Raw genomic sequence first — 60,948 nt, 5'->3', positions numbered from 1 at the left:
TCAGACACTCCGTAATGGGACGAGTTGCTGCGAATTTGAACTCAAGCCCCCCTGTGAATGGGGTGTCGGATCTGGGCTCGCCCACACGCGCTGCAAGGTCGTTCTTTCCCCCACTCCATGCAGGCAAATTGCTGACAGTGGCAAAGCCACGTTGCCATGCTTGGTGGGGGGGGGGGGACTGCTTTGGTTTCGGATTTAATAAAATTTTTTGAAAAGGGGATATTTGGGTTTGGTTTCATCTAGGGTTTGGCAAATGTGTGTGATTTGCTTCTCCTTGTGGCTGGGCGGCGTCTCCGGTTCAGGTCCTGGGGGGAAAGAGCAACTAGGGGGCTTTAGGACCCGGCTGCCCGTCGGCTGGACCCCGAGGTCCCGGGTCCCAGGTCCCTGGAGCGGCGGGTAGACAGGCTTGAATGAGAGGCTGGCGGAGACCGGACTGAAACCGCTCAGGGTGGAATAGCTCCGCCGTCGCCAGGCAACCGCCCTGACGCAACGCAAAAAAAAAAAAAAAAAAAAAAAAAAAGTCCCTTAAAAAAAAGAATAGTGCTGAGAATTCACGGGAGCAGAGAGAAAGGGAGGCAGAAGCCAGCTCAGCCCCGAGGCCGGAGCCAGAGGTTGCGGCGCCAGAAGCCCACGTCCCGAGAAGAAGGCTGGGAGCTAGGGACTCCCTTGGAAAGGGCCTTGGAGCGCCTCGGAAGGTGGGTTCGCGACCCGGGAGAGACGTTCCCAGGACTGGGGTTGGAGCTGGGTGCCCCGCTGAGGGTGGTGCGGCTGTGGCCCAAAGGCGGCTGCAGGGGAGGGGGCTTGAGATCGCAGGTCCCTAGAGCAGGCACAGGCAGAGAGCAGTCTGGCGGTGGGGGGTGGGGTGTAGGGGGGAGTGGCTGGCGAGCACTGATCCCAAAGCACCCTGGAGTGGACACCCCGCAACCCTCCCGCAGGAGAGCGGGATCCTGCCTCACCGTCCCTGGAGGCTCACTTGTCTCATGGGGAATGGGACAGCCTGCTGGACTCTCTCTCCCACATCCTTGCTGTTCCCTTCCATGGCTAAGATCTTGATGGAGATTTGGGGTACACTGAGAGGGAGGAGCCCCACTCAGTCCCTCCAGGTCTATTCCCAGAATGTTTGTCGTCTCTAAGGTCACCTTATCCCCTCCAACCTACTTCAGGCATAGTGACATCAAGGTCCTGCCCCAAGGAAGCAGTCCCTAACTCAGGAGAAGTGACCCAGGGCACTTGGGCCCTGGGTGTTCTGAAGGGCTGAGGCCAGTGTGATCAGAGGGAACTGCACTGCCCAAAGGGCCCCAGGGGAAGGAGCAGGTCAGCCTTGAGACTGCCCCCCCACCTCCACCCCAGGGTTCACTAAGAGAAGGCAGGAAGGTCTGTGGTCCTTGGCTTGGGCACAGGTGTCTCCCTCTACCAAGTCAGGTTGATGTTCTGCTTTTAAAATAATCCCTTATTGTCTTTGTCTAGTTTTCATTCTCTGTGGCATGTGGTTCCTCCTGAGAAGGTCCAGAAGGTAGGCTGATTCTAGGTTGGTGGGTCATGACCTCCTCTTAAACTCACAGGCACGTTTGCCGGGATTAAGTTGCCATCAACTCCCAGCCATTTCTGGTGAATCCCAGGTGGGATGAGCTCCGGTCACCATCAACAGCAGAATCCCCTAAGTGCCTAAGGGAGCCAGGGCTTCAAAGCAGCTTCCCTTCTGATGCCCCAGAGATGGTCCTGCCGCCCACAGGACAAGGGGTGGAGAGGGGAGAGTGCTGTCTCTCTGTGAGAGTGCTGTCCAGGAAGAGCGAGGAGGCCATGGCGCCTCTAGCCTGACCACGAGCGCTCATTTCTGCTAGTCTGTTTTTAAGAGGTTTGGCAGAGCAGCCATGAGCTGTGCTTAGAGTGGATAAAGATAACAGCTCTTTTCTAAGTACATTTACGGAGCAGGTGCTGCTTGAGAACCCTTGTCATCCTTTGGTCATTTTATTCTCACAATAGCCCCCGGAGGGGCCACTGTATCCCCATTTTGCTGATGGGACTCCAAGAAACTAGGTAACTCTGTATGGCTCAGGTGGCTAGTGAAAGAGCAGGGAGAGTCAGCCTCCTGTGCCTGACTCGTAAGACAGTGCTCTCAAAGGAAAACTGCTTTAGGAGATCCGAGGGAAGAGGTCCAGAGAGGGGGAGAAAAACAGTTGCACCCAGAGAAAATGAGAGCTCTGTGGCAGGGCTTATCCTGTGTCCGGGGACTGTGCGCTACCATCCTGAGGGACCCCGTGCAGACAGGAAATCCATCTCTTGCGTCAGGAACCTGAAAGGCTCTGCAGTCGGACTGGCTCGCTTCAACCACACTTGTCTCAAGTGTAAAGAAGGGCTCTCCCTCACCCCCTTCTTCTCCCTGCCCACCAGACGTCCCCCAACTTTTCAGGCACTTGTTTCTCTCTTGTCCTCCCAAATACATGTATGGATTTGCACAAGATGAATAGTCCCATTTCCGTATCTACCAGCTTGGCCTCCCTCCAAAACAAGACTCTGATGGGGAAGTAAATTAAGGCAGTGCCTAACTGTTTGCTCAGAGAGACCCACAGAGCCCCAGGCCAAGGGGGGAGAAACTGCTTGTTAAGCTTCTCACACACTCGGGTGGTTTTCTCTAGGTAAATTTTGCTAGTGGAAAACTCCTGTGGTCCCACACGAGCATCTGGAATTTTCAGACCCCTCTGGAGCTATGCTGTAACTGGCTGTGGCTCTTTGCTTGACTGGGATGTTGAGCTGCTTGCAAAAGCTGGAAGATGAATGATAAGCTGACCGGTTTGCTCCCTGGTTTATAGAATAAGGTTGAGAGAGTTCTTACTAATTGGAAATCTCCTAGGATTAGCCTGGATGGCTCTCAATACACAAATGTACCCTGGGACGTGGATTGGGGTGAGGAGAAAGGAAGGAAAAGGTAAATTCTGAAGTAGTGGTCAGGCTGACCTCGGAAGGTGTGAGGCGGGGCTACAGAGAGCGGGGGGAGCAGGGAGAATGAGAAGGGGGGTGGGAAAGGGGGTTAGTCGGGAACTTGGCAATCAGCCTGTAGAGTTTGGGCTGCCCTAGAGGGTCGACTTGCCAACATGAGTTTGGAAGGCTGCAAATGTCAGCTTTTCCATGGTTAGGACAGTTGCCCTGGTGCGTGAAAGCCTAGAGCTTCCCCTGCCCCAATTCTCTCTGGAGAAGTGTGGGAGAGAAAGGAAAGAAAAAAAGAGAGAAGGTGGGCAGGAGGAGAGATTAGAGGCTTGCACTCCCCACACCATCTGCTTTCCTTCTGAATGCTCCCTGACCCCTACCCCAAGCATGGAACAGGCTTACCCAGAAACCTGGAAAAGTCCTTAGGGAAGGGAGTGCATAGGGCAGCAGCCCATCTCCTTGTGGGCACTGGCCAGTCCAGGGAAGGTTCTCATCCTTAGGGGTAGAGGAGTAATAAGCTCCCTGGCATCAGCAGCCTCCTCCCCATAAGCCCCTGCCCAGCAACCTTTACAGAGCCCTGGGAAGGGGCCAGGGTTCATCTTATCCAGGGGTATAGCCTGAGCTCCCTTTCTTCAAGGTAATCTCTCCGGTATGGCCAGAAATCCACCCCCCACCCTGCCCCCCACACACCCAGAATCTGATCTAATTGTGGGAGCTAGTAATGGGTCCCAAAAGACTTCCTCATACATCTTGTCCCTTGAGACCTCGAAGGGAAGGCCCAGCTCAGAGCTGCTTTTCCGGCTACATAATGGGCCCAGACAGTGACCTTCACTGTGGCCGCAGTTTCAAGGCTTACTGAAGGCCGAGCAGCATTTCCTCATTCCAGGAAACCAACAGAGCCTCTGAGTGTGAACTGGGCACTTCAGTCGCAGAGGCCAGCTGGGGAACTCTCAAGCGATGAGTACCCAGGTCCTGGATCGGGATCCTTGCCTGACAGGCCTCTCAGGGCCCTGACTCTCCCCCTCCCTTCACCCCCACAGTGTGAAAGGAAAGTGACACTACCTCCTTAGTCCGGTGAGCATTGACATATGCGGTGCCCTGGGGACACTGAGATTCTATTAACTGCCTTAAGTCATAACTCTAGGGTTTGGCTGGGTTGGATTTTGTTTATTTGTTGGATGGCAACCCCTGCAAGGAAGGTGAAGGCGAGCCACGTTAGCAGGTTGGATGAAAGCAAGCCTCAGACCACATTGTGCCGTAGATATAGACATTTTTTTTTAAAGATTTTATTTATTTATTTGACAGAGATCGCCGGCGGGGGCAGGGGAGCAGGCTCCCCGCTGAGCAGAGAGCCCGATGCGGGGTTCGATCCCAGGACCCTGAGATCATGATCTGAGCTGAAGGCAGAGGCTTTAACCCACTGAGCGACTCAGGCGCTCCTGTAGACATTTTTTTAAAGAAAGATTTTATTTATTCATTTGAGAGAGAGAGAGATAGAGCACAAGCAGGGGGAGCGGCAGAGAGCGAGGGAGAAGCAGGCTCCCCACTGAGCTCAGAGCCTGACATTAGGTTCAATCCTATGACCTGGAGATTATAACCTGAGCTGAAGGCAGACGCTTAGCCGACTGAGCCAACCAGGCATTCCCCTATGTAGACACTTTTTTAAAAAAAGATTTTTATTTATTTCACAGATAGAGAGACAGTGAGAGAGGGAACACAAGCAGGGAGAGTGGGGGTGGGAGAAGCAGGTTCCCCACAGAGCAAAGCGCCCGATGTGCAGCTAGATCCCAGGACCCTGGGATCATGACCTGAGCCAAAGGCAAATGCTTAATTACTGAGCCACCCAGGCACCACTATAGACATTTTGTGAACAACTATTTGCAGACAGGCCCAGCAGAATTCATACAGCTTGTTCTTTGGACTGGGTGAGGTCGCAGCCATCTGTCCCACTAGGTGTCCTGACCACGCCTCCCCTGAGAGCTCACTGGATTCCTTCACCTACTGCCTCTCCAGGTCAAGATGTCTCGAGTAATTTTCACCAGCCACATATCTTGAATACCTCTGTTTTCACCAAGGAGATTGCATTTCTAACATTTACTCTGTTAATTATCAAATGCCCGGTGTGGAGCAGAGAGAAGGACAGCCAGAGCACCTGCCAGAGTCCCCCTGGAGTGCAGACCCTCTGCTGAGGCGCCTGGCCAGGACGGGGGAGTCCCAATCGCCATGCGCCCTTGTCGCAGCTAGCTTAATGAAAACATTTAGAAAGGTTTTAAGATCAGTTATAGACACCATGTGACAGATGAGACAATGGTCTTGCCCTCAAGGAGATCAAACCTGTCTGATCAGGGTTGCAGGATAGGAAAGACTATTCGAGCAGCCCAGAGTCCTGAGCTGACGGGAGAGTGATGTTCTGAGCGTTCTGGAGCACACAGACGTACATCAGCTCACTTGAATGGTTTGGCAGCCGTCCCAACCTTTGATAGGCCAAGGAGAGGCCCACCCAAGTGTTGTCATGGATGGGAGGGGACAGTCCTACTAGTGACTAGTAGACTAGTCAGACTAGCGACCAGTGACGTGACTAAGAATTCACGTACCCTCTAGTTCACTGGGACCTTCCAAAGCTTTGAAGTAGGTTCCAGGATGAATCCCATTTCATGGATGGGGAACTTGAGGCTCCTAGAGGGTTAAATCAATTACCCAATGTGGTAGAATTAGTAAGTGTTGGGACTGGGCTATCAGCCCCTGTCCCCCAACACTCAGCCCTGCCCCATCCCTAAACTGCCCTATCTGTTTCTTCCACTACCGAGTCCTACCCTCTGTGAGGTATGAACTTGGCAGCTCAGCAGCCCAGCAGCTCAAGCTGACACGAGTGGGGAGCAAAGTCACTCATCCCACTTTCTGTTCTGCCAGAGCCAACTGTCCCCTCCAAAGCCCAGTGTGGGTGCTGTCCTGCCCTCAAGTTAGCTGCAGACTAGACACTGCTAGGTAGCCTCAGTCCAGCCTGAAATCACCCCTGCCCCCCATCCCCAGCTCCCGAGGACGGGCCCTGCCCAAACACAGGGAAATGCTAAGGGCCCTTCAGTCCCTGGAGAGGTCCGCACGCCCAGACAGAGTATGAAAGTGAAGTGATTTGCACAAGCCCATGAAACTTCTTAGGAAATCCTTGCTAAACCATGAGGCTTTGGAACTTGTAATGCAGAGCAAAATAGAAAGCCTGTCATCAAAACAAATCCCCATTTGAGCTGAACTTTGTCAATTCTGCTTATTTGAAGTTGAAGCCAATTATCCTGTGGATGTGGATACTCCTAAATCAGCCTTGTGTGGGGGCCGAGACACATCCCCGTCTGGAGACACTTTGGTGGGCCACACCCCACAGGGGACGACGGGCACCCCAGTGCCCGTAGTGGTGAAATGGCACCCTGAGTTTCAGTCAGCTGTGAAATGTTCCCTACTTTGATAGTCAGAACACCCTCTTGAACTGTGTCCTACTTTGATCTCTGCAAATTGCTTTAAAGGCCACTTTGTGTCTGCTCTCTACCCCTTAATCCCCAGTGCAATGGCCTTTGGCTAGAACAGTGCTGTGGTCACAGGCAGCAGTGGGCTGGAGCAGCAACAGGCTGCCTCAGCCCCCTCCTGGGCGTCTCTACCTCCATCAGCTCTCCCTGGAGGAGGGCCCCTGCTTCAGACTCCGTATTTCCCATGGCTCCTTCCCCAGTCTCCCTTCCCTGCGCCTCCCCCCTCCCTAGCCTCCCCCACCAGAGGACTTGAGGATTCTCAGGCACCTTTCTCCCTTCTTGTCAGAGCAGAGCAGCCCTTTCCCAGGACCTCACAGCCTTGGAGGGGACGCTGTGGCCTCGACCCTGGGGTGGCCCAGCAGCCCCCTCCCTGCAGCAGCCCTGTGCTTTCTTCTCTCCTTTCCCTGAGGCCATAAATTAGATCTGCAGGTCTGAGGAGCCCAGGAGCCCGGGCCTCTCCCCACAGCAACAGGGAAGCACAAGTCTTTCTTGGTGATTTTCTGGGCAACTTCTTTCACTGGGTAAAATGATAGGAAAGGTTTCCACGTTCCCAGCCCTGTGTGTGGCAGGAGGCCTGTGTGTATGCTCTGAGCTGCCGGGAGCAGAGCCCATCAATTATTCAGCATGGGCTGAGCACTTTGAATGTGCAAAGGTCTGAACAAGTGTTTTTTATAGAATCTTGCCTCACAGTATCCCAGTGAGATGAAGCAAAGCTTCCCGGTATTCTAGACAGTAAAAGCTCAACATGGAGTCAGAAGAGGAATCCGAGCCCAGACAACCCCACTAACCACACACTAACAAAGCTGTGTGACCCCAGGCGAGTCTCGAGACATCTCTGGTTTGCGGTTTGTCTGTGGATGAACTCTCAGGAAGGGCTCTCTGGCCCAGACCATAGTGTGTGGGGGAAAACTTTGTGAACTTTTGTGTAGAGGGTGATTTCAAAATCGTTGTGATTGTTCTCATTATTCTAGGTATGGAAACAGAAACTCTCAATGATAAGTGGAGGTACAACCATTAGCACAGGACACCGGAAACCAAGCTTCACGGAGAGACCCCCCCGGGGTAGTGTGGGTAAGTGGGTTACCTCTGCCCTCTGCTCTCATAGCTCATGGACATGGCGACCACCCACCGCCTGCTGTGGTCTAGACTCTGCGCGTGTCAAGGTGGAGGAAGTGTGGAGGCCGCTGTGCCCAAACTGCGCATTTTGCAGGGGAGAAGCAAAAGCCCTGAGAGGGGAAATGAGTCACCTCCGTCGCTCAGGATGGGACAGGGTCCCTGGAGCTGACTCTCAGACTAGGGGCTCTTTTCTCTCCGACCCTGGGCTGGGTTTGTCCAAAATGGCTGTCTCCTTCCCGTCTGCCAGCATCAGGGCTGAGACCCTGGCTGGGAGGCTGCCTGGGCGGCCTGGAGCAGGGAAGTCCAGGGGAGTTAGGAACCCAGCCCACTGAGTCTCCCTGCACCTCCTGGGATCCCCAACTGGGCCTCAGCCCATCAGCTTGTCGTCCTGTGCCTACAGCCTCGGGTCTGGACATCCCAGCTGCCCCTGGAACTGGCCTGGGAGCACCAGGCCCCCAACAGCAACACCACGGTCAAAAGAAATCAGTTCTGTCTCCCCTACCAGGCACGTCACTCACATTCCAGAAAGTCATGTGACTTGTCCAGGGGGGTGTCATAGTCATGAATGGCAGAACTTTCCTAAGGCTCAGGTCCCCTCACTTGCCAGGCCCTGTCCTGGGAGGCAGGCTCTAGCCTAGGAGAGAGGCCTTCATGCTGTTTGGCTCACCAGTATCAACAGAAGGGGACGTCAGTCTAGCTGTTTGGGTCTCATCCTCCTCAATCGCCCAGATCAATTTTATAGGAAAATGAAGTATTACCAAAAAACTATTTAAATGGCATTATTTTCCCCTGGGATTCCTAAGAACCTGGGCTTTAAAATACTGAAACACTATAAAGCATGTGTTCCTGTTACTTTTCTACAAATGAGGCCAGTGGGGACGTGGTCACAGTGGTGGAGTTGGGAAAATTGGGGCTCAGATGGTAGTTTCCTCACTCACCTGTGTATGACCTGTCAGGCAGGGAAACTCTAGATACTCTTCCTACCTCAGGGCCATTTCAAGGGTTCAAGTAGACGTTTGCACAGTACCTGCCCCATGGTAGCCACTAGAAAATGGTTCTCTTCTCCTCTTCCTCTTGATTCTAGGAATTTGTATTTTTATTCCTGTATTTGGTCAGAGAGGAAATAGCCATTCATGTATTTCTTTTATTTATACCCAAAATAGGTGTTAAAATTGAACTGGTGGTACCAAACCAGCATCCATAAGAAGTATGGGGAGGAATTGGAATCAGATTGTACCTAGACAGATCCCACAGTCAGTACGGGGAGGTGACTCAGGCCCCTGACAGAAGTGCAGCTTAAATTAGCTCAAGCAAAGGAGAGAATGTATTAGTGCATAGGAGTGGGAGTTTCTGTCTTTGGACACTGTTGGGTCCAATGGTTCTCAAGATGTTGACATGTCTCTGTCTCTGCCTCTCTTTTGGTTCTCCTCCCCAAAGTCTTACTCCTTCTCAGTGCAAATGAGTTTTCTCCATGAGGCTGAGAAAGATGCACCCTGGAAACTCCAGCTGAAAAGCCACCCTGTTTCTTCAAATGCCTGTATTTAAATCCCATGAACATATACAGACTGGCCTTGCTTGGCCTTCCACACATCCACTGGATGAGTAAGGGCTAGAATGAATGTCTTAGTCTGGGTCACATGAGCATCCCTGGGGGTGAGGGTGATGGGCAGGGAGCTAGGACTCACAGTCCCTTCCAAATACTGAAATGACACTGGGATAGGCCCCAAAGAAGGGATGCTGAAGACACCCATCCACCTACCAGCTACATCGTAATGTAACTCATGGGGCCCAAGGAGAGAAATGGCAAATACCCAGACCAGTTGGTGCGGAAAGGTGCTAAAAAATTTTTGTGAGGGGAAGAAGTAATTGGTTGCATTTAGAAAGAACAGAAGGTTCTAGAATGAGGTGGTGTTTGGCTCAAAGATTTGGTCATGTTCAAACATGAGGTTATGGAGCAAGGATAAGACATCAGGTTGAGGCCAACCCCCCAAGCCACCCTGCTTTCCAGTTCAGACTTGTTTTGATGCCTGCCAGGAGGAGGCATCCAGGCAGCAAATAGATGACCTCCAGGAAGTGGGAAATGAAGGGTTCTTCTGTGGGGCAGCATTCGGCCCCTGCAAGTGAGCTGTCCCCTGAGGGTTGTAGATCATGGGAGCGGGGGAACAAGCATTTGAGGAAGATCCCATCGACATGCACAACACTGGTACCGTCCCCCTTCCCTTATTATCATCCCCCTCTGCACACCCAGAGCTCACATGCAACAGTATAAACACACACACACACACACACACACACACAATGTCCCAGCACAGTTCACCCCCACCATGGTCCAGTCTCTGCAACATGTCATTCCTCCATCATCTCAGGAGCTCCCTCCCACCACCAGCTCAGACCAAGACATGGAATAAAGATGAGCTATGTAGGTCCAGACCAGCGGGTGTCCCCTCCTGCTTCTGTCACCATGGCAACCTCTGACAGGAGAGAAAACCTGCTTTCTGGCAGCTCCTCAAAGCTCTCTGGCTCCTTTGGGCAGCTCTGTAGGGTACAGGGTCCCCCAGCCTCTCAGCCCGGGTCATAGGCACTCCTGCCAATGGCCAGTGTAGAGCACACACTAGAAATTCACAGCTTGTGTGGGCCACCACCGGAGGTCAGGCCTGAAACATCAACTCTACCCCCAACTCTCCATTTAAGATAAGCATGGGGGCTTATAATTAAACCTGGCTGGAAAAGCCTGTCTTGTCAAAGCTCTGCCTCCACGCCGCAGACCTATTGAGCTGCCCTGAATTTAAGTTTATAAGATGCATGATGGTCCGCCAAGCCCTTTCCCTTCACTCTGTCTTATCCTCTCTATAGCTTTGCAGTGTGGACACTGCAACAGCCCCACTTTCAAAATGGGGGCCCTTTGATTCTCAGCTGGAGGGGCCCCATCTGCCTCTCAGAGGCTTGTGGAAATGTGGGGAGCGGGGAGTTTTTTGGTTGGCATGCTGTTTTAGGACACTGCTGAGCCCTCAGGGGTGGATTCTGTCTCCCCAAATGAATTATACATCCCCCTTCCTTTCCAGTCAGGGCTCTCGGTCTAAGCAACAGGAAACAGTGTTGCCGAAAGGAGTTCACAGAATTGGCGGGCGGTAGAGACCCAAGGGAGAAAACAGGCAAAACCAAGGCAGCTCCAGAAAACAAAGAGTGGAACGCAAGACCCTGTGATTTAAATGGCTTGTCTGAGACAGACTCCGTGGGGTGCTAGGTTTTTACTCACACAATACCTCCAAAATACTTCTGACACCAGATGTGTGATTTTTCCACACCAAACAGCCCTCCAGTTCTCTGCGGGCACCAACTGGGTGTCCTACAATCTCCCTCAGTTTGGACACCATCGAGCCAAGGACAGTGTCAGACCCCGGAAGGGAAGCGTTCAGTCTCGCAGACTGTCTCTGCTTCCCACACCAACTACAAGTCCCGATTATTACCCATACTTCTCACCTACCGGCTGTACATTGGGAATTGTGCAAAACCCCCTCCTCTAAGTCACAAGTTTGATAGAATGGTTCACAAGACTCAGGGAAGCATTTATTTGCATTCACCTGCCAATTAAGGGGTGCATAAGGCAACGTGGGAGGAAGGGATACAGAACCCACATGCCCTCTCCAGGTGTGTCACCCTCCCAGAATTACCGTGTGTGCACAAAACCAGAAGCATTCTGAACCCCTTCAGGTAGGGTTGTTATGGAGGTTCATTACATAGGCGTGATTGATTAAATCATTAGCTATTTGCCATTGACTCAATCTCCAGGCCTTTCCCCCCACCTCCCAAGGCAGGGGCGGGGCTGAAAGTTCCAACCTTCTCATCACAGAATGGGCTTTCCCTTTCCGTGAGTCCCCTGATTAACAAAAACTCCAGTGCAATTAAAAAGACACTCTTTTCACCTCTTTGGCTTTAGGGGGTCTTTCAAGAACTAAGGACAAGGGCACCTGAGTGGCTGAGTCCATTATGCATCTGCTTTCAGCTCAGATCGTGATTCCAGGGTCCTGGAATTGAGTCCTGCATTGGGCTCCCTACTCGGCTGGGAGCCTGCTTCTTCCTCTGCCTCTCATTCCACTCCTGCTTTCTTTCTCTCACAAAAAGCAAATGAAATATTAAAAGCAACAACAACAACAACAAAAATCTAAGGACTAAACCCAAACGTTACAACAAAAAATATTCTCATCACTCCCTCATTCTGATGGCATCACTTAGGACATGCCAAGGGTTTCAGGAGTTCTGTATCAGAACTTGGGGATGGAAACCAAATATAATTCCGTGTTACATATCATGTCCTCCAACAGTCCCTTACAGGGATGACCAGGCTGAGATAACGCTCCCTCCCCTGCACTTCACATCTGCTTCCAAGGCCCATGTGACCACAAATGAATCCTAACCATTTAGCCTTCTGGGCCTCAGGCACACCACATTTTTTTAAATAAAGATTTTATTTATTTATTTGACAGAGAGAGAAAGAGATTACAATGGGGGGGGGCAGCAGCAGAGGGAGAGGGAGAAGCAGGGGCTCCATCCCAACATCCTGGAATCATGACCTGAGCTGGAGGCAGGTGTTTAACTAACTGAGTCACACATGCTCTCCACACCCCACATTCTGAGGCCTGGGCCTAAGCATCTGATTGGCTAAGCTCTAACCTGGGTGTCAGGGCATGGGACAGCAAGGAGGGAGGATCTGATCCTCTCTGCTCAGAGGAGAGGTACCCAACCTGTCGTCCAGCACAAGATGAAGAGCCCCCTGAAAGCAGTATATGATAAACAAACAGGACAAATACCCACTGTGTTATTCTTTGGCCAACACATGCTTATGTTGGTTATAAATGTCAGAAACACAGTTTCTCCCTGTGCTGAGCACGATGGTCCCCAGGAACCCCAGGTAAGCATGGAACATGGCTGGTTTCTGGATAATTCTGGTACAGAAACCTAGGGGGACTCTGATTGGCTCAGCTGGGGTCATGTGACCACCTACCCAGGAGAGAGAAGGCATGCCCATCTTGAAAGGGTTTCAGGGTTCTTGTCTCACTGAGTCAAAGAATGAGTCTCGCAGGCACAAAAGGGTGAAGTGAAGTAAAAGTTTATTCAGTGAGGATTAAAACAGAAAGGAAAGGAAAAAAGCTCCCTAAAGTGAGAGGGGACTTGAATAGGGACCCCTGAGGGCTTTTATGGTCTGTCTTTTATAGAACACTGACCAGGGAACTTGAATCTTCTTGATGTCACCCCTGATAGCACCATGATTGCTTCTCCTTTGACTGTTTCATCTCTGCTGTTAAGACAAACAAGATGGCATGGTTATGTTCCCTTATCTCTGGTTCTGTTACGCCTTAGCATTTCTGGGATTTTTGGTGAGCCTGATCACCTAGCCCCCTGTCTCTCCTTACCTAGCCCCACCTGTCCCTTACTCAACAAGAAGCACACAGAGAAATGCCCTTTCCGGAAGAGAGAAAGGACAAGGGGTGCAAATGACCTCACAACGCTGGACACAGAGGAGATCCTTCAGCTATAACTGTGATGCTGGATTGCCCTGAGTGCCCCCTCCCTGTCCTGGCACTTGAAGCAGGATGAGATTCTTCCTGTCTTCCTAGTGCCTGACAGCCTGGGACTATGAGGTTGGGACAGGTCTCATGAGGACAGGTGGGGAGGGGATCAGGTCCCCTCTGCTTCTGTGAGCCTGTCCAGACTGGCTCAGATTGAGGGAGCACAGGCAACGGGGCTTGGGGTGGAGGCCCAGGGGGGAATCTGTTCTGTTTGCTTGTTCATGCCACAGACATTTAGAGAGAACAGCGTGGGGCTAAGTACTGCGTGTTCCAGGCTGCAAAGCCTGGTTTTCACCCTCATGAAGCTCAGAGTCTGGTAAAGGAACCATCAGGAAAGTTCCCTGTAGCAGTGCTAGGGCTTGAGAGGGCCAGTATGTCCAGTGGTTGAAGATCCAGCCCAGGGCTAGACAGCAGAGGTGAAATCCTCACTTTCTCATTCCTAACTTCTGCTCCTCAGCCTCTCTGTGTCTCTCAGTCTCCTCATCTGGGTAACGGGTCAGTGATACTACTTGCCTTGTAGGGTCGTTGTGAGGATTCATGTGTTCGTGCATGTAACGCTCCTAGAACAATGGCTGGCGTCATCCGCTCTGAGTAAGCGTTAGCTCATGTTGTGATGAGATCATTGTTCCGCTGGTGTGCTCTCCTTGCATCCCGGGCACACGCAGCTGGGGTGAGTCAAGGAACACTTCCTGAAAAAGAAAACTCCTGAGAAATGATAGACAGAGGGAGAGAGGGAGGGAAGGGTGTTCCAGGCCGAGGGAACAGCTTGTGCAAAGCCCCGAGGGGGTGAGAAAGAGTGCTCCTCCATGGGACAGGAGCTTAGAGGAAATTACACACTGTGGAGAAGATATGAGACAGTTCTCCGAAGAACCTCAGACTGGGGGGGGGGACCAGGCATGAGCTTGGGGATCCAAACAGGGCGAGGGTGGCATTTGAGTGTCTTAGAACGTGGAACAACCAGGAGTGAGTGCAGCCGGGGAACGGCTCAGCCTACCTTTATCCTTGAGAGAGACAGAGACAGGGAAAGAAGGAGAGAAGGTATTAGCAGCCCCTGCACCCTTTCCTGCCCATGAAGTCCATCTAGGAAGTGGGTTTGAAAGCTGTCCAAGTGAACAGATTAGATCACAATGACACAAGGGCCTAATTGGCCTGGTGACTGAGCTGCACCCACCTGGCTTCTCCAGCAGCCCAAGAATTAGCTCATGGCTGGCATGGCCTCCTTCACCACAGCCACTGTGGGCCGGAGTGAGCCAGGACGGAGCATGTTCGAGCAGCCGTCCTCCTGGGCAACGTAGGTCCCCGGGCTCTGGTTTGTCACTGCTACAAAAAGGTGGATGGATGTGCCCCTGAGGCTTGTGTTCTGTTGTGGGAAATCTTGTGTTCCCCGCAGCTGGGTGGCCTGCCTGGCAGGGCACGCCCAAGCCTGGTGGGATGAGGGTCTGACCTTGTTTTTCTGGGTTCCTGGTTGTGCCAACATGCTTTGGCTTTCCTCCCCAGGCTGTCTGCCTTTGCAAGGCTCAGAGTGAGAGAAAATGTGTTCCCCAGTGGCAGGAAGGACTTAGATTAGATATAAAGCAAACCCCCTGCTCAGGTATCTGTGGGCTCCTCCTCCCAGTGCCCGTGTGCCCAGGTTGTCCAAAGGAGAGGGAAGTCCCTACCACCCTTTCAGACCAGGAAGCTGTCCAGGGCTGGCTTCTGCTCCCCTGCACCCAGTGGAGTGCCCACTAAGTGCCCACATCCCTGTGGTGACCTGAGTCAGTGACATTCCAGCTCAGCTCCTGGCAGCCTAGCTGGACGGGGCAGGAACAGCCCCCCAGCGGCTCTCGGTCTCCAAGGCATCCAGAGGGGCAGCGATCCCCAGGATGCTGTCAGAGGACTAGAAGACCAGACAATGAATCCTATTTGAGCAAATCTTCACCATGTGCATGTGTTGGGGGCTGTGGGAAGCAGTCTGGGGCTCAGTCCCTGCCTGCTATGGGTGGCCACACACGTCAAGGGGCGAGTCCCTGACTCAGGCCACCCCATACCCACACATGCCTTGATGTGATAATTGGAGAGCACACCTGGCTGAGGCATTCAGCCCCCCTGCCTTTGCTCTTATCATGTGGATAACACACTGTCAGAGCCGGTCACTCCCGGGGCCCTGAGCGGGGGATGGGGGTGTTTAGAATAGGAGCAGGGAGGGAAGGGAGTGGGGATAGAAGAGTGGTGTTTTCCTAAACTGGGCTTTTTTTCTCTTTCCCACGGCAGACCTGCTAGTCACCACTGTATGATGAAACTCGGAGGGGGACACCTGAACTTCTGGGGGGATGTGAGTTCCCAGGGAAGGATGCTGGGTGCAGGGAGTGGCTCAGGCCACCTAACAGGTCTGGGACAAATGGGATGACTGCCCTGTGCTGTACAGGGTGGGCTATCTGGTCACATGACATATGTAGCACAGATAGGTTTCATCATCTTAAGAATAATAGTTTTAAAGTATCCTGTTGTCTACGACTTACCACAGAACAGGCACCGTGGGAAGGGCTGGATATTTGTTACTTCAATCCTTGAAATGGCCCGTGAAGCCCAGGGCCTGCTTCATGAGCAAGGGACCCGGGCAGCCCCGCTGGGCCCTGTGCTTGGGTAAATGCTCTGCAGTTGCTATCTTGAAATTCCTAAATACTTTTCCACAGTGAGTGTTGCATTTTCATTTGCACCGAGCCCAGCAAATTATGTAAATGAGCCCAGTTATCCCCACTTCTTAGAAGGAGACAGAAGCATGGAGTGGTCGAGAAGTGACATGTCCAAGATCACAGAACTGGGCATCCTCAGGGTTCTAACCCCAAGGCCTTTGGAGTAGACATAGAGGCCAGCCACAGTCTGAAGACTGTGCCCAAGTCTGGCTGCTGGCCACGTCCGTGGTCAGGGGTGACTCACACTCCACCCCTCCCAACCTCGATTTTCTCCTTTGTGAAATGGGGTGATCCCACCTGCTCCTCAAGGGCCACTGGGAGGCTTGAGTAAGAGGATGCATCCAAGGGTTCTTTCACACACTCCCTAAGCTCAGCGGATCAAAGACTCATCATTAGCTGACTCAACCGTGCATTGGCGCTCCTGGTAATGCCTCCAAGTCCTTCTGACACCGTCTTCACAGGGTTTCTCGGGACTGCTTTAGAAACCACCAATTAAAATAAACTCCCCTACCCTTGGAGGCAGCCTCCTAAAGTCATGGAGTCATAGCTCTTTCCCACTCCCAAGGGAAGACCCTCCCCTAGCAGGTTCTCCCTCCCGCCACAGCTGCCCCTGACTTCTGCAGGGAAGCGTGCTGCTCAGGGAGAGAAGGAGGGCGACTTCTGGTCCGTGTCATCTGCTCAGGCGACTGCGGTGTGGAGAGAGAGAGAGCACTGCCTACCGTCTGTCTGCCCTTAGATCCTCTCCCAAAAGCTTCACTGGAAACCATCAGAGCTGTCCGGTGGAAAGAAGTCCTGTAAGGTAGAGCTGCCCCCAGGCACACTCAAAACACATTCTGGCAGCTCAGCAAAGAGGCAGCTGGCGCTTGGGAGGGACTGCTAACAGGTCTTTAGATTTGGAGAGATTCTGAGAAGCCTGTGTGACCTTGAGAGGCACAAAAAGCCCCTCAGGAAAACACCCTGCACTGGCAAAGCATGCTACACCTGCAGAAAGCACGTACAAACCTTAGTTCTGCCAATCCCCCAAACCTAGGAGATTGATATTATCACCCCTATTTTATAGGCCAGGAAACTGAGGCCCAGCAAGCCTGAAAGCACCTGCAGCTCGGCCCTCTGACCCCTAGTCTAGGGTTTCTAGCTCCAGACCAGGGGTTCTCAGCCCTGACTGCGCCCTCACACCACCTGGGGAGCTTTAAAAACATGCTGATGCTTGAGTCCTCCCCCCCACATTAATGCAATCCGAACCCCTGGGAGTGGAGCCTGGGAATCTATTTTTGTGGAAGTTCCTGAGGATTCCCATCTGGGTGGCTGGAGGTGAGAACTAAGTTTCTCTGCCATTCGTTGGGGTAGAATATCTGCCCTTATTCCTCAGGGATACCTCCAGACGGGCCAGGCTCAGAGCATGGGGAGGACAGCCAGATATCCCTCGGTCAGATCATGTGACAGGCAGAAATTGTAGAAACGGTCCAGAAAGACAGCAAGGTCTGTCCTCCTCCTCTTCCTCCTCCCCCTTCTTCCTCTTTAAGATTTTATTTGTTTATTTGAGAGAGAGAGAGAGAGAATGGGCACAGTCAGGTACAGAGCGAGAAGCAGGCTTGGGAGCCCAGCATGGGGCTGGATCCCAGGACTCTCTGAACCAAAGTCAGACATCTAACTGATGGAGCCACCCATGTGCTCCCAAATTTTATTTTTTTCTTTGAATGACAGAGAAAGGAGAGGCAGGGAGCATGAGCAGGGGCAGAGGGAAAGAGAGAGAACTAGACTCCCCACTGAGTAGGGAGCCCAATGCAGGGCTTGATCCCAGGACCCTGAGATCATGACCTGAGCAGAAGGCAGAGGCTTAACCCACTGAGCCACCCGGTCTGCTCTTCTTGAACATCTCCATCTCTAGGTGGGAGGAAAGCCCCAGAGCTTCCCGGAGGGCTGAAACTATGTGTTTATTTTGCTCCCTCTGAACTCTCTGCCTCTTCCTATGCCCTCCCCCAACACCCCATGTCCAGTTCTCATCACCCAAACAAGTAATCAGAACTCTTAGTTTTACTCTTTCCAGAGATCATTTTATTCTCATAGAAGTCAATAAAAATCTGTCCCTTCTCCTCCTTTTCCACACCAGCAGTGTGCCCTCCAGACTACAAATACACTGTTTTGTTTTGTTTTTCCATGGAAGCTTTATCTTGGACATCGTTCCATACGAATTCATTCTTTTTTGGCATGCCCTTAGCACATATTTTTTTAAAGATCAGCCTGAGAACCAAGGACTTCTGTCCTCGGTCCGAGTCAAATGTCCCCCACTCTGATGTACCCATCTGCAGTTGCCTGGACCCTGTGCGTGCAGGGATGCCGCTGGGAGGCTGGAGTCTCTTGGCCTCGGAGCTCCTTCTCTACACTGTGCTCAGACCACCTCCCCGGAGATGGGAAGGTCAGATAAGATCAGAGAGCCACAGCCCTTGTCCACGAGGCGCTGGAGTGCGGGCATTTTAAGTAAATGTGAGAACTATCTTTCTAGAAGGGTGGTGAGTCACAGTCCTCGCTCCGTTTAACAATCCTCCTTGAGGGAGGTCGGCTCTTCCCGAAGCGGTTGCAGGTTTATTTGTTTCCTCCTCGGAAGAGGTGAGGTAAGGTGTTGTCTTTGGAGGAAGAAGTTGAGGGTGTGCAGGAGGACCTGGAGGAGCCAACGCCTGAGGACAGGGGCTGTGGTGGACCGGGGCGGGGCGGGGTCAGCGTCCCCGGACCCCAGGGCACGACTGTGTCTGCTTGGGGACCCACAGGGCACTGTTGCTCCAAGGAGAGACTGGATCCCTCAGAATCAGACAACCCAGTCTTGTCCTTGCTGATGGCCAGGAGCTCTCGGGTGAGTCATCCAACCTGTCAGAGCCTCAGGTTCCTGGCATGTAAAATGGGGACAGAGAGAAGTAACTACAGACCCGCCTCGAAAACTGAATGAGATAATGGAGGTGGAATCATGTCGTCAGTGGTGGAACACTGTACAGAGCATTGATGTGTTATTAACTTCTGTGCGTTGAGTTAAGGCTTAGAATTGCCTCACTTCTCGTCCTGAGGGAGCCATCAGCAGCCCTGTCACCTAACCTCTCTGAGCCTCAGTTTCCCCTGCTGAGGAGCTCAGGAATGTGGCAAGCCTCCTGCCAGGGGAGGGATTAGTACTGACTTCATTTGCATCCTTCCTGCAGGGCCTCCAACCAGCCAGCCAGCAGCTTCTCACCACCTGCCCTGGCCCGTGAGGAGGGAGCTCAGTCCTGCCTCCCCACCAGTCTCAGATCTGTCTGCACCTCCAGGACTGATAGATCTTCTTGGCAAATCTGCCCCCAAAGATTCCTGCTGACGCTTGTCTATTCCTGCCTTTTGTGAAACATGGCACCCGCAGGACTCCAGGAAGAATCTTAAATCCTGACCCTCCACAGCTGCCCCGGAGGGCACCCCGTGTGGCTCAGCTCCGGGAGCTGCTCACATCCCAGCAATGCGCTCAGGAGCCCTGACCCCAGCCGGATGAGAGCATTCCTGAGTGGGATCCAACCTTGCCACCCACCAAGTGTCCCACACCACCTCCCGCTGCCTCCCATGTCTGGCCGCCCCAGCAGACTCTAGAATGTCTGTGCCTCAGATCCAAGTAGAAGAAGTGGTAGGTGGGGAAGAAGAGCCGGCAGGAGCAGCCCTGCCTCCAGATGACCACCTCCGGAGCCTGAAGGCTCTCACTGAGAAACTGAGGCTGGAGACCCGGAGGCCCTCCTACTTGGAATGGCAGGCCAGGCTGGAAGAGCAGACATGGCCCTTCCCGAGGTCCCCTGCTGAGCAGGGGGAGTGTGGGGAGGAGGACCCCTCATCCCCGAGGAGAGAGCCCAGGCGGCATTCCCCACCTAACGGGAGTGGCCCCCAGGACACTGGGCCCCAGCCCACCGGCAAGCTGGAAGGCTTTGAAAGTATCGACGAGGCTATAGCCTGGCTCAGGAAGGAACTGGTAAGTGGCTGCCCCTCTAAGCAACCCTGGAAAAGATGCCTCTCTCCCTCTGTGTCTCTCTCCCTCTCTCTGTTTCTCTTCCTCTCTCTCTTTCTGCTGTGTCTCTATCTCTCTGTCTCTCCCCATCTCTATCCCTCCCAACTGCACGTCTGTCATTTTCCTGTTAAATCCAGGTTCGACCTCATACTGCCCAGTGACATGAGATCCACGCGCCAGCCAGCCAGCCCCTAGTCCTCTAGTCACAGGTACCTATGGAGGGACTGTGTTGAAGGAGCTACCCAGAGGGTGACATGGTTGATCGGCCCTGAAAGCTTTGGGCTGGGTCTCGGAGGCTGAGTGGGAGTCTGCCCAGAAGTCAGGACCTGGTTGTGGGGTGGGGGGGGCGCATTCAAGGGAATGACCATGAGCAACAGCTACCCTTGGGGAATAGGGGGCAGTAGCTTGACCTTTTCTCTGCCCAGGGGACAGCAGGTTCCCAACAGGGGCATCTCTCAGCATGTGAGAAAGGGAACGGGTATTCAGAACTCTGTGCCCATAGTCCAGAGGAGAATCACTGGTCCCAGGCATGATGGCTTCTTGGCAAAGCTGGGCACAGTGCTCATTCTCGCCATGATCTCAACTCCTGCCCCTCCCCATCACCTGTGGCCCAGGTCACACCTGCCCAGTCGGGCCTCTGTAGCCACAGGTGAGCCAGCAACCAACGGCCAAGTGCCTTCGAGAACCACTTGTAACTCCTGTGTCATCAGGGTAGGCAGAGGTCTCCCTGGTTTGTTCTGCAAAACCCCGAAAAATAAATCCCCTTTGGGGCCTGGAATTCCTCAAGGGTTGAAATAAATCATTGGGGCACAGGAGAAGGGAGGCTCAGGGACTCAGGTGTCCCATCCATTGGAAGTCTTTTTTTGTTTTAATGTTTAATCTTTCATTGGAACCGCTTCCCCAAACACCATTTCACCATTCCTGTCTTTAGTAACTGGAGTGTGAGTTGGCTTGCATAGCAAATGGGGCACCTGTGGCTTCACACCTCCGTCTCTGGACACCCCATGCCCCTGGGTGCTCCTGGGGGCTTCAGGAGGTGAGTCGAGAGGGACGCCCCGTGGGCCAGGCTCTTTAAAGCTGCTCTTTAAACTCCTGAGGCTGAACTGCTTTAGTTGGTTTTCACAAAGAGAACAAAAATATCCCCATCAATCAAGGATTCTGTTACTTGGCTCTGGGTCCATTTGAGGTTTTAATGCTTCTGGGAGTAGAGGCTGTTTGCTTTTGAAATAAATTAGCATTTCCTGTGGGCCCTCTTTGGGGTAGAAAGTAGAAAAGGTATTCCCTGCGCATCAACCAGGAGGGAGTTCTCTAGAGCTTGTCCTCCTCGTCCTCTGCATGAGAGAGGGGTCTCTCAACCCCAGCTGCATAGTAGTCACCTGGGAAACTTTAAAACATCCCAGAACCTAGACACACCTCAGATCTATCAAATGAATATTTGATAGACCCTGGGTGGGTCCCAGGCATCAGTAGGTTTTAAAGATCACCCCACCCCGACTTCCACCCACCGCCCCAGGGCTTCCAAACAAAGCAGCCTAGGTTGAAAAGCATTGCTATAGTTCTTCAGCCTGTGCCCCTTTTCTTGCCCAGCCACTGCAAGCCAAGCTACACGAGTGCCTCAGGCAGACTACATCTGAGGGAAAGCAGATGGGCCAGGTCAAGGACAACCATTGGTAATGGAGAGAGCAATGCTCTGTAGGCAAAGAGAAGAGGGCTAATTGCCAGGGCTAATTTGGCTGCCAAAGGCTGGCTGAAATAACTTGCACGATATTTTCTTTTTCTTTTTTTTTTTTTTTTAAGATTTTATTTATCTATTTGAGAGAGAGAATGAGAGAGAGAGGGAGAGAATGAGAGGGTCAGAGGGAGAAGCAGACTCCCCACTGAGCAGGGAGCCCGATGCGGGACTTGATCCTGGGACTCCAGGATCATGACCTGAACTGAAGGCAGTTGCTTAACCAACTGAGCTACCCAGGCACCCTGCAGGATATTTTCTTATTTTTCATATACCGTGTAGTCGTTTTATCCTGTTTTTATTTACATTGTCCGGTTAGTTAACAAACCGTGTAATATTAGTTTCAGGTGACAATATAGTGATTCAACACTTCTGGGCATCAGCTGGTACCCTCCTTAATCCCCATCACCTATTTCCCCCACCTCCTAACCCTCCCACCTACCCCCTCCATTTCCCCCACCCCCCACCCCCTCCCCTTTGGTGACCATCAGTGTGTTCTCTGTAGCTGAGGGTCTGTTTCTTGGTTTGCCTCTGACTCTTCTTTTTTCCCCTTAGCTGGTTTGTTTCTTTACCTATTTATTTATCTTTATTTGGCAGAGATCACAGGTAGGCAGAGAGGCAGGCAGAGAGAGAGGGGGAAGCAGGCTCCGGGGGCTCAATCCCAGGAGCCTGAGATCATGACCTCAGCCAAAGTCAGAGGCTTTAACCCACTGAGCCACCCAGGCGCCCCTTAACTGGTTTGTTTCTTAAATTCCATGTATGAACAAAATCATATGGTATTTGTCTTTCTCTGACTGACTTATTTCACTTAGTGGTATATTCTCTTTTGTCCATTCATCAGTCGATAGACACTTGGACTGCTTCCATATGTAACTATTGTAGATAACGCTGCTGTAAACATCAGGGTGCGTGTATCCCTTCCAATTGGGGATTGGGGTTTTTATATTCTTTGGGCAAGTAGTGCAATTGCTGGATAGTAGGGTAGTTCTATTTTTAACTTAAAAAAAAAGATTTTATTTATTTAAGATTTATTTAAGAGATGGAGTAAGGGGACAGGGACAAGCAGACTCCCTGCTGAGCGTGAAGCCCAATGTGGGGCTCAGTCTTCTGACCCTGAGATCATGACCTGAGCTGAAACCAAGTCAGAGGCTTTAGCCAGCTGAGCCACCCAGGAGACCCTCTATATTTAACTTTTTGAGGAAACTCCATACTGTTTTCCAGAGTGGCAGTGCTGGTTCATTTGTATGGTATTTATCACCCTTCCCACCATTTCTCTGCGCTACCAGGTTTGGGTAATAATAGTAATAATAATAATAATAATACAGAGATTTGTCACTAATTGTTGTGTGCCACACACTTCACATGTGTTACCTCTTTTGATTGTCATGTCACTTTCTAGTCAACCACATTTTATAGAGGAGAAAACCAAGGCTCAGACAGGAACGTAGCAGTAAGTAAAAGAGTCAAAATTTGAATTCTGGTCCATCTGGCTGTGTTGCCCATGCTCTTCTTAGCCAACATACTATGTAGTATCTTTCAAAGGCAATGGATTTTGCTGGGTGATTCCTAAAAATGTACATTCGCAAAAATGCCAGCAGTCACCAGAGTGCATGTGCATGGGGGCCAAGGGAGAAGTAAGACTGAATGACAATCCCAGTCCTCACACCATTATTTCTTGGTCTTACATCAGACCTGTGTGATTGCTATTACACAGTAATTGTCTCCATTTTACAGATGAGTAAAGTGAGGCTCATAGAAGTCAGAGGCCCTGCCTAGGACTGTATGACTAGTAAGTGCCAAAGGCAAAGCTTGAACTCAGCCTTCTCCATTGAGGGTAGAGGGCTATGAGGAGAGAAACAGGAGATCCAGCCCTCCTGCAGAGGGCCCCGTTGGGCATGCTGAATGAGCAAGCACAGGGGCAGATCTGTGCTCCAGAAATCACTCAGAAACGCTTCTTAGAGCAGTGACTCCCACACTAATGTGCATACAGATCACCTGGCTCTCCCATTAAAATAAAGATTATAATCCATGATTCCAAATCTCCAACAAGCTCCAAGGTAATGCTATGCTGTGGGTCCACAGACCACACTTTGAGAAGTCAGGACTGAAAGGCAGGCAGGACTGGAGCCAGGGGACCAGCAAGAGACCACAGAAGGAAGCCCCAGGGATCCCCAGGCCTAGACCCTGACATGAGCCATTGCCTTAGCTTCCCTTTCGGCTCAGGGCTCAGTCCATAAATGGGCCTGTGGGAAGGAAGTCCCAGCATCCCACACTGAGTTGTCCAAGACTGAGATTCCATCAGAGATTGTACGTCTGAGGTCAAAAGCAGCTTAAATGCAGACTGGCAGGCAGGACCACTTGAATGTGCACTTCTGCCCACTTCCACTTTGGGGATTAAATAGTAACAGGCAACTCATAAAATCCTCCGACTGGTTGGAAAACACGGAGTTCGGCATCTGCACAGCAAACGGATTCTCACATGTTGAGAATTGCAGTCAAAACATTTAACTTCAAGTCATTTGTTTTCCTAATTTGTCATCTGACAACTCACTGTTGGTGGCATTAAAAATTAACCTTTTTATTGGGGCCTGGGTGGCTCAGTCAATTAAGCAGCTGCCTTTGGCTCAGGTCAGGATCCCAGGGTCTTAGGATTGAGCCCCATGTCTTGGGGCTCCCTGCTCAGCAGGGAGTCTGCTTCTCCCTCTCCTTCTGCCCCTCCCACTCATGCTCTCTCATGCTCTCTCAAATAAACAAAATCTTTTTTTTTTAAAAGATTTAATTTATTTATTTGACAGACAGAAATCACAAGCAGGCAGACAGGCAGGCAGAGAGAGGGAGAGGAGGAAGCAGGCTCCCCGCAGAGCAGAGAGCCCGATGCGGGACTCGATCCCAGGACCCTGAGATCACGACCTGAGCTGAAGGCAGCGGCCCAACCTGTTTTTCTAACCCGGTGAAAGTAGTTTCAAATAACCTTTGTTTCATTTGAAGCCCAGAGTTATGTTTTCTTTATAGCTGGGCAGGCTCACTCCACCAGTGTGTCAGGCTCATGGGCAAATTTGTCTTTTCTCTTCATGTGGCTAAAGGTAGCAGATTAAAAATCTGTAATTCAGACAATCACGTGGCTGCTTTCCCTCCAGGAAGCCAAACCCTCCCTTTGTTGGAAGTTTTGGCCCCGGAGTAGATTGCAGTGGCAGGCCCGGAATGACTCTCTGATTACCCCAGGGCTGTCCCAGGCACTGTTAATAAAACCAGGGAGGCGTTTGTTGTCCTTGTTGACCCTTTCAGGGGCAGGCCATGCTGGGTCCGGACAGACGGGCTAGTCCACCCCCATCTTCTACGAGGCCAGCTCAAAGGCAGAGAGTGACTGCCTGGATCTCATTTCCAAGCCAAGAAAGGATCCTAAGAGCTCCCTCGGGGATTCACTCTCCCTCTCTGCTCTCACCTAAGGGAAAACAACAAGTCCTGATATGCTTCAGGGATCTGTAAGCAGGGCAGACTTTTCCTCTCAGTCTCATGTATTGGAGGCAAGGAAGGTGGAGATTTCTCAAACACTGTCGGCATTACTCCTCCAAGCTAGGAAGTTCTGACCTTTGGCTTCCCCAAGTATCCAGGGACCCTGTCGCCATCTGCTTACGACAGGCAGGGTTAAGCCTCTCTGTGCAAGAAATGGACCCAGAGCCCAGTCCAGTGGCCGTGGTGCATCTCTGCCTATTCCAGACTGCTTATGTTGTCAGAAAGTCCCAGTCTTAGGTCCTTGCCTTTGGGGCTGCCTCACTAGGTGGCCAAGGCATAGGGGTAGTCCTCCAGGAAAGAGTGAGCTAGAAAGGGCATGCCTCAGATCATGTGGGACTCGGCTCTCTAGCTGAGTCTGGAATTCAGATTTCACAAACCTCTGTGCTTGGTCCCAGAGCTTGTAGCACAAGGGGGAAAGGGACACTCCCTGTATCCTCTCTTCAACCTTGCTAAAATATTCCCCTTGCCAACCTGACAGATAAAGAAAAGGCAGAAAATCTTCCACTTGGCCTGTGTGCTGCCAAAACTAAAAACAAAACAGAACGGTCCTGCTTCCTCAGGGTTTGTCTTTGGGGACAGAATCCTTGGGCGTGAGAAATGTTTTTCTTGTAGTTTCATGCAGGTGTTTGATACCCACAGAAAGCCTCCCAAAATGTGTTTATGGTTGTTAGAAAAAGGGAAGAGGAACCTGACAAGTTTTAGTAATTCTAGGACCTGCTGTGGCAGGTCACGGACTTGAATTTGGCTGGCCCTATCTGTGGCTACAGCTTGATTTCAGCTTCTTCTGATTAAGCCTCTCTTGCCTGTGCCGCCTGTTTGGCAAGCACATGACTGGTGTGTCCCAGACATGGCCAACAAGGCCAGTGTTACCCATTTCCACTGAATGATACAGCCAAGTGGCAATTCAAACACACCGAGCAATGTTTGATGATCGTCGTGATCCTGCCTCCTGTCTAGGGAGCATAGTATTGTCCCCAAAGCACTTTTACATACAGTATCCTGGGAGAAGCCTTGGGGGTACTTGCTATTCCCATTTTACAAAGGAGAAGACTGAGGCTCAGCAAGATACTAAGCCTGAAATCAGAGAGGTTAAATGACTTGCTCAAGGTCACATGCAAGGATATGGCCAAACAAGGACACAGACCCACATCTCTGGGCTCTGGATCCAGATTGCTTACCTTTGTACTAGGTATAGGTACTGACACTCTCGGTGTTCTAGTCGGTGAGGCCAGGAGTTGTCCAAAAGCATGTATTTAAAACCCTGCTGGATACCTGAGTAGCTCAGTCAGCTGGGCTTCGCCTCAGGTCTGCCCTTGGCTCAGGTCATAATCCCAAGGTCCTGGAATTGGTCCTGCATATTGGGCTCCCTCCTCAGTAGGGGAGTCTGCTACTCCCTTTCCCTCTGCTGGTAGCCCTGCTCCTGTTTGCTTACCCTCTCTCCCTCCCTCTCTGTGAAATAAATAAATAACATCTTAAAGGAAATACAAAAATAAAACCCTGCTAATTACGGAACAGGACACGTGTAAAGGGTGAGCAAGGCCTCACAACCACTGTGTAGCAGGGCCTGGGAAAGCTGTGGCCATTCTATGATAAGAATATGCTCAGAGCCCTCCAGAGAGGTGCTGACGGAGCTGGGGTTCAAGTCCCCAGAGTTTCTAGTCTGGCTGTTCCTTTGCCCAACTTGAGTCTTCTCAGTGTACCTGGGAGCTTTCAGCCAGCCTGGTATGAGCAATCTGCGGGAGGAAGACTGTTCTAGTAATCTGGCCACACACTTTAGTAACACTTCAGTCTTTACTAAAGTATTTACAAACAAAGTCACCAGCAAAGGCAATAGGACAAAAAATCAGTGACCTTTATTTCTGAATGCCAATATTATTCTTTGAGCTTTTCTATAGCTTCTGAGGTTTCCAAAATAGGAATGCATTATATACCACTAGGAAGAAAAAAAGACTTAAAAATGAAAGGTAAAAGAAAGAAAAGTTCCAAGCTCCTCTCTGACTTGCCAATGTAATTGGTACACGTTCCTCACCTTATAATCTGCAAGTTTTAAGAAAGGCATAGACTCTCCTAGACTAAAATAAGAAAACTGACACCTGGATCTGCAGAAATTCCCCAGTCACAGTGAGGGCTGACGATGTGGGGACCGTTGGCCAGTGAGATGAAGCCAGTTCCAAGAATCAGGTCCCGCCCCTTTCCTTTTCTTAAGTGTCTTGCAGTTGAAAGGAAAGGGAGGTGGAAGACAGGAGCAGAGGCCTGATAGGAGTACCCACAATAGCAGCAGAAGGCAGCCCTGGGGCTTTAAGAGACAAGCGAGCAGGGTGAGTCAGGGGTCCTTTGATCCAATCCTCCATTCATCCACTATAGCTAGAGTTCACGGAGTACCTGAAATTAGGAGCTGGGTGCAGGTGGGGGCCAGGGTGAATGGGAGAGGGTTCCTGCCTTTATGGGGTTCTCCCTTTTGTGGAGGAGACAGACACAAAACACAATGACACAGTGTGACAAGAGCTATGCTAGAGGTATAATAAGTACACTTCCAAAATGCTTCGGGGAGCTGAGGCGTACGCTGAGTGGTCGCTGTGTGCCAGGCACAGGGGACAATCAAATTAACCAAGGGGAAATAGACAACTCCCTACCTTCTTCCACAACCAAATCCCTGTCTTTAAGTGGGTTTGACATTAAGCAGCTCCTTATTTCCAATTCACATTTTTCCAATAATAAGGAAAACCCAATTCCTCTGAGGGGCACCCCCCGGGTTATAATAACTACATCATATGCTAATGTGTAGTAAGTTTTGGAAAAGGTACCCATGGGCATTTGTTAAAAATACAGATCCTGGAGTGCCTAGGTGGTTCAGTCTGTTAAGCATCTGCCTTTGGCTCAGGTCATGATCCTGGGGTCCTGGGAAAGAGTCCCTTATCCGGCTCCTTACGCAGTGGGGAGGCTGCTTACCTTTGTACTAGGTATAGGTACCTCTGCCTGCCGCTCCCCCTGCTTGTGCTCTCTCTCTCTGACATATAAATAAAATCTCTTAAAAAAAAATTACAGCTCCCTCCCAACTCTCCATGGAAATTCAGATTCCATTAATCTGCGGTGGTATCAGGAAATTTACAAGTGCCTGTGGGAGGTTCTAATGTAACTGGGTCACCAACCAGACATAGGTGGAGTGGGAAAAGCATAAAATTTGTGACTAAACAAGACTTCCAGTCAGGTTCTACTATACCCTAGCTGTGTGACTTTAGGAAAACCGATTAACCTAGCCCCAGGTTTTGTCATTGTAAAATAATCTAATAAATACCTACATGGAAGAGTGTATATAATAAATACATACCAGGATAGTCAGGGTCTCTGCACTAAATGTCCTGTGAACATTTATAGTCATCACAACATTCATACAGTGCTCTTTTAAGGCAAGCACTGTCCCCATTTTGCAGATGGGAAAACTGAGGTAGAGTAACTTGACCAAGATCAACCAGCAGGGTGGGGGGTTGAACCCAGAGCTGACTGACCTCAGAACCCCTGCTTTGAATGGCTAATACACCATCAGTTGCTCCTGGGATTGAATGAGCTTGAATCTACTTTGTATTTCATGAGGTTTTAGGCTCGTTCAACACCCTCTCAACTCCTGGAGTTCTAGGCTGTTATTCTCCAAAGTTTGCTCGATTTTGCACTTTTTCCAAGAACTTCCCTCTCCCTTGGAGAAGTCTTCATTATTCTAATATAGATGGGCCGGATCTGGTGGCACAGAGGTTCAGAGAGAATTGTTCAAGATTGAGACATCCCCTTGGTCTGAATGTCTCCTTTCTGAAGGATGTGTTATTTTATAAGCTTCGGGACCCACCCCTGTCCCCAAGCCTCCGCCAGGGCCAAAAATAAATAAATAGATTAAAAAAAAAAAAAAAGAAAAAGAAAAGAAAAGAAACAAAAAAATCCCGAGCACTGTCCAAAGGGGGTTGTTGGTCATGTTCCTGGGCATGGGCCTGAGCCAGACACAACCAGTGAGCAGGCAAAAGCCACAGAAAGCTGACGGAGAGGCTCACTCAAGGCGGCTGAGCCTTCTGCAGGGGAAACAGTTTCCACGTCTGCACTGTCTGCACCGAGGGCCTGGCACTCAGGAGCAACCCGGGGAGAAGGAGACCCAAGCCAGTGGGCAGTCCTGGCTTCTCTGCCTCTCTCACTGTTCCCCCAAAGGGCAGGCATGCCCGCCAGCACCAGAAGCTGAGGACGATCCTCTCTGGTGGAGCTAGTTGTTATAGCGCTAGCTAGAAGGATGCACAGAGCCACCACATGCAAGAGCAGGAAGGAGCCAAGGGGCTGATCACTCTTGTTTATCAACGAGGAGATGCACAGAGAGATCCCGTGAGTGCCCATCAGTCAGCTGTCCCAGGCTCACTGCCCAGCCCTCTCCATCCCACACCCTCATCAGCTCACACTCTGCCAGCAGCCCCAGGGCCACCGCTGGCCACATTCCACAGCACTCACCAGTTGGTGGCTTTACTAAGCTCCTGGGGTTTGTGGGGGAGGGGAGCAGTCCTGACTTGGCCCTAACTCTGGACTCTGATAGGGGTAGCTGGGTCACAGCCGCTTCCCAGGTGCAGCAAATACTCTCCCGAGGTGGGTTTTGCTTTCACCCCAGCGGCCCTAGGCTGCTTCGAGTTCCCTCAGGCAGATGAGGCCCAAACCATCTGTTCTTTTTAAGGAGGCAGGCTCCAGGTTAATGGAGTGTGAAATAACTTTGGAGAGCGAAATGGCCTCTGTCATGCCTGGAAGGTGGGTCAGAGAATAGATTAGCTTCACTTCCTCTTGAAGGCACTGTGAGAATCTATATATAGAACCTCCAGGTGCCCCGGAGCCTTGATTACTCATACAAGCCCCAGCCCCAGAGAGCTCTTGGCCCACAAGCAGTGGTCCTCACTCGTGGACACCCAGTGTTTCTGGCTGGTTCGGGGCTTGCTCAGCCTCTGGTGTGAAACTCCCACTCTGTCCATTTCCAAGCTGGGAAGCCCGGAACCAGGAGAAGTCTCAAAGTCCCGGCAGGTGTGCTCTAGGGGTCTTCTCGGGGCTCTCCACGGAAGTCAGGGCGCCTCGGCCCCCTTCATTCAGTTGACAGCTGCCCTGGCCACAGCTGCCTGATCTCCAGGCAACCTCTTAAGGAAGCACCACCCCCACCCGGGACCGATAGTGCTCCCTGTAGATACAGTGTGAAGGCAGTGCCAGGGGCTCACGGGGGAGCAGGCACCCAGCCCACAGGGGTCCCCTCTCCGGCAACTCTCCCACCCAGAGACACCCCAGCAGGACATCCTGCTTTAGAGAGGCCAGGGAGCCGGGCTCTCCTTGTAGTCTGCCTCGCTCTAGCTGTTGCCAGGGGCGGTGCAGCTCTGTGAGGCCCCTGCTGGCTGTCCAGGGCACTGGCCGGGAAGTTGGGGAAGGCCCGCACCGGCCAAACTGAGAACGCCCCACCTGGGAGGGTCCCCTGCCAAATCCTGAAGTGCTTGGGCATTACCAGCTCCGTGAACCCTGATAAGACACGTGATAAGGGGGACGTTAACGCCACCCTGCCAACCCCACCCGGCTATGCCTAAGTGTGAGGAGCGACACAGGTGTCAGGTGTCAGTAATAATCTGCGAAGTGTGTGGGAAGCATGATGTGTCAACCAGCTCTACTCCGGGCCCTGCTGATGAGGGAAGAGGAATGATACCAGGCCTCGGCACTCAAGGACTCCCTTGACTTAGTGGGAGAGTCAAGAGTGACAAACAGGAAATAACTTGGCTCTGCCGTTCTGGAGGCTAAAGTGGAACTAATACTTACGGAGCCTCATGTCCTATACAGAGTGTCTTACACGTGTGTTACTCGTGTCATTCTCGAGAGCAGACATTATGATTATGCCCATTTCACAGATAAGGAAATCGAAGCTCAGACAGCTTGAGCAACTTGCCCAGAGTTGCACCATCAGCGAGTGGTCAATGAAGGACTTTGAACCCACAAGCCAGTGCTCTGTTCATACTCTTCACTGCCTCTCCACAGGCCTGGAGGGCAGCCTGGGTGAGAAAGACGGGAAAGGCCCCCTGGCATTGCCCCAGCTGGAGAAAATCAAAACATGGCTCTGGGGAGGTATCATCCATTGATGGACTCATTCTTTCTTCCTTCCCTTCATTCATTCATTCATTCATTCACTCACTCACTCAACAAATGGCTTTGGAGCACCAGAGCTATGCACCAGGCCCAGGGATGGGCCTGGTGAAAACAGGGTAGTCATTTCTCCTTAGTGCTTTGCCACCTGATGGGGGGACAGATGAGTCAACCAAGCCTTATGTAAGTACTGCGGTAGGAGGCACCCATGGTGGGGAGTGTCACCCAATCTGCAGGGTTTAGGGGCAAGGGCTGGTCCTGAAGGATGATACGGAAGGGAAGAAGTATTCTCGGGGAGGGAATAAGGACCCAGTGTGACTGCCATGGAGGGAAAGAGGCTCAGAGTGGAAGAGCTGAGGCTGAAGAGACCAAGGGAGCCAGGAGGGCTGGTGGTACCTTTGAAAGGTTTGGAGAGTGGGGAGACCTGTCCATTAGCCTCTTGAGTGTAGGGCCCAGGGCAGACAGTGGGAGGGGAGTTGTCCTTCCCAACACGGCCACAGCACCTATCTCTTCTGCTCTCACTCAAAGGACACAGGATTCCTCTCTTGGGTGTGGAGCTTCCAGGCCCACCTCATGTCCAGGAGGCAGTCTTATCAGGTAGGGGAAGGGGATCAGCATCCCCTTTCCATAAAGGGGTCACACCCCAGCCCAGAGCCACTCATCTCACTAGGGGCTGATCTAGGACTGTGTCTTACTCTCTTGCTGCTGCTGCAACAAATACCGCAGCCTGGGTAGCTTCTCAGCCACAGACATCGAATTCTCACAGTCTGGAGGCTGCAAGGCCAGAATCAGGCGACCAGCACGGTCAGGAGAGGGCCCTCTTCGGGTCACAGACTTCTTGCTGAGTCCTCACATGGGGGAAGAAGAGGTGGAGGAATCTCTCTGGAGTTTCTTAGAAGAGTGTCAATCCCATTCATGACTTAAGCGCATCCCAAAGGCCCTACCTCCAAATACTGGCACATCGGGCGTGAGGGTTTCAACGTGTGAATTTTGGGGTCACACAAACATTCAGACCAAAGCAAACTGGAACCCAGAGCCTCTGGGGACCGATCTAGGGGCTCTTCAGGATGCATCAGGCTGTCCTTCTTAAAGGCCAGCCTTGTGAGTGAAGACGCAGTTTGGTCTAGGACCTTCCAAGTTTGAAAATCAAAGGCCTGATCATATACATAGAGTTTGACTCTTGCCACAGAGGACAGATAGTCCCTTGCAGGGTCCTGCTCTCTTCTCTGGCTCTGGGCTCTGCTCACACTTTCCCTCCCATTAGACAGTGGGTCCAAGGGGGCACAAGAGCCCCTTGGAGGAGCTGAGACAGATGGTTATCTTCTGCCCAGACAATGGGAGCTGTGGTGCCCTTCCACCCACCCATACCCTGGGCCAGGGACAGCCTGGCACCTACCCAAGGCCAGTGGCATCAGAGTGGCAGCCATGAGCACAGCCTCTCCTTTGCCAGGAAGAGTGGTCTCCTGCTGCCAGAGTAGAGACCTTTGAGAAGCATGTTCCAGCCTCCTCTCAAGTCAACAGCTTTGCTGGAAAATCAATCCCCAAACAGTTTGGTTTCTAGGGGTGTTGGAAAAAAATGTTTTTTAATTTTTCCCAGACCCTAAAGTTGCCTCTAGCAGCACATTTCAGTGACACTACTTGCTTTCCTAACAGCATTATTCTGGCTCTTTCTCAGAGGCCAATCCCAAGATCAAATAATGAATAATATTTTCTCCAGGCTTCTAAGTGTGTTCCTACCCAGCACTGATGAAAACAATAAGCCGGACCTTTCGGTTAAGTTATATAAATCACCACTCAGCTTACAAAAACTACTTCTAAGGTTCAAGAATGAAGTCTTGTAGAGAATACAGCACGTTCTGTCCTTTCATGCGCAACTGAGAAAATAGCCTGGATTTTTCTACTCTGAAAATGGCCTGGATTTTTCTACTCTGTCTCTCGTCAACATCAGTCAGAGCCTAATTGTGACTGTGGGGCTGGGGTGGTTTAGATCCGAGCCTCAGAAATGGGGATTAAATGAAATGCCCTTGATCACCTTGGAATTCTTTGTGTCTTCCGGGACCTGTGCTAATCCCTGTGGGACTCAGTCCTGCTCATTCATGGTTCCTCTGGTTTGCCCTGGGCATAGGCCTTTCTCTGGGGTAAGCTTTAGAGATAGATTTGCAAACCTCTGCCCAGATGTGCTGGCAGGGGTGCACAGGGCCGAGTCTCAAGCCCTGGTCCCTATCTTGTTGTTTCTCCAAATTAAGAAAACAGAAACTTTCAGGGGCAAAGGTGCAGAATTGTCCAGAAAATGAAGAAAACAAAGCAGGTCAGAACAGGACTTCGGGGAGGCCCGGTGCTGGAGAGAGGAGGGTGTGTCCCACAGGCCATGCACTGGCACTCGCTTTAGGAAGCAGGAGCTGTGGGGAGCAAAGGCAGAACATTCAGAAGAATTGCTTCTTGTGCTCCCGAAAGTCTGCTGGTTATGTGCCTTTTGCATTTTTTCAAACTCCTTAAATATTCAGGGCGTTTTAGACCTGCAGAGAGTAGACCCAAGAAAGTGTTCTCGCACATCCTCTGGGCAACTAGGAATAAAGGTATCAGCCGAACCTCGCACGTTTAAGACTTTATTCAAGAAACAGACATGCTGGCTTCCCTGGAATGCCAAGGTGTCATCCAGAGTTTTAGACTGAGCAAGTGAACACAGGGCAAGTGGGCAAGGGGTGCTGAGGAAGGGAGCAAATCATCCAGATTGCCACAAAAATGCCGCTTCCCCCAAAGTCTGCTGGGGCCATTGCCAAAGAACAAAATACTCTCTCCTCGGCAGTTGGTCTGAGCCTCTCCTTCTCTGGTCACTGCTCCTCCGACCTACCTCAGAGAAGCCTTCAACCTCCCAGACCACTCCACCTCCTTCAGGGCCTGGGGGGTTCCCAGTGTCACCCATGTTAAAGAACATATCCCACAGAGAGACGGGCCTCTGGCTGACCAGGACAAGTCCTCCTCGCCAACGTCTGCAACGTCCACACGTGCCTGGGACCGCAGAGACTTCTAGGACGTGGGACTTGGGAAGCTCAAACCAGGAAGGTCCTGGGCAGACCAGGTCGGAGTGACTCCCCACGCCAGATGTGTAGCTTTTGTTGTTTCTTTAATGGTGGTAAAATACATGTACATTACATAAAATTACCATTTTGAGCTTTTTTAAGTGTATAATTAATGAGGACATTCACAGCCTTGTGCTGTGGTGCTCACCGCCATCCATCTCCAGAAAGGCTTTCTTCTTCCCCAACCAAAACTTTGTCCCCAGTAAACACACACTCCCCTATCCTCCCAGCCCCTGGCGACCCCCATTCAATTCTCTGTCTCTATGAGTTTGACTACTTAGGTATGTCATGTAAGTAGAATTGTAAAGTACTTGTGCCTTTTGTGGCTGGCTTCTCTCTTCCATATCATCCTCAAGGTCTCCCATGATATGTCAAGATGGCGGAAGGACATGCCATTGTATGGGCAGGCCGTATTTTGCTTATCTCTGCATCCATCCCTGGACACATGGGTTACTCCCACCCTTCGCCTCTTGTGAATAACGCTGCTATGGACACGAGCTACCAGTTAATGTACAGCCCCTACTTTCCATTCTTGCAGGAATCTATCTGCAAGAGGCACTGCTGGGTCATGTGGCAATCCCATGTGTCATTTTTTGAGGAACTGCCTCACTGTTCTCCACATTGGCTCACTGCAACGTCGGCTTTCACTCCACCCAGCCCAGAGGCGGGAGTCAGCCTGTCTTCTAACTCCCCCTGAGAACTGGCCCCAGAGACTTCCCGGCAGAGCCCTCTCCCATGAGGTCCTTCCATGAATTTCCGCAGCTGGCCAGCCTACCTGGGTTGGCTACAGCCAAGCACCGCGGTTGCTGCCAGGCCATCAATAGGCCGCCTTCTCCTTCCTGGGCTTCCTCACCCAGTGGGAACACGCCCTGTCACCGCAATGTGCTAACAGCCACCACACACTGACATTTCTCCCCCTTTCACCAAGTACTATGCCCTAATTACAGGATTACAGTCACTGTGGGTGCTCCTCCGAGAATCCAGCAAGAGCCTCTATTGTGCAGGAACAACAGGCCACCCTGGACAGGGAGATTAGAAATCAGCACGTCCTACAGTGGAGTCTTTGCCAGGGAGAGCATTAACCCACACTGATTGTTGAGTCACAGGGACCAGGTTTTAGGGCCAGCATCTCAGTTGTTTTAATGAAGTCTTAAAAGTGGGAGGTTCTGGCCAGTTTCCACATTCTGCACCTAGGCCCAGAGAAAGAACTTAAAGGTGAACCTCTTACCTTTGACTGACAGCGTTCAGCTCACCTGGCTTTCACTTATTGTCTGCTATGCTTCTCATAGTCCTTAGAATAAACAGGATCCCTTCTCTCTAGAAGAAGAGACAGGAGTTCAGGACTCACCCAAAGCCACATAGCTAGTAAAGAGCAGGTTCCACTGGAACCAAGAGTCTAACCCCAGAGCAATGGATTTCCCATTCCCATTCTCCCATTAAGCTTCTGGGATCCAGACCACCTCCAGGTCAGCAGAAGCCATGGAGAGGCCTCCAGTTCTGGGCTCTGATGTGCCCTGGGGTGATCCGAGTGCACAAACCCTGGCTGGCCAACCCTAGACAGTCCCTTAAACTTCTCTGAGTTGTTTCCTCTGTTTCCTCTTCCGGAACACCGATCAAGATAGCTCTCATCTAAAGCTATGCTTCCACTGCACCTGACAGTATGTGGCAGAAGATGGGATGGGAGGCCATCGCTGCCTGAACACCTCCTTGGCAGAGAAGACAGAAAAGGCAGGAGGGCCTCCACCCCACCGGTCAGACCCCATCCCAGGAGCTGCCATTTTCCAACTTACTGCAAGCAGGAGCCTTGAAGACATACTTACGTTCGTTAAACATTTCTGCAAAGGTTAAAATCTAAAAAGCCTCTTAACCTGTATGAACCTTGTAGACATGAGGCTAAGTGCAATAAGCCAGTCACAAAAGGACAGATTCTGTGTGATTCCACTTACATAAGGCAGGTGGGGCAGTTGCATTCATAGAGACAGAAAGTGAAATGGTGGTTCTGGGGGTTGGGGGGATAGGGTTGGGGGGGGGAGTTGTTTAATGGGGACAGAGTTTCAGTTTGACAAGGTGAAGAGATCTGCAGGTAGATAGTGGGGATGGTTGCATATCAGTGAGGATATGCTTAATGCCACTGAGCTGTACACTTAACAGTGATGAAGACAGTAAAAATTTGATGTTCTGTGTGTTTTACCACAATGAAAAAAAGGAAAAAAAATTCTAGGGTTCATGGGTGACTCTGTTGGTTAAACAACTGCCCTCAGCTCGGGTCATGATCCTGGAGTCCCTACAGTCTCCTGCTGACCTCTTTTCTATCATTCTCTCTCTCTCTCAAACAAACAAAAATTCTAGGGGTGGGGCAGCAGGGAGACTGTCCATTTTGCTTAGGTGTTTTTTTTTAAATTTTTATTTTTTTAGCTGTGGGAGCTCATTTCTGTCTGGATCTGGTCTAATTACAGCAGAGTTCCCTCTTAAGGGTGGGCGGGGGGAGGCGGGGTTCTAATTAATGTTCAAGGTACAGAGTCACCCTTGGGAAATCCTTAGTGAGTGAGAATAGGACCAACAGGGCCAATTTTCCTGGTGGTGTTGGAACACTGTTTCTCTGAGCATCAGATGCAGCAGCGGACTGACATTCAGGGATCATAATACAATAGATACTCTGAGTGACTCCTGGGGCAGATATTCACATTGAGGCACCCTCAGAACCAGGGTCTGCTGGGAAAACAGCAGCTTTCCAGTCCCCCTCGTGGTCCTTGGGGCACAAACAAGTAGAATGGGCAGAATCCTCAGCCCCATGGGAAGTGTGGTCTTACTTCTCTTCTTTCCCTTACACGGAGTTGAATGAATCCAAGCTCAGTGAGTGTGTGAACTGGCCCATCCAAAGAGAACTGGACATGTACCTTACACTCACCCCTCTGTCCAACTAACGCTGATGCGATTTCAACCCTAAATTGTCCTCTGACCTCTGTCTGGATCTATTAGCCCTAGAAAAACAGACCTTTTCCTCCAACCCTATAGATCCCATCTCACAGATACTTCCAGACACCTGCTCAAACCTGAAACTTTCCAACTTCAAAGGATCTTTTCAGATCTAAGATCCAGTTCCTGGGCCCAGAGTTCAAACCTAAACCATGAAGTTCCTATCTTTTCAAAGAGCTCTATCTTCAAATTAGAAAATACCCCAGACAAATGGTTGAATCAAGACTCCTCAAAGACCATATTACATAAAGCAATGGGTGTGAGCTGGCATTGTCTTTCAGACAAATCTGATGACCATCTCCTTTAGAAGGATTTCAGACAACACCTAGCTCACTTTCAGGCATGACTAAGGGCTCCATAGCAAATGAATGGATAACCAGCTGCCCTTTGATGAGTCTGCCATCATTAATTTGTTGCTATTCTAAATCAATAAAATATTCTTGAAGATTTATTTAGTCATTTTAGAGAGAGAGAGAGAGCAGGGGTGGGGGCAGAGGGAGAGGGAGAGAAACTCAAGCTGACTCCCTAATAAACATGGATCCCAGGACCCCAAAGCTATGACCTGAGCCAAAATTGGGAGTTCCTTATCAGTGGCTTGGGCTCTTGAGTCTGTTTGTCTGGGTTTCTCATCGCAACTCTGCCATTTTTGCCCTTTGTGATTTGACACAGTGATTGATTTCATGAGTTGCTGCCTCTTCATCTCTTAACTTGTAGATGATGATGGTGATATTACTTAACAGAGTTGTAGTGAAGAGTAACTGTAACATGTTGATGTACCCACTTTAGACTGAATCTTTGTGCCCCCCCTCCAAATTCATATGTTGAAGCCCTTACCCCCAGTGTGATGGTATTTGGAGGTGAGCCTTTAGGAGGTAATTAGATTTTGAGGTCATCAATGTGGGGCCCCCATCGTAAAATTAATGTCACTTTGAAAAGAAGGAAAGCTGAGCTTTCTCTCTCCATCATGTGGGGATACAGCAAGAAGGTGGCCATTTGCAAGCCAAGAGAAGGTCCTCAGTAAGAATAGAATCAGCCCACCCCTTGATCTTGGACTTCTTGACCATGAGAACTATGAAAAATAAATGTCTATTGGTTAAGCCTGCCAGTCTGTGGTGTTTTATATGGCAGCCTGAGCAGACTAATACATACCTGAAGAACTAAGAACAATGCCTGGTTCATAGTAAAACATCCAGTAAATATTAGCATATATTTACATATTTGTTTGTTTGTTTTGAAACTTTATTAAGAAATACTACAGGCAGGGGCACCTGGGTGGCTCAGTGTGTTCAGCATCCAACTCTTGGCTTCATCTCAAGTCATGATCTCATGGTCATGAACTCTGAATTGGGCTTAGCGGGGAGTCTGTTTGAGGATTCTCTCTTTCCCTCTTCCTCTGCCCCTTCTCCTGCTTGCTCTCTCTCTCTTTCTCTCAAATAAACAAATTAATTAAATATTTTTAAAAACATATTACAGGGCGCCTGGATGGCTCAGTCGGTGAAGCGACTGTCTTCAGCTCAGGTCATGATCCCAGAGTCCCAGGATCAAGTCCTGCACCAGACTTTCAGCTCCACAGGGAGTCTGCTTCTCCCTATGACCTTCTACCCTCTCATGCTCTCTCTTATTTGCTCTCTCTCTCAAATAGATAAAATGTTTGAAAAAAAAAACCATATTGCAGTCATTTAAAAATGTTTAAAGATTTAAAGAATGATCTAACAGTAGACCCACCACCCAACATAAGGTATGAAATATTACCAATAAAGCTGAAGCCCCCATAAACCTTCCTTAACCACCTTCTTTCCTTCCTGCCCAGAGGTAATCATCCTTCTCAGTTTGGTACATAAACCACTCCCGCGCATTCCTTTATACTCTTACTCTACCCGTGTGTGTCTGTGAACAATGAGACTGAACCTTTAAGCCAGGACGGACATGTGCCTTTTCCAGAAGTATTTAGACATAGAATCTAGCCTAGCATGAAGTGTTGTTGGGGGAAACCGTCTGTCCCCATTTGTCATCTTGCTGTGTGTGTCTTTTCACCTTCCTGAGCAGGGAGTGTGCCAGTATCTCCAGGTGGACCCGCTGGTGGTGCAAGCCATTAATTAGGTCTCCCATCAGCAGGTCTGTGTTTGTCAGAGACTATGGAGCTGCAACCCCAGCCCACCTCTTTGCTGATGCCTCCCTTCCTCCCTTCCAGATGGAGATGCGGCTACAGGACCAGCAGCTGGCCAGACAGCTCATGCGCCTACGCAGTGACATCAGCAAGCTGAAGATCGAGCAGACCTGTGACCTGCATAGGAGAATGCTCAATGACGCCACCTATGAGCTGGAGGAACGGGACGAGCTGTCTGATCTCTTCTGCGACTCTCCCCTGGCCTCCTCCTTCAGTCTCTCCACCCCACTCAAGCTCATTGGAGTCACCAAGATGAATATCAACTCCAGGAGGTTCTCTCTGTGCTGAGAAGCCCTAGAAGGGGTCCGAGGAGCCAGAACAGAATGTTTCGGAGGCGGGGAGGAGGGGCGGGGAGGGCATGAATGTTGTATCACCTTGAGTGAGTCTCCCCAGGGGCAGGGCTTCCCTGTGGCTTCCTTGTGTGGGCCCTCAGACCCATGGCAGGGGCTCTGTCAGGGCCCTGGCTGTGGAGCCCCACAACCCCTTGACTGTCCGTGACCCAAAGTGTTCTGCAGAAGGGCTGCTCCATCCAGGTGTTCAGTGAGACCTGGCTCCTAGCATGACGCATCTCCATCCTCCCCTCACTGACCCACATTCCCGTTTCCTCAGAATCACTGGTGCTATGATCCGAGATCCCAAAGGGGGGCCACCAAATGCTATGGTTCTTGCAGAAAACTTTCCCAAGGGCACTGAGCCCCCAGGGAGGAGGTGATTAGGTACCTCAGATGAGCCCATCTGCTGTTGCTGTCCTCTAAGTACTGGCTCAGATTCACCATAGACAGGTGACTCAGCAGCCCTGACAGGGACCCAGGAGGAAAGGAAAACCAGAAGGGGTGACAAAGTGGAGCTTGGGAACACAGGCCCCATAACCTTCGCCAGCTTCTCTGCTGAGTGGCCATCCAGGCTCCTGTCAGTCTTAGACCTTGGCACAACCACAGCTGTGTCAATTGTTTCTAATGCGTGCCAGGTCACACTGGGGCCACGGGGGTGGAGCAAACACGGATGTCCTCTCTGCTGCCTTCCCTGGCCGCACACACCAATCCCAATCTCCAAAGTGCCCCTTTGCCGCCACCCTGCTCCTCCAGGGGAGTGCCCGAGTGAACTAGGCAAGTCTGTCAGTGGATTTCCCAGCACCAAATTCTCCTGGTGGCGTCACCTTTGTCCCCTTTCTGCCCTCACCCTGAGCTCACCCTGAGCCTCCTCTGACATTCTGTGCCTGATTTAAACCACTAATTTCAATTGAATCAGACTGTTACTAATCTGTTGCTAACGTGTTCAGAGCTGTTTGACTTTTGTCCACATGGTGATGCCAGTTGGGTAGGTCAAGTGCATTAGTTCAGGATTTGACTTGAAAGGTTCTCCCTAATGACAAGCATGAGGATGAGCAAGGCGAAGACCAAGGCCTCAACAGGGAGGAAAGTTAGCCTCATAGAACGCCACCTGGTGCAGGTTCTTCTGCCAGCGGGGGGTGGCTTTTGACATCCCCTAGTTCAAGCCTCCTTGTGCATAAAGGAGTAAAGTGAAGCCAGGGAAAGAGGATGACTTCCCTCAGATTATGCGGCTCCGTAGTGGCTACAGACGGCCAACAGGTTAAATCATTATTGAGAATGTCAAGACAGATCATATATCAAAGAACTTGAACCCCAAAGATGGTCCTAATGCTTTGCCAAACCCACCAACTGCCAAGCCCTCTACACTCCACCTCATCATGCAGCCCCCAAGCGTACCTCTCCCTTTGCAGTCCTGAATATTTGGGTCCAACTTAGAGCAATGCCTGGAAAGTGGACCCACAGAACATGTGTTACCAATCACACATCCATAGTTGAAGTACGGTGTCCTGATGTTCTTTCATGTTTCATCTTCCCATAGAGTCTCTCTGGGCCCATGCACACCTCACACACACACACACACACACACACACACACTCTGACCCACATTGGGAAAGTTGTTTTTCTTTGGTGGGCGGACAGTGGGAGGACATGAATGAGTGGTCCCTAGTTAGAAAAGAACTTGTTCTCTTTCTGGTAATGTCAAAGAGCCAGAAGCGTTATGCTTCGTTCGCAGAAGGTAGAGCAACATAGCTAAGATGTGTTTTCTGCCTGACTCTGAGCAGTGACTGAAGTGTGAGGCCCAAAGGACTGGTCCGCAGAGGAGACTTCTTGGTGGAACGCCTGACCCTTTAGACCTGCTCCCCCTCAGGCAGGAAGGGAGGGGGGTTTTCTCAACCCCAAGCCGTCTCTCCTCAGGGATAATGTACTAGCATTGCCCATTTCCACCGAGACATTCCTGCCGGGCTTCTCTGAGACGCGTCCTTGGGACGGCAGGGGAGCAGGCTGGCCCACACCCACCACCCGCTCCGGGGAGGCACATAGGCACACGCACTCACACCCACACCCACACAGGAAAGCCCATTCCATCTTCTGAAAATAATGCCACACTGTTTTTTTTTTTTTTTCCCTTTCTAGAAATCAGTCATTACAATAATTGAAAAAATTGGATTCAACGGAAGCTGATTTCGTTGATTTGGTCGGTCCAATTGAATTGGCATCAGTTGGGCGATTTAGTTGTTCAGCTCGCCTAATGTCCCCTTCCTTTCTTTGTTCTCTGAGAGGAAACTGAGATCACGGCACACTTTTTGGAATAGGTTGGATGTCTCAGCTCTTTTGCTTCGTTCATCCCAAGAGAATTTAATCTGGGGATGAGGACGGAGGAGAAAGGGGAGGGGACCAGAGATGAGAGTGGAGGAGGACTGACTGGGTGCATCTCCTTACTCATCCATCACCCCGTGTCCATCAGCTCCTTATTCTGCCAGGGAACACAAATAACTCAGCAGGTCGGTTCAGTGTTGTGAATTCCCTGCCTTATGGGGCTCAAGTGATGTCTGTGCGTCACCGGTAACCTCACCTGCCTCGCCAGCATCCTGGGGCCACCTTCTGGTGTGCCACATGTACACAATGTTTGTAGTTTAATCATCATCTACACATCTCTGTCATCCCCAAGGACCCTGGGTGTAAACCACAAGGTCTCCACGGACACCATTGTGCACAGCAGTGTGTGATGCCTTTATGGACTTGGCAGAGATCACAGGGGCCCGGAGAGCCTGGCGAGGCTTGAGAGGGCCTGCTCCAGCCCCGGGTCTCCTCCCTGTAGCAATACCAAGTGCTATTACATAATTAATGGACAATTTATAATCTTATTTTTTATGATTCTGTGTTTCTATATTGCTGTTAGAAGAAGTGAATAAAAATATTTCAAAAGGAGATACCACATAAGGGGGAGAAATTTGTTTTCTTTTACCTCGTTCTTATTACAGCACACAGGGAAAGAAAGAGAGAGAGGGAGGGAGGAAGGAAGGAGGGAGAAAGGAAGAGAGGGAGGAGAGAGGGAAGAAGAAAGGGAGGAAGAGACGCAGGGAGGATGAGTTTGAGATTGACTTTGGCCCTGCTTTGGGACATAATTTGGAGGTAAAGCCAACAGCTTGGCTATGGAGTGTGAAGGAAACCGAGGAATGGAGAACCACCTGCTGGCCGGCAGCTGGGTGGACAGGGTACCATTTACTGAGACGAAGATGTCTTGAGGGGAACGTGATTGGGGCAGAGGGACAAGACCAGTAGTTGTGTCTCAAGTGTGGTACATTTAAATGTACATCCCAGTGGGGAGTGAGGGAGTGGTTGGCTATAGGGACCTGGATTTCAGGAAAAGGTCATCGTTGGAAACACAAATTTGGGAGTCTGGATTTGGGTGTTTGGATGATATTAAAAGCACCATGCCCGTGTAAGTCCTCAAGGAAGAGAGAGAGGACGTAAGAGAAAGGCTCTAAGTACCACCTCCTGAGACTCCAGCATCTAGAGGTCTGGAGACCAAATGGAAGGTCTCCAGACCTCTATGGGGGGAGCAGAAGTGACCTTCTAGGGCTGGTGTGGCTGCTCCATTCAGGGGCACAGCCTGACGCTACACTAGCTGCCCAGCAGCCCCAGCTGAGGGTATCCCTCCAGGACTGATGACATAGGTCACTATGGTCACCCCCATAGTGGCTTCCAGACCCCCCTGCAGATTTTATCTAACTTATTTTAAAAGGGTTTTGAACTCTGTTGACAGCATTCCCTTTGGCTTCTTAGCAGGAGCAGAAGGCTGTCCCCACTCCTGACTCTCCATGACAAAGGTGGGAGTCTGTGACCCGGGCTGCTGGGGAGGAAAGCTTGGGGAAGGGGTGGATTGGGCCCTACAGCTGACAGCTGACAGGGATCCTGCCTTAGCCTATCACAACAGTGGGTCCTTTCTTCAGGGAATGGCCCCATCTCACTGCAAGGTTTCAGACCTAACTCTTTTCAAATACCCTGTTTACTGGCTCAAAGCCAACAGTGACAGAGAGAGCAAGGTAGTCTCCAAAGGAAGTTGCTTCAGGAAAGGAAAACTGTAAATGTTTGAGGGCTCTGGCAAGCAGGGTCCCCTTCCCCACCACCACACGGTGCCAAGTTCAGGGTGGATATTTCCCCAACCAGCAGGGATGGCACCAGTAGTGTGCTCCCTGTGCCAGCTTCCCCGCCCCTAGCGTTTCCTAAACCATTTCACCGAACAGAGAGGCGACCCCCATTGTTACCCTGCCTACCCGCTTCTCCACATAGGGATGGCTGAAATGCTAAGAAAGGATGACTTGCTAGAGGGCATCTGGGGTCCCAAGGTCAACCTGAGTGAGGGAATGATGAGCCAGCATCCTCATCTCCCCACCCCGGGGGCCTCACCTCCCTGCTGCCGGCCCAGGCACCGCAGGGTTCCATCTGTTGCACAGTGAGCCCACCTGGAAGGGGTGGCCATGGTTCAGGGGGCATGGGCCAGGGGCCAAAAAAAAAAACACTCTTCGCCCTGTCCCATCTGTACCAGACAGGGCTGGGGAGGGAAAGCAGACATGGCAGCCAGCATTCCAGGAGGGGAAGGATCTGACACGGGGAACTGGGGGCCACAGAATCATTGGAAGGTCTGGAAAGTGATGGCTAGGAAGTGATGCGCTGGACTTCAGCAGGCTCGGCAGATGCCCTCCACCAGGAAAGCACAGCCTTGTGCGGGGTCAGGGGCTGGGCTGTGTTCCCTCAAAATTCAAATGTTGAAGTCCCAGTGCCCCGTAGCTCAGAACATGACTATATTTAGAGATAGAGCCTCAAAAGTGGTCATTTAGGTAAAGTGAGGTCACGAGCCTGGTACTTGGTGTCCTTAGGGAAAGAGGACATCGGGACACAGACACACACAGAGGTAAGACTGTGTGAGGACACGGGGAGAAGATGGCCGTCTGCAAGCTGAGGAGAGAGGACTCAAGAGAACCCGCCTCGGCCGACACCTCAGTCCCAGACTTGCTGCCTCCAGCACAGTGAGGCTGCATATGGCTGTTACTGAGACCGCAAGTCGGGAGGACTCGGTATGGCTCTTGCAGACGAAGTCACTGCTGTTCCTCTTTATCTCCCTCTTCCTCTAGCCCCGGCTCTAGCCGCTTGCGCCTGGAAGTGATTCTGATCACTTCCGCTCACATTTCTTTGGCTGGAACAAGTCCCATGGCCCCACCAATCCTTGGGGGGAGGAGGAAGGAAAAGCTTACCACGTGCCAGGGCAGAGGAGAACTGGAATGTTCAGGACCAGGAGATGAATGACCATGCCCACCATCCTCCCCCACCTCACCCTGAGCCACCTGGGACCCCATGGGCCTGTGGCCCTGAGAACACCTTGGCCGGCAGACTCGAAGGTGTGGGACAGACACCCGGGAGTGTGCAGGACGGGGCCATAGGGGATGTGAAGAAAGGAAGTGAACCTCTATGAATATTTTTCATCTCTTTCTATCTTCAGTATGTTTTAAATGTGCATAATGCTTGGGTCCAGTAATGCATGCTGTGAAGCGTGAATCTTTTAGGCAGGGGCGGGGCACAGGGGGCGGTTAGGCACAAAACTTCTTCCGGATGGAACACAGCATCAAGCATGTGGGCCTTAGCCTGCAGACACTGGTCCTGGATCTGAGCCAGCTGCAGAGTGGTAGGCTGGGCCACACGGCTCAGGGATCAGTGCTTTTCTCCTGAGAGGACACACAGGTATGTCCTTCTGTGGACACCAGCAGCGCTCACTGCACTTGAGTCCTTGGGTAAGAGATACAGCTTTCCTTCCCCTTAGTTCTGGGCTCTGTACCCCTTGGCCACACAGCAGAAAACAGAGGGTGGGAGAGGAAGGATATAGAGGAAGGGAGAGAGGAAAGGGGGACAAGGCCAAGAGAGAAGGCACAAGAAGAAGCAAAAGACGATTTTCTAAATTGTAGAGTTGACACCAAGTCCAAGAACATGGAATGACGTCCCCTTCCTGCGCGGAGTCCCCCCACCTTTTTAACAAAGTCCTGGGCAAGTCTTAGAACAGGGCCCAGAAATCATGGTTTCTGAGATGGAGTCCTGGGGGGCAGGCGTGGATCCAAGGCCCAGCAGCCAGAGGAATTGCCAGGCACCCCACAGCCTGTTGGCGTCCACACCCTAGCTGGAGCAGAGTGGCTGATCTCAGTGCCTGCTCTTCCTGTCTGCCAGGCCTTTGACAGGCCACCTCCTGCACAGCTCCCCCAGGGCCCTGCTGAAAGGACCAGAGCTCAGCCCACAGAGGGAGGGGCACCTGGCACTGAGGGAGAGCCTGGGGGCTGGCCACAGGGAGGGAGGAGGTCCCCACTGCTTCTGCAGGAGACAAAGGAACACAAAATGTCATCTGCTGACCCCCACCCCCACCCCAGCCTAAAGTTGGGTTGATTCTACTAATTCTAAGGAAAGACAAGACAGAACAAACCATCATAAAAATGTCACAAGGCGCCCCAGGAGGTGGAACTAGATTTTCTAAGAGCAAGTTTCTGTCAGAAGTTTCCAGCTACTTCTTTTTCTAGCAGAGGAGACAGTGAGTCTCCCTTAGAAAAACCTCCTGAGTGGTCCCTTTCAGGAAGTAGATGAAAGGCAAGTCAGCAAGCACTCCTCTTGGGGAGGGTGAGCCAGGACTCTGGGCACCGACAAAGACCATCCTCCCCAGCTCCCACTGTGACTGCTGGAGAGGAGTGGACAAATTGTGTCAGGGTCTAGGAGCATTCCAAAGAAAGGGGTCTTGATGCCTTTGCAGATTCTGTAGTACTGAAGCCTCTCTGAAGTTCCTCTAGATCCGAATGTCTGACTCCTCCAGGGGGAAGGCTGGATGTCCTCAATCACAGACGTACAGAACTACCAGACCTTTGTGGACGGGAACGCTGGGAGCCCAGACCTTAGAGGAGAAGACAGTCTCCACTTCAAGGGGCAAAGGAGAACGCCAGGGGCAGCCTCAGAGAGGGATGAGTCTCAGGAAAGAACGGAGAGGAAAGACACAGACTTGCCATGATGAAATGAGGCTCAGAATTAAATCTTCCAAAATATAAAAGGGGCCTTATACCGACCCCAAGCTGCTGAGGTGATATGCATCCCATGCGGTCAGGTCAGAGGGTTCTGGCGATCAGAACATGGTCTTTTCCTAGTGTAAATAAAGAAGCAGGTCCAGGAGCTGAAGTGGCTGGCCAAGGTCACCACCCAGTTGGGACAGAGCTAGAAATGCATCCTGATCCTGGCTCTTGCCAACACCCTGTCTTCCCTGCAGCCTTCCCACCTCCTATCACCTTGCTGGAACCTCGCAGAGATCTGAGATAACAAACCTGTGAAGTTCTTCTGGAAACAAAAGATTTTTTCATTTTTGTCATGGAGACCTGTGGGTGTCACAGAAACCCTAAAGTGCCCTCTGCTGGAGAAACCGAGGAATCAAGTCCCATGTGGATTTTTTTTTTCCCCGAGTTTCAGCAACACCAGTCACTTACACCTTGATACTTGCTGATTTTCTCGGCGTGTGCGCTGTCATCACCGTTCATGTTTGCTAAAAAATTCAAAGCTCATCAAAATCAAAAGCTTTTGCACAGCAAAGGAAACAGTTAACAAAACCAAAAGACAACTGACAGAATGGGAGAAGATATTTGCAAACGACATATCAGATAAAGGACTAGTGTCCAAAATCTATAAAGAACTTAACAAACTCAACACCCAAAGAACAAATAATCCAATCAAGAAATGGGCAGAGGACATGAACAGACGTTTCTGCCAAGAAGACATCCAGATGGCCAACAGACACATGAAAAAGTGCTCCATATCACTCGGCATCAGGGAAATACAAATCAAAACCACAATGAGATATCACCTCACACCAGTCAGAATGGCTAAAATCAACAAGTCAGGAAATGACAGATGCTGGCGAGGATGCGGAGAAAGGGGAACCCTCCTACACTGTTGGTGGGAATGCAAGCTGGTGCAACCACTCTGGAAAACAGCATGGAGATTCCTCAAAATGTTGAAAATAGAACTGCCCTATGACCCAGCAATTGCACTACTGGGAATTTACCCTAAAGATACAAACGTAGTGATCCAAAGGGGCACGTGCACCCGAATGTTTATAGCAGCAATGTCCACAATAGCCAAACTATGGAAAGAACCTAGATGTCCATCAACAGATGAATGGATAAAGAAGATGTGGTATATATACACAATGGAATACTATGCAGCCATCAAAAGAAACGAAATCTTGCCATTTGCGACAACATGGATGGAACTAGAGCGTATCATGCTTAGCGAAATAAGTCAAGCGGAGAAAGACAACTATCATATGATCTCCCTGATATGAGGGAGTGGTGATGCAACATGGGGGCTTAAGTGGGTAGGAAAAGAATCCATGAAACAAGATGGCATAGGGAGGGAGACAAACCATAAGTGACTCTTAATCTCACGAAACAAACTGTGGGTTGCTGGGGGGAGGGCGGTTGGGAGAAGGGGGGAAGGTTATGGACATTGGGGAGGGTATGTGCTTTTGGGTAAATTGGAAGGGGAGATGAACCATGAGAGACTATGGACTCTGAAAAACAGTCTGAGGGGTTTGAAGTGGCGGGGGGGTGGGAGGTTGGGGTACCAGGTGGTGGGTATTATAGAGGGCACAGCTTGCATGGAGCACTGGGTGTGGTGAAAAAAATAATGAATACTGTTTTTCTGAAAATAAATAAATTGGAAAAAAAAAAAAAGAAAACAAAGCAAAAAAAAAAAAAATTCAAAGCTCAGATGCTCTTTCCACCACTCAAAACCCAAAATCTCTAGTTAGAACACTCTGTCACCCTGTAATCAATCTCCTAATATTTTTTTAATATCTGGTTTGTGTCAAGCACTATGCCAATTCCAGGAAACAAATACTTTGGTTTCTTTCACTCTATCTAAAGTGAAACTTGGGACTCCTGGGTGGCTCAGTTGATTAAGTGTCTGTCTTTGGTGGTCATGATCCCAGGGTCCTGGGTCGAATCCCGCATCGGGCTCCCTGTTCATGGGCGTCTGCTTCTCCCTCTGCATGCTTCTCCTCCCTGCTTGTGCTCTCTCTTCCTCTCTCTGACAAATAAAAAAAAAAATCATTAAAAATAGATAAAGTGAAACTCATGTTTTATCTCAGTTCCAGAATGCAGTCCTGCACAAAGAAAATAAGCTAGCCGCTAACCTGAAAACCATATGGGAAGTTTTTAATTAATATGGTTTCATTTGGTGCTTCCCTTCTCACTTTTCCTAATTATTAGGACCACTTCCCCAATTACAGGTGTGAAGGGAGAAAGCTTTCCACTTTTCTGTCACTTGTTCTCTCAAAATGCATAACTACTCCAGGTTATCCCCCCTCACTGGCTTCACCCAGTTTCAAAGCTCTAGCAGTCTTCCTTGGCCTCCCGCTACAATATGGCTTTCTCCCCCAGAGAGACAACTTTCAAAGACAGTGACTCAAGCAATTCATTTTGCCCCTTCCATCTTTCTTTCCATAAATTAGAAGCAAAATGATTAATTCACAAGTCCTTTCCTTTCCCTATTGTGTGTTTCCTCGTGACTAATTGTGCTCTGTTGGATGTGTCTCAATTCATTTTGGTTTTATGGTCTTGCTTGCTTTATTTTGTTTTTTTAACCTTTAAGACAAGATGCCTCTCAGATTTGCACCCCTTGCTCCAGATGGCCACCTTCCTCTCCAACAAACAGCATATTTTCACCTTAATTGGCCCTGGCAGCTGACCAAGGTCTAAATTAGCATCACTGCGAAGTCCACGTGACACATTACGAACAAAGTTCCTTAAAACAAAGTGTGGGGGAGGGGCTTTCTGGAACTTACTCTTAACCCAAGTTCAAGAAATAATGCAATTTATATCTATTGTCTTTTTTCTCAAAACCTGAATGCAAAAGTGATTGAAAGGAAGGCTTAAACAACCCAAACCATCCAAACGACCTCTATAACATCAGGCGTCGGGTGTGCCATCATGTCTTTCTAGACCAGCCCAAATTCCAAATGGATGTTGGTCACCAAATGTTAAATTGTTAAGTGTGAACTTCCTGATTTTAAGCAACAAAACTGTACAGTAACTCTTAACATCAGAATATTTCTGACCCACTCTCTAGACCAGTGATTAATGTATATTAAAATGTGTGTGTGTGATTTTATCTTTGCCCCTTTGTGCACTTGACCCTCTTTTCCTGTGCTTATTCTGACTCCACAGTAAGGCTGAAGTTTCCTCTTTATACTCCTAGTGCCTAACTCGGTGTCCAGAAGGGTCAGGGCCCTGAATAAATGAATAGCCTCAGAATGATTTTCTAAGTCTCACCTACCTCAAGTGTTTGCAGAACATGGCTATCTGGATCCTGAGAAAGAACAGCATTGCCCGATGGTTACTACTGAGCTACGCCAGAAGACGGCTAGACAGTCACTTACCCTGGCCTGAGTCTCTGACCCCCTCTGCTGTTGCTCCTTCCAACTGTCCATGAATAAAGCAAATCAAGATGCCTTCTAGGCACAGCCAATATCAAAGCATCCTTGGTATGAAGACATCACACCTGGCTCTCAGAAAAGATGAGGTTTAGGAAACATTAGACAGGGGAGCCTTGGTGGCTCGGTCAGTTGGGTGTCTGGCCTCAGCTCAGATCATGATCTCAGGGTCCGGGATCAAGGCCTGCATGGGGATCCCTGCTTAGTGGGAAGCCTGCTTCTCCCTCTCTTTCTGTGTGTGCCTGTGCTCTCTCTCTCCCAAATAAATAAATAAAATCTTTTTTGAAAACAGAAAACATTATTTTAGCACACATTAGAGATAACTGATAAAAAGAAGTCTTGAGCATACTGTGTCCTAGAGGAGCCAGAAGTTGTGAGATGTAAACCAAATGAGCCTGTGCAAATTTGTCCTTCCCTAGACCTGTCCATTTGAAAAATCCCCAAATAATTGGAAAATTAAGAAACATACTATTGAACAGTCCATGAGTCAAAGACAAAATCAGAAAATACATTAAGTTTAAAAAAAAAGAAACTATTTTAAGCCACGCAAAATGGATACATGATATATCAAAATTCATGCTTTTCCAGTTAATACAATCATTAGAGGGGAATTTGCTTTAAACATTTTTATTGGAAAGAAATAAAATTCCTAAATACATTTTCTAATTGTCTACCTTAAGAACTTAGAAAAAAGAACAAATTAAATGTGTTACAAGCAGAAAGAAAACAATAAATATTACATAAATCAATTAAACAGAGATGGAAAAACAATAGAGAAAATCAATAATACTATAAGTAAGTTAATTGAAAAGATCAATAAAATTAATAAACCTCTAGCTAAACTGACCAACTAAAGAGAAAGAATACATACAAATTATCAATATCAGGAGTGAAAGAGAACAGTACCATAGATTCCTATGGAAGTGATAATAAGGGGACATCATCAAAAATCTTCTACGTAAATTTGACAACTTAGATGAATGGAAAAACTCCTTGACACAAAGATTATTGAAACTAACTAAAATAAAAACAGAAAATCTAAGTAACCCTGTAGCCACTACAGAAATTGAATTCCTATTTTATTTATTTATTTATTTATTTGACAGACAGAGATCACGATTAGGCAGAGAGGCAGGCAGACAGAGAGGAAGGGAAGCAGGCTCCTCACTGACCAGAGAGCCCGATGGACTCTGGGACTCTGGGATCATGACCTGAACCGAAGGCAGAGGCTTCAACCCACTGAGCCACCCAGGCGCCCCCAGAAATTGAATTCTTAATTGAAAGTCATTCCACAAAGAAAACTCCAGGCCTAATTGGACTCATCAGTGAATGCTATCCAATGTTTAGAAAGAAAAAGAAGATCATCCTATAGAAGCTCTGTCAGAAAATAAAGGAGAGCACACTTTCCAACCCGTGTATGAGATCCTCATTATTCTGATATCAAAACCAGACAAAACACTACAAAAAAGAAAGAAAAGTACAGATTAATATCTCTCATGAAAAGAAAATACTAACAAATTCAATATAGCAATACACAGAAAATGAGATTTATCCCAGCTATTTAAGGCTGGTTAAGATTCAAAAACCACAGTTCACCATAACAAGATAAATTTTGTTTTAAAAATTATCTTCATAGATGTAGGGAAAAAAATTGAAGAGCTTCTACTTTTGTGGATGTTAAAAACTTGAGGCAAATTAAGAATCGAAGACTTCTTCAAACAGATAAAGAATTATGAAAAGCCTAGGGATAACCTCATACTTAATAAAAAAAAGACTAAATACTTTCATCCTTCCTTTGGGAAGAGGCAAAAAATGCTCGCTCTCATGACTTCTCTTCATCAGGAAACTGAGAATTCTAGCCTATGTAACCAGGCAAGAAAAAGGAATATAAAGCAGAAAGCACGGAAAGTAAAAGGTAAAATTGTCTTTAGCACAGACTGTGTGGTCATGTATACAGAGAACCCTAACAACCTGCAAAAAACTACTAGAACTAATAAATGAAATTTACAGTGTTGCAACTTACAAAGTCAGTGTACAAAAATCAATTGTATTTCTATACATTAGCAACCAGAACTTGTTCCTTTTAAAATGGGTATTCCAAAACATGAATAATTAGGGAGAAATTTAACAAAACATGGCTAAGACTTGTAACAGAGACATATAAAACACTGTTGAGAGAAACCAAAGAGGCCCAAAATAAATGGAGACATATGCCATTTTAATGGATTAGAAAGCTCTATCTCCCTAACTAATCTGTAGATGTGATGCAACTCCAAACAAAATTCCACCAAGGCTTTCTAGTGGAAACCGACAAGCTGATTTTAAAATTTACATGGAAATACAAAGGACCCACAAATGCCAAAATAAAGTTGGAAAGAAGGACAAAGTTAGAGACCCTCGCTATCTGCTTTCAAGACCCTGTGGAGTGACACTAAAACAGTGTAGTATCAGTGTAAGGATAGACACAGAGATCAATGGACGGAAGACAGAGTGCAGAAATAGATCCCCACGTATATGACTAATAGATATTCAGCAATTTGCCAAGGCAATTCAGTAGAGGAAATTATAACTTTTTCAATAAATCGTACTGGAACACCTGGACACTTATATTATTCATATAGAAAGAAAATAAACGCTAGCCTTCACAACATACATAAAAATGAGATTAAAATAGCATTTTATCATAATAATCATAATCATTAAAAAGTGGAAACAATCTAAAATGTCCCTTAGTAAATGAATGGATTAAAAAATTGTGGTGACCGCCTGTGAGGCTCAGCATCCGACTCTTGGTTTCAGCTCGGGTCCTGATCTCAGAGTCATGAGACCAAGCCCTGTGGTCAGGCTCCCAGTTGGGCGTGGAGCCTGCTTGGGATTCTCCCTCTCCCTCTGCCTCACCCTACCCTCTGCTCAAGCATGCACACTTCTACTTGCAAAAAAAAAAAAAAAAAAAAAAGTGGGATACAATAGAATACCACTTAACAATCAAAGGAATCAATCAATGATATGGTAACATAGATGAATCTGAGAACTATGCTGAGCAAAAGAAGTGAACCACAAAAGAGTACGTGCTGTATAATTCCATTTACAAAAGACAAATTCAGTTTACGGTGACAGAAAGCAGATCAGTGGTTACCTGGGGCAAAGGCAGGGATTAACTTGGGTTGAGACACAGGATACTTTGGGGGTAACAGGAATATCCAGTATGTTGGATGTGGTTGTGTGAACATATACATTTGTCCAACCTCATCAAAATGGGGTATGAACACAGGATAAATTATTCCTCAGTACATTATAACTCAATAAAGTTCATTTTTTAAAAAACCCTAAGTAGTCTGGGGGAAAAGGAGGTTTTGAAAACACTAATAAATAATACATGAAAAGGAAAACCACAATTTTATGCAGTCCTAGAGGCAGGGGCCAGAAGGAAGGAGGCATAAGGCAGTTAAGAGTCTGTGAAATGCCTTTCCCCTCCCTTGGTCCCAGGTGTCACTGAGGCACAAGCGACAGGATCCTGTCTGCGATCACTTATAGGTTCTGCTGACTTTATTTCTGTAGCAGTTGCTGGCTGAGCCCACGCACAGTTACGGTCACCATCACGGGGAACCTTCCACAGCCACATTGGATCTGAGGGTCCATGGCCAGACATCTTCCCATACGCTTCTTTTTGGAGCCTCACATCCCCTCTTCACCACAGTGTCATCTCTGTTACTACAGCAAAGGAGACTGAGACTCAGAGAACTGAGTGACTTTCCCAAGATCACAGAGGAAACGACAGACCTCGGATTCAAGTCCAAGCACCAAGGAACTTTGTTTTCTGTATTCTCTGATGCCTTTTACCCTTGTGTCCCAGGGAAAAGTAACTCGGTTGTAATTAGTTGGACTCACCAGGAGCAATAACATATCAATCACAGATGGTAACAGAGCTGGGAAGTATATCTGGGATACAACATTCACCTTCTTGCTCCCCATTCCACATGTATTTCTGCAAGAAGGGACTGACTATAATTCTGCTTGCTGCGCTCAACTAGGTTTTACTTAGCAGTTCAGTTCAACAAATATTCTGCGGGTGGGGCACCATTAGCAGTGGAGCATTCGGCGAGGAATAAGACATGGTCTTTGCCTTCTAGGAACTCCCTAGTCAGTACTAGACCCTCCTGACCAGCTTAGGCCTGTCTTCTCCCGTGGTCCTAACGCCAACTATTACTTCCTACTGAAATCCCATGAGCTCACTCCCAGTGACTCCCAGAATGGGGAAGATAAGGGTCCGTGTCCAGATTTTCTGTTTTCCAAGAAGGACCATGGTGTTCTCCAAGTCCAAATGGAGGCAGGATCTGACAAGTACAAGAGCAGTGGTGGCCACAAAGGAAAGAGTAATTTAAATCAGACAGAGTGTGCAGAGTCCAGAACAGAGAGCTTCTCTGTACGGAGCTGTAAGCCCCGAGCCCCACACCCTCAAGCTACTTGAGAATTGCTGATGTTACATTTGGGGTTGTTTGTCAACGTAATTGCCAAATCTGATAGGTCAAGGAAACAGTCACCAGGTCTCCTTATGCTTTCCCCTACAAATCTTGTTTTTTAAGATTTTATTTATTTATTTATTTGTTTGTTTGAGAGAGAGAGAGTGTGTGTGTGTGAGAGAGCATGAGAGGGGAGAAGGTCAGAGGGAGAAGTGGACTTCCACAGAGCTGGGAGCCCAATGCGGGATTTGATCCTGGAACTCCAGGATCATGACCTGGGCCGAAGGCAGTCGCTTAACCAACTGAGGCACCCAGGCACCCATTCCCTAAAAATTTTTAAAACATTTCTTTTACGGGGCGCCTGGGTGGCTCAGTGGATTAAGCCGCTGCCTTCAGCTCTGGTCATGATCCCAGGATCCTGGGATCAAGCCCCTCATTGGGCTCTCTGCTCTGTGGGAAGCCTGCTTCCTCCTCTCTCTCTGCCTGCCTCTCGCCAACTTCTGATCTCTGTCTGTCAAATAAGTAAATAAAATAAATCTTTAAAAAAAAAACATTTATTTTACTTATGATCACATATACCTCAAATCACAAATGTTTCTCTGGGCAAGGAGGTGGCGTAGAGAGAGATACATTTGTGATAAGCACTATTTCTTCTATTTCTGCCCAGGCTTTAGAAGGAAGGGGAAGGGAAGCAGAGGTTGTTATTCCTGTTTTCCAGGATGAGATGTTCAGACACCAAGAGGAGTAACATGAGGACAGAATGGATACCCCCTGGTTTTGTGGGTCTCAACCCTTTTTAACATTTTGTCATATTCATCTTTCTTTCTATAATGCTACATTATGCACATTTATTAGAAAAATTAAAGTGAAGAATTTACCACATCATGACATGTAAAATAGGGATGCCTGAGTGGCTTAGCTGGTTAAGCATCTGCCTTCAGCTCGGATCATGATCTTAGGATCCTGGAATCAAGTACCGCGTTGGGAATCCTTGCTCAGTGGGGAGTCTGCTTTTCTCTCTGCCTGCTGCTCCTCCCTGCTTGTGAGCTCACTCTCACTCCGCACCCCCGACAAATGAATAAAAAACTGATAAAGTCTTTTTTAATTATTAATTTTTAATTATTTAGTTTAAGATTGTATTTTATTATTTATTTTATTATTAATTTTTAATTTAAAAAAATTTAAAAATAATTAAAAATTAATAACTTTGGGTGCATTTTCTTTATGTGAGACACATATGGAACAGAAAGCATGACACAAACCTGATTTTTGGCTTCCTCAGACACACATGGTTCCTACACAACTGGCTCCTTGCTCGTGACACACAAAATAACCTCTGTCCTCTCACCCATCAATTTCAGCATATACCAGCCCATTGAATCTTTTCTCCAGCTGTCCACCCGGTCAACACTGGGGTGCCCCCTGGTGGCAGAGGTTTGTATAACTTTCAAACACCAAAAAATTTTTCAAAGTCACTCCGTATTTAATTATGTTCTTTCGTCTTGATGTAAGGTCAGTGAAAGACATAATCTTTATCTTCTTAGCCACCTCAAGTATCCTTCACAGTTTAAACAGGGTCTAGCACACGGTAGGTGTCCTGTAAGTATTCGTTGAATGACTGAAACCGTGAGTAAGCCCTCCTGCCCACACCTGGCTGTCCAGTGAGCCTGCTCTGTCAGGCTCTTTCGTGTGTTTTTGCTGGTATCCATGTGTGGTGTGTGGCTGAAGCTCCTCTCCCAACTTATCAACGGAAACTCAGCCCCAGCCTCTCCTCAAAGAAATGAGCTTCGCGTGCAGCTACAGCCTGAATATATTTAACAGCAAGAATGATCATGTAAATCATATGCAAATCAAATCAGCAAATATATTCTACTTCATATCTAAATAAACTGAATTCTATGGATACTGCGAACCACAATGGCTTATCAAGACATATAAATTATTATGAAAATAAATCATGAAATCATTCTAGTAATTTCCAAATCACATATTCATTTTTAGAACTTTTTACAGTAATTTTTTTTTTATAACTACCTGCCAGATGATACCCTTGCCTGAGCCATAATTCAACTCAGAGACTCACATGAAATTCTTTCAGGAACTTCTGCATTAGGTTGATATTTGGTGGTGGCTTTTTGTCTTAATCAGTCCATTTCTCTTAGCATCAACAATTTAGATTTTGGTTCTGAGTCTTCTCTTGTCTTTTACTGAAACTACTGGAAATTTCACTAAAGAGCTTCTTAGCCCTTATCATACTGTTTGATATTCCTACTTATTCAATATTTTTATTATCAACTGCCAAAAAAAATGCTTAGTGAAAAGTCATATTCAAGACTTGGCTTAATTTGGGGACACCTGGGTGGCTCAGTGAGTTAAAGCCTCTGCTCAGGTCATGATCCCAAGGTCCTGGGATCTAGCCCTGCATCAGGCTCTCTGTTCAGTGGGGAGCTTGCTTCCTCCTCTCTCTCTGCCTGCCTCTCTGCCTACTTGTAATCTCTATCAAATAAATAAGTAAAACCTTAAAAAAAAAAAAAAGAACTGGCTTAATTTTATCAACTTAGATTCAATGGCAGTTCACAGAGCTTTGTGACCATCAGTCAACCACACTGAAAAGACTTAAAATTCATTATGACTTTTGTCATCAAAATGCATTTACACATAATTTATTTTAAGATTAATAACCTTTCCCTTATAATTGATATTTTCTTTTATTTTAAAATGACATATTTCTTCACAATTTCTTCATTTATTATGTCTTCTGCTTCCTTTCTTATTCTCTCCATTTAGAATGACAGGTTAGTGATTTTATCAGTCATCAAAATAAACTATCAGCTTTGATACTGGAAATATGTTTCTTATATAGCTAAATAAATTTTGAGGTTTGTTAGGATATTATTTAATTACACCAAATCACTGATTAAAAGAATTTATTCCACACATGTAACCACTCCTATTTCACAGTTTCTATGCAAATGACTATTTGTACTTTTTTTTTTTTTTTTTTTTGAGAGGTGGTAGAGGGGCAGAGGGAGTCTAAAGCAGACTCCATGTTCAGTGTGGTACCAATGCGGGACTGGATCTCACAACCCTGAGATCATGACCTCAGCCAAAATCAAGAGTCAGATGCTTAAACTGACTGAGCCCCCAGGCACTCCAACTATTTGTCGTCTTAATGTGATTTGCAAGAAATCTAAACATATTATCTGTAGATCCCCACACTGGAAAAGTTTTCTGCTCTGTAAGAACTATGTAAGTTTCCCATTTGGATCTAGAGTCCTCAACTATTTAAGCAAAAGAGGCCTTTCCTTCCATAAATTGTCTGATTGCCAAGAAATACTCAAAAACATGGGGGGCAGGCCCCTTATACCCATTGGCCTTGCAGTAGGCATGGTGATAATTGGGCCAACGCTAGGTACCCATGCCTAGATCAACAAGTCCTGGGCCTGGCTATGCTCAGATTCATTCCTCACCCTTTCCCTGCTCTGTTGTAGCCTGCAAGCCCCCATCCATTAGCCCAATGGGAGACCCTGGTGGGGACAGAAAGGTGGGAGGAGAAGAGAAGCTGCAGTATTTCTTTCCCTCCCTGTCTTCCCTGGCTCCATCTCCACCAGCATCCACATGCTGTCAGCAGTTCCAAGTCCTATGGGGCTCAGGTCTGCCAGGGGACCCGTGCCCTGGCCTTGATGACCCTCATAGTTTCTTCTCTTTGACTCTCAGCTTAGAGATGGAATGCCTTCCTGCTGTTCCTAGTCTTGCATTGTCCCTGTTCGGTTTTTGAGGCCCTCCCTCATCTAGATACCCAATTCTCTGCATTAAATCTCTTTTACTACACACAGGTTTTCCTGGTGAATCTAATGTGGTGTGATTTCAGAGTCAAATAATAACATCCCCTTTAATGCCTCTCACGACTTGAGTCTGTCCATTTATCATTTCTTTCCAACTCTGCTTTCAACAACATCCTGTTTGTGGTTGGAAAATGCCCATGAAGGGAGCATTGACACTGTGGAAACCTGCAAACACTATATACCAGGCCCACCCTGCCCACCCTCCACTCCAACAAGAGGTTTTTGATCATTTACCAGCACACCACTAGCGGAACTCTGGATGAGTAGGGTAATGGACACTTGGCCCTTTAACTAGAGACAGGACTTCCTTGTGGAGTTCGGTTTTTAGCTTTCCTCACCTAGTCTTTAAAGAGAACTGCCCCGGAATGAAGACTGCTGTACCGCTCTAGGGAGCCATGGCTAACCACTTTCTCCTGAACAGGGTCAGCATTACAGTGAGATGAGGCAGGAATTTGCCTCCAGCACAAAATTTTAGGAGGCATCCGAAAACCCAGTAACCAAGATGACTGGTATTCTAATGCAACATTCTCAAAATTCGCTCAAAATTAATGCCCTCAAACCCATGAAAAACAAAATGTCAAATTTTCAAGTAAAAACAGGATTGGACAGGGGTGAGATTGGGCTGAGGTGAATAAGGTGAGTAATACAAGTCCAGGTAGAATCCTGTGTGGGTTAGATTTTGGTAGTTTGTTCATATGGGGGTTTTTTTACATTAATTTGGATTTTTAAGAATTGTATTTAGCAATGATTTCTTGGCTATGACACCAAAAACATAGTCAACAAATGAAAAATAGATAAATTGGAGCTCATCAAAATTAAGAACTTCTGTGCATCCAAATACACTATCAATGAAATTAAAAAATGCATGCAGAATGGGAGAAAATACTTGTGAATTACATACCTGATAAGGAATTAATATCCAAAATATATAAAAGGTTTCTAAAACTCAACAACAAACAATCCAATTACAAAACAAAACAAAACAAAAAAACAAGCAAAAGACTTGCATACACTTTTCTCCAAGGAAGCTATAAAAATGGCCAAATAAATGCATGAAAAGATATTCAGCATCACTAATCATTAGAGAAATGAGAATCAAAAATACAATGAGATACCACCTCACACCCATTGATTGTGTTGACTATTACTAATAAAGAAATTAAAAAAAAAACATGCTTTGGAGGGGTGGAGAAATTGGAAATCATGCATTGTTAATGGGTATGCAACATGGTACAGCTGTGGGGAAAATAGTATGGAGGTTCCTCAAAAAATTAGAAATAGGGACACCTGGGTGACTCAGTTGGTTAAGTGTTCAACACTTAATTTTGGCTCAGGTCATGATCTCAGGGTCAAGGGTCAAGACCCACAGTGGGCCCTGCGCTGAGCATGAAGCCTGCTTAAGATTCTCTCTTATTCTCCCTCTGCCCCTCATTACCCCACTCACACTTTCTCAAAAAAAAAAATTAAAAATAGAACTATTTGATTCCACTTCTGGGTCTATAGCCAAAAGAATTGAAAGTAGGGACTCAAACAGGTATTTGTACACCCATGTTCATAGGATTCAGCATTATTCACAATAGCCAAAATGTGAAAGCAGCCCAAGTATCCACTGATGGATATAGAGATACAAAAGAATAGTCTATATAATGTGTATTATTCAGTCTTAAATAGGAAGTACATTCTGACACAAGTTATGCCATGGATGAACCTTGAGGACATTATGCTAAGTTAAATAAGCCAGTCACAAAAAAGACAAATACTGTTTGATTTCACTCATGTAAGTTTTCTAGAACAGCCAAATTCATAAAGACATAAATTAGAATGGTGGCTTTTCGGGACAAGGGGGGAAGAGGAAGTGTTGGTGCTGGTGTTCATGGGGACAGGGTTTCAGTTTGGGAAGATGAAAATAGTCTACAGAAGGGTACTCATGAAGAGACTGTCTTTTTTCCACTGTATATTTTTTCCTGCTTTGTTGAAGATCAGTTGACCACAGAATTGCAGGTCCATAGCTGTTCCACTGGTCTATGTATTTGTTTTTGTGCCAGTACCATGTTGTCTTGGTGATCATAGCTTTGTAATAAAGCTTGAAATCAGGCAATGTGATGCCCCCAGTTTTCTTTTTCTTTTTCAACATTTCCTTAGCAATTTGGGATCTCTTCTGGTTCCATACAAATTTTACGATTGTTTGTTCCAGCTCTTTGAAAAATGCCAGTGGGATTTTGATCGGGATGGCATTGAAAGTATAGATTGCTCTAGGCAGTATAGACATTTTAACAGTGTTTTTTCTTCCAATCCATGAGCATGGAATGCTTCTCTAGCTATGCATAGAAGAATGAAACTTGACCATTCTCTCACACCATACACAAAGATAAACTCGAAATAGATAAAAGAGCTCAATGTGAGGCAGGA

General features: G+C 48.6%; 1 protein-coding gene across 2 annotated transcripts; it reads left to right on the top strand.

Annotated features, from left to right (window-relative positions):
• The first annotated feature begins 424 nt into the window (after positions 1-424).
• FAM167A (family with sequence similarity 167 member A) lies at positions 425-42,661 on the top strand. Of its 2 annotated transcripts, XM_044225057.1 has the most exons (5): positions 425-695; positions 1,468-1,513; positions 7,412-7,511; positions 18,981-19,765; positions 39,417-42,661. In XM_044225057.1, exons 4-5 carry the CDS (start codon positions 19,397-19,399, stop codon positions 39,678-39,680), a joined length of 633 nt encoding a protein of 210 aa, XP_044080992.1. In that variant the 5' UTR covers positions 425-695; positions 1,468-1,513; positions 7,412-7,511; positions 18,981-19,396; the 3' UTR covers positions 39,681-42,661. The 2 variants fall into 2 exon arrangements, with proteins under 2 accessions (XP_044080992.1, XP_044080991.1); XM_044225056.1 differs by lacking the exon at positions 1,468-1,513.
• Positions 42,662-60,948: the final 18,287 nt, after the last annotated feature.

Source organism: Neovison vison, chromosome 11 (genome assembly GCF_020171115.1).
Source record: "Neovison vison isolate M4711 chromosome 11, ASM_NN_V1, whole genome shotgun sequence".
In the NCBI taxonomy this organism is placed as follows: Eukaryota; Metazoa; Chordata; class Mammalia; order Carnivora; family Mustelidae; genus Neogale; species Neogale vison.
Note: the sequence above shows the minus strand (reverse complement) of the source record. Positions and strands in the feature narration are given on the sequence as shown.

What these genes read in the sequence shown, in the direction of transcription:
- FAM167A (XM_044225056.1), top strand. Translation starts at nt 19,397, where the DNA reads ATGTCTGTGCCTCAGATCCAAGTAGAAGAAGTGGTAGGTGGGGAAGAA. An exon ending in CCTGGCTCAGGAAGGAACTG is followed by an intron (nt 19,766 to 39,416) that starts GTAAGTGGCTGC and finishes CCTCCCTTCCAG; the next exon opens with ATGGAGATGCGGCTACAGGA.